Source organism: Cynocephalus volans, chromosome 2, assembly GCF_027409185.1.
Source record: "Cynocephalus volans isolate mCynVol1 chromosome 2, mCynVol1.pri, whole genome shotgun sequence".
Lineage (NCBI taxonomy): Eukaryota > Metazoa > Chordata > Mammalia > Dermoptera > Cynocephalidae > Cynocephalus > Cynocephalus volans.
In genome coordinates, this window is record NC_084461.1 from 46,745,338 (window position 1) to 46,817,426 (window position 72,089).

The following is a 72,089-nucleotide window of genomic DNA, read 5'->3' on the forward strand; positions in this document are numbered from 1 at the left end:
CGAGGGAGGAGAGAAATTCTGTGAACAGATTTTGGCGAAAAGCCTAAGCATCACTTGAGACCTGGTGATTGCAATGGTTAGGTAAATGGTTCAACTAGTTATTAAAGATAAAAAGGATGGATATAAATGCCACCTCTAAGGTGAGAAGCAAGACCCAATCCCCCTTTTTGTAAAAATTTTTGGGGCAGATCAGCACCTAGTTGAGTAGTTTCAAGAGGTGTATGTGAAACAATGATAGCCTGTATTTTTAAAGATGTGATTCTCATCTAATCGAGGCCAAATGTGCATTTTTTTTGAAATAAAAAATATAACTCGAAGCCATCATGGGAGATGAAGATTGGGAAGCAGAAATCATCAAACCTCATATATCTTCCTCCGTTCCAGTATTTGAGAAGGTAATAAAATTTAAAGTTTTCAGTTATTAAATGCTACAGATTTTATTGAAGTTGGAAATCACCGTGTATAAGTTATACTGCTTGTTTTAGTGTTTATTTCCATGTAATTGTTATTAACAATTTTATAGGGTATGAGAAAGAGGCGAGCTAAGCCTCAAATAGAATAAAATAGTCTGAGGTAATTTGATAATTAACTGCTAAAATAGATGTAATAACATTAACAACAATTTAAGTATCAGTGATTTAGGACTTAACTCAGGTGAAAGCAAACTTGAATAAATGTAGTTGAATGTCTCAGAGACGTTTGTATGGAAAATTGAAAACAGTAACTTGGTTCTGGGTGATATTTTGAATTCTGAAAATTGTTTTTATGGAAGGAGGGTTCTCAAGGTAAGTTTATTAAGCTGATTCAGATGGTACCACCAGTTTCATGTATCCTATCATCAGGTTTTTTTCCTTAATGGCATATGGGGAGTTAGATTGTAATTCAGAAGAAGGGGCCCTGGGGTAGGTTTTTAGGTTTTAGTTCTGATTTGGAAATTGACTTTAAAAATTTAATAGAATGTACTTTAGAATTTCCAGTTTGAGTGTATATCAGTCAGTTCTTACACTTTCTTTCTTTTTTTTTTTTTTTTTTGTCGTTTTTTCGTGACCGGCACTCAGCCAGTGAGTGCACCGGTCGGTCCTATATGGGATCCGAACCCGCGGCGGGAGCGTCGCCGCGCTCCCAGCGCAGCACTCTACCAAGTGCGCCACGGGCTCGGCCCAGTTCTTACACTTTCTGATGTCAAGTGATGCCTTAGTGGAAGTTCTTATTTTACACCAAAATGTAAAATATACAATCCTTTGTCTTAATTGGATTTGATTTGTATGTAGAGTTTATGTTAAAATACTCAAATTGGAACTTAATTTAGGAATATCTTTTGTATGTTATCTTTTTATAGTACTCTTTCCATCATAAAAATATAACAACATTTTTGGGAAAGGGAGAGAAAAATCAACTAAAAATCTTGCTCACTAGCACAGCTACTCCCGTTAAATTTTTAGTAATTTTCCTTCTGTTTTTTCCAAACATTTTTATATATGTTATAATGATAATGTATAACAGTAATGTTTGAGTCTGGCTTTTTTCACTTGTCAGCACTAACTATTCCGTATTATTAACTTCCTAAAAATAATTTATGGTTATATAATATCTTGTGAAAGTGTCTATCATAATTTAAATGATTTTGTTTGTGGGAATTAATAAGGTGGTATTAGCTTTTCACTGTGATATTGTCATGAATATCTACAGCTTATTATTTGTTTTAATTTGGAATTTTTGTTTTCAAAAATGGAATTACTTGGTAAAGGGAAATTTTATAATTCTTCCCCCCCCCGCCGTTCTCAATAGAGAGAATATTAGAATATTACAACAATAGATTGTTGTAATACAAAGATTCATTTACAGATACAGACTTTCTTCCGCTTGGACTTTGTCATCTGTCCAGTTTTTCTTTTTTCTTAGTCTGAGATTGTTGTCTTTATGAATTGTTCTTCAAACAGCACACTACCTTATAGCATGTTGTGCCTTTATTGCATTGGGTTTCTGAAATTGAGGACAGCTGAATGTCAGATCTTTCAGATTTACCTTTCTTGGAATCTTTGTGCTATTCAACAACATATCTTGTTTCTTGACATTGCGAATACTAAATCAAATATAAATTTATGTTGACCATTCTATCTTATGATTCTTAATACATTTGTGTGGGGCCAATTTGTAGTAGATTTTTTGCATTTGTCTGCAAACTTGACACCTGGTGCTGGTTGTGCAATTAGTTATTTGGCCTAATTGACTTGAAGGAACATAGTAAAATCAATGGCTTTGTTTGCCTTCCTTGGTTTACTACAAAGTGCAGAAAAAAGGATTAATAAATGATCTTTTTATGTAAGAGAAATCTGAGGTCTTTTATTCAGTGTAGTTTGTTTTAAAGGCACTGTTTTTATTGGTGGTTCTGACTAAATTTGCATTTCAACAGAAAGTTGGTCTTCCCTTTTAAATTTGTAGTGGCTTTGAAAGTCTTGAATTAGTATCATCTTAATACCTGTGATCAGCCTTTTGTGAGTGCTTCTAGGAGCTTTATTTGGAGATTTAATGTAGACACATGCTTGTATAATTTTGAACTAATAGGGCACTGTTCTGATAGCTCTTAGAACTTCCCAATTCTAGATTTTGAAGGGAGTGTGCAACCTGGGGATGGAACAATGAAAGATGCGAGATTAAGAAAAATTTGATAATTTAGCAATTACATAGTCCATAAATCTCAATGGTTAGGCATTTGCACATTGCATGCAGGCTTATTGGGGTGATCGTTAGAATGGATGAGTATGGTGAGTATATTAGATATACAGTTTCCTTACTTACTAGCTGTAATGCTTCTTTTTAGCTGAATGGTCAGTTCACTTCTGTCTACTTGCCATTTTTGTGGTACATTTCAGAAGGCAAAAACTTTTGTGATTGAAGTGGAAACAGCTTGAGATAATTAGTCACTTCACAATTGTAATTTTATTAAGCAGTAGTAGCAAAGTTAGTAATAATTGTTTAGATAAGAAAATAAATATATATGATATTCCAGAACTGAAAATAAAAGTATAAGGTGAGAAGAAATGTTCATCAAAATGCAGGAGGCTTATTTGTAGCTGCATATAAGAACTCTTATGTGTTAAATATTTTGAAATTTCTAAATAGGTTCATTTGGATGGTTTAAGAGATTATAAATGGTTTATAGCTAAGCGTTCTAAAAGTAAGCTAATGACAGGACCTATGATTCATTCAGCATATTTTTGTTGAGTTCTCCTAGGCACTGGAGATGGTGGTGAACATAATAAAGTGCTTGCTATCATAGATATTGCATTTTACTGGGGGAGACAGAATAAGCACATTTGAGAACCAATTAATTATAAACAGAAGTGCTATGAAAAAAAAAATTAGGGAACTGTGTATATGTGACTGGTGTGGGGTGGATTTAGATGAGGTGGAGAGGAAGGCTTCCTTGAAACAATGACTAATGAGCCTGAGACTTGGAGTCCCAACAGGACGTCATATGCAAAAGTCCTGAGGAGTGAACAAACTTGGGGTATTAGGGCAACAGGAAGAAGGCCAATGTATTAGTTTCCTATGGCTGCTGTGACAGGTTACCACAAACTGAGTAATTTAAAGCAACAGAAATTTATTATCTCACAGTTCTGGAAGCCAGAAACTAGAACTCAAGGTGTCAGCAGGGCTGCCCTCCCTCTGAAGGCTCTAGGAGAGAATCTCTTTGAGTTTCTGGTAGCTGTAGGCATTCCTTAGCTTGTGGTTGCATCTCTCTTTGCTTTGTCTCCAAATGGACTTCTTCTCTGTGTGTCTGTTATTTTCCTTTGCCTCTCTCTAAGGGCACTTAATGATGGCATTTACGATCCCCCCCAGGTAATCCAGGGTAATCTCCCCATTTCATAGTCCTTAATTGAATTATATCTGCTATGCCCCTTTTTCAAATAAGGTAGCATTTACAAGTTCCAGGGAATAAGACTTGATATCTGTGCGTGGCCATTATTCAACCTACTATAGTCAGGATGACTAAAGCATAGTGAGATAAGACAAGAGTGGTAGAAAGTGAAGTCAGAGAAGGAAAGAGAAGAGGAGAGAGAGAGAGGAACTGTAGGAAGCAGGGGACATGGAATTGATAGGACTAGATGGAATGAATATGGATAGAGAAAGAGTAATCAAAGGTGAGGAATCAATAGGTTTTTTAACTTAAGCAACTAAATGGCTGATGGTGCCATTTACTGAAATGGGGAATCTATGGAAGATGAGCAAACGTGAGAGGAAAAATCAGTCAAGAATTATGTATTTGCTGTGTTCAATTTGAAATGCCTGTGAAGACATGTGAGTAAGGATGTCAGTCAGTAGGATATATAACTTTACTCCTTAGGAGAGGGATCAGGGTCATAGATATAAAGTTGGGAGTTGTCTGCATATTAATGGAATTTAAAGCTATGAGGTTGGGTAAAATCAGGTAGAATAAGAGTATAATAGACTTAGAGGGCCCTGCTATGAGCCTTGAGGCACTCCCAATATTTTGAGACCCAGTAGAGGAGGAGCTGGCAACGGAAATTGAGGAGGAAGTGGATAGTGGAGCAAAAGGAAAACCAGTGGAGTGTGTATGTTCTTTAAATCAAGAGAATAATGTGAAGAGGAAGGAAATAGTTGCTCTGCTCTGGAGAGGTCTGGTAGGTTGAAACATAAAAGTTGTAATTTTATTACCTAATTTGCTCATTAAAAGCATTTTCAGTACAGAGGTGGGGATGGAAGCTAGACTGGAGTGGCTTGAAGGAAAAATAGGATATGAGAAAATGGAGGCAGCAACTGTAGATATGACGTTCTGTTTTAAGAGAGGCAGAAAAGTGTCATAGCTGGAGGATAATGTGAAATTAATTTTTTTAAGGTAATGAGATGTTAAGAATCTTTTATGATGAAACAAATTAAAAAACTTTTTTGATGCCTTGTTTTAAAATTTGCCTTGCAATTTGTAAGTTCAACATATGTGGGATATTAAATTCCACAGTCTGAGGATCATCTGATACTAATAGTTTCTTCAGTTCTTTAGTTCTTTACCTTTTATCAGTTTTATAACACTTATAAAACCAGTGTTTTTTGGCTCTGTTTACCCAGTAGTACTTTGGCCACTAGAAACAAGAAAAGTCATCAGGGTTTCACGTTAGATAGGGAAGATTGGGTTATTATTCTTGTTTGTTTTAATGTCTGTGGTAGTAATCAATTGGAATTTTTTTACTGTAGCAATTACCAAAAGCCCAAGGCAATTCAAGGCTGCTATTGTCTTTCTGCTCATAATGATAACTTTGAAAAATGTTTGGATGACTCTCCAGCTTTATAAACATAGTTTTAAAAGTCATTTAGTATCTTTTGTAAAAGAAATTTTAGCAAATAAAATAAGATACCTACCTTGGTACCCTCCTTCTAGCTTTCAGACTTATTTAAAGAAACTTATCTGAAGGAACACTGACACTCCTAATGCAATCAGTTGATTAAGGTATCATCTGTAAGTTTTAGGTCACCTTGTATTCTTCAGCTAATGAATTCTGATTAATATGTGCGAGAATTTCAGAGTTCTGTTCTGAAGGCTTTGCCCTAATTAGAGAACACTTATGTGAGAGGAAAGAAAGATGTGAGTTAATGATTATAAGGATCCCCTAGGAGTTAGAAGTGAGAAAAAAATAACTCAAATTGTCATTAATCCAGAGATATTCCAAGAAATGCTGGGAGGTTCCAAAAGTAACTTGACATTCAGCTGTTGATTTTATAACAAAAATGGAATTTTCTAAATCCAGCAGTCATTATACCACTGCAAACGTAATGCACGTGCATTAATAGCAAATAATTTTTTTGATACTTAAGTAGGGAAAATGGGAACAGTCAGTATACGAAAATGTCAAAGACGATCTTCAACTACTACCGTGACAAATTTGATTGAAATTAATCATGAATATTCTGACCCCTTAACTGAGGATACACCACTTCATTGAATTTATAGTGCAGTGGCAGGATGCATATATAAATTGTTTTCAGTATATAAGTGAGTATTCTTTACTTTGAAGTGAGTTCCTTTTTTAAAAATGTGAACTCATTAATTTTTCACTTTATTTGAACACAGTGGAAGTTTTAAAATTTCTGTAGTACTTTTCTGTAGGAACTGTTAGGCACTAATCTTTCTCTGTGTTCTACTTTACTCTGCACAGTATTGGTGAATATACTGTAAAATACTGAACTCTGCAAACTGTATTGTGTATTGACAGGCATCAAATACTTTGGTAGATTTTATTCAAATAATAATAGTATGTGATAATACTTTTCAAGTATATAGATGACTAAACTTTTATTTTAAGTTAGGTGTCAGCAAATTCTTTCTGTAAAAGGCCAGATAAATATTTTAGACTTTGCAGGCCTCTCAGTCTCTGTTACAGTTTTGCTGTTGTAGAGCGAAAGCAGCCATAGACATACTTAATGAGGATGGCTGTGCTCCACTAAAACTGTTTACAGACAGACACAGGTGGCCCACCATATTTGGCCCATGGCCAACCACTGTTTTAAATGATATGTTGATATGTTATATATACAGTGTTAAAGTTAAGATGTCTTGGAATAATTAACGAAGGAACAATCAGTGATCCAGAAAACCCTACAGTCTACCATTATTTTGTTCTAAACAAAGTTCAGTTATAATTTTCTAGTATTTGTGAAATAGATGACACATTCTTGTTATTCAAAGTAGAAAATTAGTCTTTTCTTCCTTCTTACAGGATACATATTCTTCTGGAGCAATTGGAGACACTTTTAATAGGACTGCAGCTTTGTCATCAGGTATGTGTTAAGGCAAAAAGGTGAAACCCTTTTTAGGGTAAGGGTTTAGGCTAGCAGACGTCTTGTAGAGGTTGTTTTTAAAATTACTTAGTTCATTCTGATTTGGATATTTTAGGATGGGGGTGCTTCTAGTGGGAGAAAGGGAGAAAGAGAAGAGTTATAGACCATATTGTTTGATTTAGTAGGTTTCTGTAAACCTTTGCCCAACCTGGAAGTTGCATTTTTGGCTGTTAGGCTGATAGGGCATTGTCAGGGTTCCTGACATAAGGGGTAGGACATTGGACTGTTGTAAGGTTGTTGAAGCAGATTATAATGGTGGTGACCTATCAGGAAAACAACTGTTTAAGCCCTTCCTACCATACTATCAAGATATGAGTTTCTTTGGGATTAGAAAACTGATTTAGGAAAGGTCCTAGGAGAATAAGAGAAATGAGTGTCAAGATAACTGAGACTATCCTTCCAGCTGCCCACTTTCCCACCCTCTTCTCCGTGGTTGTTTCCACCTGAATTGTCCAACTCTATTTTAGAGAGTTGATGTAAGTGAGAAGATGAGTTGAAGTGGTAGGATTTGGGCTAGGAAGTTATTTAAACTCATAGAAGTAGGCTTTCACGTTGAAGTCCAAAGCAGGCTGATTTAATATTGCTACTACATTAAAAAAATTTTTTCCTATCACATACAGAAATTTTTAATATAGAGGAAACCATATGTACTGTGGGAGCCCAGCAATGGGATGTACAATCCACCTGTGTGGAGAAGTGTTGAGACAAGGAAGAGAGTTGGGATGCCTTCCAGAGGGTGTGAAGTGCACTTGTGTATTGAAAGGCAAAAAAAAAGTTGCTTTGGGATTAATCCACATATTTTTTTGTTTTTTTGTGTGAGGGTCCATTATGGTGGTTTATTTTATTTATTTATTTTAATTAGTATGTTTACCATTATACAATGTAGTTGATTTTTGTGGCCCTTTACCAATAAAAATTTTTTATTGTGGTAAAATATACATAACATAAAAATTACCATTTTAACCATTTTAAAGTGTATAGTTCAGTGGGACTTATTAAGTACATTTACACTGCTGTTGCAACCATCATCCACCTCCAGAACTTTTTCATCTTCCCAAACTGACACTCTGTACCCATTAAAAAATAATTCCCCATTCCCTTCTCTCCCCAGCCCCTGGCAACTACCATACTACTTTCTGTGAATTTGAGTTACTATGAATTTACTATAGGTCTCTATGAATTTGAGTTACTTCTACTTTTAAGGCTGTCTAGTTCAAGGAAGAGGGCCTAGTGGCACCAGGTAGTAGTTTTATCATTTCACCCATCAAAAATTAGTGGATGAGGTGAAACATTGGATAATCAAGGGAGCTGCTGGCTCACTGAAGCCTGGCTTAATTTGAAAAAAACCTGTGGCAAGGTAGTTTCTAAAAGATGAGGAGAGTTTATTAAGTTAAAGCAAATTTAATTCCCATGTACATCTTAAGTTCACAGTAAATCCTTGACAGAAAGAAGTTAAGTTTAGAAGAGATGCCTTTGGTATTGATAGGGTGCATTTATCTTTCATAAACACTTATATGCAGTGGTTTAATATAGAATATTCAGATTCTTAGAAGTCCTTGAAATTGCTGCCTACTGAACCCCCAGCAAAGTGCTAATTTGATTCAGCCATATGAGCTCAGTGTGTGTGTACAGGTGTGCTTAAAATATTTAAAAAAAAAAAAAAATAGGTGAAAGTAATCTCTAATTCTTAACATCTATTTGCATAAATCACTGTGTAATCAGGAGAATCCTGGTTCTTTGACATATAAGCAGAAGCCAAATTTTGTAAAGGAATGAAAGTTTAGGTCTTTAAGGATATTAAAGTATAACACTATTTTGTAGTGGAATAGTCAAGAAGCCAGATTGAAATAACGGTCAGCTAAAAGCCAGGACTTTTCTCAGCATTAATTCTGTTAATATTTAGGCTAATGAAATGAAATCAGGTAATGAAAAATATTGATTGCCTTCTTCTTCTGGATAACAAATACTTTTTGTAGTTTTTTTTAAAATATTTTTTTCATGAAAAAGGTTTTCTTATTATAGAAGTACATGCCAGGCTAATCAGTGTATACTGAGAAAATAACTGAATATGCTTTATTGCAAAAAAAAAAAAAAAAAAAAAGTTAGAGGTAAAAAGGAAGAAATAAAACAATCTGAATCTTGGCCCCCAGATTTTAGCCACCATTGACAGTTTGTGACTGTGATTTTTTAGATCTTTGTATGTATTTCTATATACATAATTGTTTTCCACTGGTATTGTGTGTATTTGTATTCATTTCTTTTTCTATAAATACCCATCTTGCTTTTCCTTTGCTTATCTGCCCTTCCACGCCTTTTCATGCTCCTGAAATTGTATTTAGATACATTATCTTTTGATTGTGTATTTCACAGAAATGGAATCCTGTTATACCACATCTTGCTTTTACTTAATAATATTCATGGAAACCCGTCTAAGCAACTGGAATAATCTAATTTTCCAAAATTAAGAAAAAAATTAATGTTATCTGGCTTTAAAATGTCCAATAGTAACTTTATAGCTTATAATGAAAAACATTTAGTCCCATTTGTCACTCATCTTTTGATATCCTAGTATGGAAGATGAATATTTAGCTGCTCTCCTTCCGCCACACACCCTACTCATACTTCTTCCCTTCCCACTCTCCTAATAGTTATCACACTTTATGCTTAAAATCTCTATTCAGTTTTTATATCATCATGGCTGTGTATGTATCATTCACTTTTTTTTTTAAGAACATTTACTTGTACATTTTTGTGGGGTACAGTGTGCTGTTTCAATACATGCAAATACGGTACGATGATTTACTTAGTCCAACGCTTCTCCTCTCCTCTCCCCTCCCAGCATCTGGTAACCATTAATTTCCTCTCCACTTCTATGGGAACCACTTTTTATTTTTCTATTTTTTTTACATTCCATATATGAGTGAGGTCATGCAGTATTTGTCTTTCTGTGCCTGGCTTACTTCACTTAACATGATGGTTTCCAGTTGCATCCATGTTATCGAAAATGATAGAATATCATTTCTTTTTATAGCTGAATAATATTCCATTGTGTATATATACCACAGTTTTTTTATATCCATTTATCCGTTGATAGGCATTTAGGCTGATTCCATCTTTTGGCTGTTGTGAATAGCGTTATGATGAACATGGGAGTGCAGGTGTCTTTTTGATATATCGATTTCATTTCCTTTGGGTATATATGCAGTAGTGGAATAGCTAGGTCATAAGGTAGATCTAGTTTTAGTTCTCTGAGGTACCTCCATACTGTTTTCTACAATGGCTTTACCAGTTTATATTCCCACCAAGAACATAGGAGGGTTCCCTTTTCAGCGCATCTTTGCCAGCTTTTGTTATTTTCTGTCTTGTTGATAATAGCCATTCTAACTGGGGTGAGATGATAGCTCATTGTGGTTTTAATTTAATTTTCCCTGATGATTAATGATTTTGAGCATTTTTTCATATGCTCATTGGCTATTTGTATGTCTTTTGAGAAATGTCTGTTCAGGTCCTTTGTCCCTTTTTTGATTGGGTTATTTCTTTTTTTGCTGATATTAGCCCCTTGTCTGATGTGTAGTTGACAAACACTTTCTCCCATTCTGTAGGTTGTCTTCTCATTTTGCTGATAATGTCCCTTGCTGTGCAGATCCTTTTCAGTTTCATGTAGTCCCATTTGTGTATTTTTGCTTTAGTTGCCTGTGCCTTTGTAGGCTTGCTCAAAAAAGCACTGCCCATTCCCATTTTGTGTAGCATTTCCCTTGTGCTTTCTTCTAGTAGTTTCATAGTTTTGGGTCTTAAATTTAGGTCTTTAATCCATTTTGAGTTGATTTTTGTGTATGGTGAGAGGGGTCTAGTTTCTGTCTTTTCCATATGGATATCCAGTTTTCCTAGCACCATTTATTGAAGAGGCTGTCCTTTCCCCAGTGTATATTCTTGGCACCTCTGTGGAAAATCAGTTGGCTGTAAGTACATGGGTTTATTTCTGGGTTCTCTGTTCTCTTCCAATATATCATTCACATTTAAGCCATGTAATATATTATGGTTTCATTTCCTTTATTATTTAACTTTCTGTTTTGTTTTTACTAGAGTTAATTGTTACCTTGTTTTGTTTACTTGATCTTCTGTGTTTCTATTGCTAATTCATCTCCAAAATATCATTCAGTAAAAATACCCATATGGTTTCTAATACACATGGTGATCCATCAGTTTGATTTTTTTAAAAGCCTCATCTTTGAATCCTCCATCCATCTGCTCCAATATAAACTGACTACTCTCTAGGTTATCTTCCCAGGAATTTCCCTTCACCTCTTTCCAGTGTCACATTCCACTTTCCCTGGATCCGATGTTTTTTCTGTTTTAATTTTTCTCCCCCAACGCTATGGTGGGACCCATTTTCCTGCAGCTTCCTGAGAAAGGAAATACACTTGAGAGATTAAAAATGTCTTTAGTTGTATACTTGATTGACAGTTTAAGGGTACAGTTTTAGATTGGAAATAGTTTTCACCCCAGACTTTATATTGCTTGATTGTATATGAAATTCTAGTGATGCTGTTGAGAATTTTGATATTCTGAGTCTTGCTGATCTTTTGTGTATGAGTACTTTTCTAAATGTTTCTAAAGCTTTTTGGATCTTATTTTGCTTTTGTATTCTGAAAATTTTATAATTATGTATCTTGACTTTTAATTTATCGTATAAGACTTTTCTTGGTGGACCTATTAAATCTGAAGTTCATATATTTTATTTCTGAAGAATTTACTTGTGTTATTTTTTCTCTGAGGATTACTATAATTTCATTTGAAGGTTAATTCTGTTCCCTTTATAGTCTCAGAATTTTTTGTGTGTGTGTTTTAGTCTGTCTTTTATATAGTAGCTTTCTTCAAAAGTCTGTTGATCCTTGCCTACCATTTCGTTTTTTAAGAGTGGACCATTAAAATGCAAGTTGGAACTCAACCCTGTGTGCATGGGCACAGCTTGTTGACTGATTGGCTCTATTATCAAGTGATTGGGCTGGGGCCAGGCTGTTATGTTTGGGAGAGTAGTTTCCCTAGGGAAGAGAGAATCCTCTAGTCTCTAAGAGATTTAAAGTTTTATTAACTCTGTACATTCCAATTTGATCCTTCCTTTCCCCACCCTCTCTCCATTGTATTGTACACATCCAGTGCTGCCTTTGCTGATATCTTTATTACCCATCTTTGAATATTTTAAATTCTTTCTAGACCAGCTGTTTGTGAGATGGAAGTGTCAGGGATCCCTCCCCTCCCAAAAGAGCGATTTTGTGTGTGTGTGTGTGTGTGTGTGTGTGTTTCAGATAACTTTTTGCAAGTTTTATTTACAGTGTCAACTGCTAAAAGGTCACTAAGGTTAACTGGACAATAAATAGGCAGAAATCACTTTACAAAAAGAGGGAAAGCCCAGAATGCCACTTTCTATAGAGAAACCACAGTTCAATTTTATTCAGAGCAAAGAAAAAAAGAAACTTTTGATCATACTAGAAGAAACTCACCCATAGGTTTGGAATGTGTTCTCAAACTACACATGCAATGAGGATAATATTCAGCTAATACAATCGATTTGCTGCTGCATTTGTCCTCAGTTGTGTAATATTAACAATTATAAACAGAGCAGAGCAACTGGTATTTGGAACAAGCCTTACAGTGTTACAGTGTTAGGCACATTTCACTTCTCTTCACACCACTGGTTTTCTTTGCATACCTGGGATTCTTCCTTTGAGTAAAGTTGTTTTTGACACTGAAGGTCTTAGAATCTCAAGTGTTTTCCCCGTGATCATATTGTCAACAGTCTTGCATGTCACATCAATCAAAACTTTGATGTCTAAGTAATTTGCAGCCAGAATAAGTTCAAAATGTGTTCCTCGATCAACTTTTAGGAGTTCTGGTCTCAAATACTGATACCGTCTGTTTGCTTTTCTTTGTGTTTATCATCTTCAGGAAAGGGAGGGTCATCCTTGTGGTGGGTGCGCCACTGAATGACCTTTTCAAATATTGCTGCAGTAATATTTGGTAGAGGAACTGGGTCATCATCTTTATCATCCATACCCAAATCTTCCAACATGGTCTTGATAGTCACAGATTGTTTGGCACATTCCACATCAACTACAGATATCTCTGCAACTTAATTGAAGGTATGATGCTCAGTCTGAAGGAGATAATTTGTAGAGGATGACAGGAATGGGGCAGCATCAGCACAAGGAGAAGAGAAAGGCTGAGGACAAGGCAATTCTATCTGTGTGTTTTACCCACCTCCCACAACCAGGCACACTGCGCCAGTGCCTTGGGGCCCGCCCCGGGGACCTGAGGCATGGCAAAGGGGACTGGACTGCCCTCCCACAACCAGGCACACCATGCTAGTGCCTTGGGGCCCCTGGGGACCTGAGGCATGGCAAAAGGGACCGGACCCCCCCCCAACCAGGCACATGGTGCCAGTGCCTCGGGGCCTGCCCAGGGACCTGAGGTATGGAGCCAGGGACCAGACACCCCCCTGGCTAGATGCCACAACCACCACGCAGATGGTCCTCTAAGTGCATTGACACAAGGAGAGTCACCAGCAGAGAAAAGAGGATGTCTTTCTCCACAAAGCCCATTTCAGAGTGGCAGAAGAAGCATCTGCTCTATGCTAATATTGAGGGACCTGATCACACCTCTCAGCATTGGACAGATCATCTAGGCAACAAATCAACAGAGTAACCATTACTCTTTCAGAAGGAGAGAAGAAATCTAGGGTAATTGGATGGGGGAGGGGGAGGGAGAGGGGGATAGGGTGAGATTGGACAAGGGGCATAAAGAATAAGTACGATTTGTAACAATATATATGCTAGTAATATTGATTTGATCAACATATCTGTGTTGAACCCCCAAAATAAGTATAATAAATTCTGATTCAATAAAAATTAAAAATAAATACATAAATAAAATGTGTGCTTTGTGTGCATATATGTTTTGCATGCACATGTATTTTTAATTTAGAAAAATGTTATTAAAGATCTCATTCTTTTTTCTGTTCCCCTCTCATCACCATATGTAAGATATATTCCTAATTGATAACTGATATTATTATTTCTAACTACTGCATGGTATTTCATACACTGATATCACTAAGTTTTATCTACCCTCCTCATCCTCCATGATGGACACTGATGTTACCTCCTATCCCCCTCCACTACCACAAGGATGAGCATTCTTATACATGTCCTGTTATGGGCCAGAGTGAGAATTTATTTGGATAATGGACTCAGGAGTAGAAATACAGGGTCATGCAAGGATATATGTGCGCTCAATTTTGCTATTTCAGAATTGCTCTTTAGAATAGTTATGCCAGTCTATACTCGCATCAGTAGGTCATGAGGGTTCTTATATCCCCATATTTTCACTGACATTTGACATTATTCAGTCTTTTAATTTTAGCTAGCCTTTTTGTAATAGCCTGAACAGAAGTGACTCCATTTTGTTAAACCTTTGAATTAAAAAAAACTTGTTCTCTCCTCTAACCCAAACCACATAGCCTGCAGCTAATTCCCAGAACACAGTGATTCTTGCTCTCATATTGTACACGAATAATCAGAGAAAAATTATTAACCCAGATGGCTATTCTTTACCGATTAAAGGTTACCTTTCCTTACACCAACACTTGTGTCTCAATTATTGGCTGTTGAGTGGCAAGCAAACGGGCCTTTGGGGTCTCGCTAACATATTGAATATAAAGGAAAATCTCATTGTTTTTTAATGTGCATTTTTTTGATTACTTACAAGCTTAACTGTCTCTTCATATGCTTGTTATTCTTTTTTTTTTGATGGCTGGCCAGTATGGAGAACCCTTGATCTTGGTGTTTCAAGGCCGTGCTCTAACCAACTGAGCTATTTGGCCAGCCCTTTTGGTTTTCTACTTCTGTACATTGCCTATTCATATTTTTAGTTCCATTTTTCTATTTGGCTGGCTGTTTTTTCTCTTGTTGATTGGCAGGCATTCCTCTTATATTCTAGATTTTAGGCTTTTTTCTGATTTAGACATTGTAACTGTCTTCTTCCATTCTGTTATCTGTTAACTTTGGCCATGATCTGCCTTATTGATCAAAAATCTTAATTCTGAAGTCATTAAACTAATTTTTTTGCTTCCTGATTTATTTTTGCAGTTTTTTTTTTTTTTTTTTTTTTGTCTTTTTGTGACCAGTAAGGGGATCGCAACCCTTGGCATTGTGTCGCCCGCACCGCGCTCAGCCAGTGAGCGCACCAGCCATTCCTATATAGGATCTGAACGTGCGCCACGGGGCCGGCCCTATTTTTGCAGTTTTAAAGAAGGTTTTCCCACCTCTATGTCAAAAAGTAGCCTCTTACATTATCTTAGAGTTTTGCCTTTCAGATTTAGCTTTTAATCATCTGAACTCATCCTTTTTTTTCCTTTTTTAAAAATCATAGTGACTGTATTTATTTGAGTGCCAAATCAGGACATAGTTTGTGCAGTATGAGTGTACCTACAGGGCTCACAGAAAAGCATCTTTGACACTAGAGTTTTTCTGGTCAACCTAGGCCATGGGTCTTCAGCAGTTATAGTAGAGTTTTTTGTTTGTTTTTAAACTGTGGTACAATACACATAATACAAAATTTACTATTTTAACCATCTTTAAGTGTATGTTTGAATCCATTCTTTTGAATATGTGTTTTTCTCCTTTATAAATATTAATATAGTAAAATAAATAGATTTTTAAAAACTTAAGAGTTAAGCCCTGTTCGGCTCCTTTATTTTGCTGTATTGGATGAAATTAGATGTTTTATTTAGCACTTTTGAATTAATATAACATTGGCCTGTAGTTTTCTCATGTTGTTCTCATTTGATTTTGTTTTCAGTCTTTTCATCTTTTTAGATAAGCTTTGGAACATGGAAATTACCTGTTTCTTACAAGTTTAGTAGAATTTGTCCACAAAACTATCTAGGCCAGGGCAGGTTTTTTCTTTTTTTAATAAAACTTTTTTATTGAAACATAGTGTACCACAGATTCAGGATATTTAAGAATACACATCATAAATATGCAGCTCACTGAATTTACAAAAGCTGAACACTCCCTTGTAACCATTACTTAGATCTTAGATCAAGAAACAGCATTAGCAGCATCCTAGAAACCCTCCTTTGTCTTCCTTCCAGGCACTGTCCCTCTGCCCAGGGGTGATTACTATCCCGATTCCTAACAGCATAGATCAGTTTTCCCTATAAATGGCAATCATGTAAAATGAAATCGTATTTTATATTCTCTTGTGTTGAGCTTCTCTCCCTGTTAGAAGCAGTTGTAGATTATTTGTGGATCTATGGTATTCCACTATGTGAATATGCCATAAATTAAAATTATATTGATGGTCATTTGGGTAGTTTCCAGTATTTGCGTATTCTATTATGAATGTTTTCTAGTACAGTGAAATAGGGATCCAATTTGATTGCCCTCCATGTACAACCCAGTTTTCTCAGCACCATCTGCTAACCATTCTGTCTTTTCCTTGTTGATGTGTGTTGCAGATTTCATCTTTTATGCAGTTTTGTTTATTGTTGTATTAAAACATTGGATAAAATCTACAGTTTGAGTAGTAGTTGACGTAACAAAATAAAAGCATCTAGGCTTTTCCTCACTGCAATGGGAGTGCTCCAAAATTTTTATAATTTAGTTTGCTACTTGGGATAATGAAAGGGTATAGAAGTAGGACAGCCAGCAGCCCTAAGTACCACTTATTGTTTCAGAACTCTTTGCCCCCAAGTATTTTTCTATCTTCCTTTAATTTTCCTTACCTTGGATTAAGCAGATCAGTCTGGAGGAAGGTTGGAAGATTATAAAGGCCTAGAGCTCATACTGAAGTCCCAACATAATTTGGTTCTTTTGCTTGGTGGTTGAGTATATGAATTTTTTTTAAGTTCTTTGTCAAAATCTGTGCCTCCTCTCTGGATTTGGTCCAAATGTAACTGTATGTGGCAGGTATTCTTCGTGGTCAGTTGGGGATTGTATACACTAACCCAAGTACATTTTAAATGGAGTTTATTTTTATTTCCTTTGGTTTGTTTTGGCAGGTTTCATAGCATTCAAGAAAAGCAGCTCTATTTCATCATTAATTAGTATTATGGACTTCTTTATTGGTATTTTTGTTGTTATATATTTATTATGATGGGGATTGCCCTGATATATATCAGTGACAGCATATCGTTACATTCATACAAGTGAGAACAGTAATCCTTGAAACTACTGTGAAGTTTAAAACTACTAAAAAAAAAAAAAAAAAAGAGTAAATGGAAAGAAAATAATTGTGTGTTTTTCTCTTGATTGGGTGCTAATGGCATAGAAAAAAGCAAGATGGGTTAATTGGACCTTCTATTTTGGGGTCATCGTTTTTAGACTGTCTTGGGCTTTTAAAAACTCTTGTATGCTGATTCCTGTAATTCTTAAAAATAATTGTACCTGTTCTGTATTTTATTTTTCATATTGGAATGACTAATGGGGTCCTTTCCTAGATTATTTTTAATTTTGTCCTCTGATCTGTTATCTGGAAATGGCAAGGTGCTTCTGTAAAGAACGTGTACAGGACTTTTATAAGTAGGTATTTTTAAGTCTGATGGGTTCAGATTGAAGCCCAGTCTTCCCACTGGCTGGATAACTTTGGGAAAGTTGCCCAGCTTCTCTAAACTATTTGTTTTGTTTTTAAAATGAGGGTAATAACCTCATAAGTTTTTGAAGGTTAAATAGTTAATATATGTAAAGGCCTTGTGTTGTGCCTGGTATTTCTTGGAGCTCAATAAATGATTTTTTGTGTGTGCACATCTAATAACAATTAGTTATCTTGAATTTGACCACTTGTTTTATTTGTCAACTAATTTTACTTAATTTGCAACTATCACTGATTATAGATGAGTCTTAGCTTTTCTTTTTGGATTTGTTTTTTGTGTCTATTACTAGTTCAGATCTTTTAAATTGTTTTTGGAATGGGTATAGTTTATCACAGTTTTGAGATAGAAGTTCTCAGTTCCAGGCCTAGTACTTACCAGTTCCATTATTTTGGATTTGTCACTTAGCTTAATCTTTTCTAAAAACAAGAAAATGTTTTAATGTTGTATGCTATATATTTCTATGAAATTAAAGTGCATAGTATTCTACGGATGACCATAATTTCTTTGTTCTCCTTTGGTCAGTTTTTTGCTATTATAGACAGTGCTTATAAAAACATCTGTGTATCTGTGTAACTGTGAGTATATCCAGAGAAAAACTTTATATTAGTGTACTTTGAAAAAGTATATACCTTTTAAATTAGGATCAAAGTGGATCCAATTTATAGTTAAAATACAATGTGTGGTTTGTGCCTCTTTCCCTGTGTCCTTAACTATTTGGGGCAAATCATGTGGTTGAGAATTGCTGTCTCTTGATTTTCAGTTCTGTAATTATGAGTGAGATTTAGTCACCATTTTCTTTCGGAGAACTACCTATTCATATTCACAGCCCATTTTTCTACTAGACTCTTTGTTTTCTTTCTTAACTGCTATATAAAATTCTTCCTTTGCCATGTATGGTACATTGAAAAGTCTTAAGTTTTGCACACTACCTAGACACTTGTTTTCGTTTGATTTGCTTCAGAATGTTAATTCTTTTGGAAATGTATGATGGACCTTCTCGAAGAGATCATTTTGTGAAAAGTCGGTTTGCCCCTGGGAGAAGTTTGAGAAACAGAAATAAAGTATCTTTGTCTTTACTTAAGCTCCTGAACCGTTGAATAATGGAATGAATAGAGGCTTTTATGGTTGTTTGGTGCAAAACTAGGTCTGTTGTAAATCAGTGTATAGTAGACTTCGTTGGGATAATGAGTCCATCATTTCTTCATGTGTCAATGTTCTTTTTGCTATTTTACTTTTTTGGGAAAGTAGGAAATAGTTGTTGGTTGGACAGATTCGTGAGATAGATGCCTTACAGAGCTGCTGTTACAGAGCCCCAAAAGGTCTGTTTGCTTGCTTCTCAGTAGTCAATAATTGAGAGACAAGTGTTGGTGTAAGGAAAGGTAGCCTTTAATCAGGAAGCTGGCAGTCTAGGAAATGGTGGACTTATGTCTCAAAACCATCTCCACCTCTCCCAGGTTTGCCAAAGGGTTTTATAGGGGTCTGTGGTGGAAAGCTGATTCATGGTGACCACGCGGGGACATGCAGATATGTTTGAGTGTTTCACATTATTATCCAGGAACTTTCTGGGTAGGAGTTGACCAGCATCATACTTTGTTCTCCATGAGTTCAGTTCCTATTATTCTCAAATAAGATCAGGTTAGTAAGCTAGTAAAGAGTGGCCATCTGGGTTAATAATATTTCTCTGTTTGTGTACAATGTGAGAGCAGGAGTCATTGTGTTCTGGCAATTAGCTACAGGCTGTGTGGATTGGGAGAGAACAAGTCTTTAATTTCAAAGGTTTAACAAAATGCAGTCACTTCTGTTCAGGCTGTTAACACTGCTTCTTACTGTGTTTATGATTATCAGTTTCCAACAGTTGACAGAGGAAGAATGTTTATAAAAGCTTCTGTTAAAAGGAACGATTTAGATAAATTTAACAGAGTTTAATTGAACAAAGAACGATCTGCAAATTGGGCAGCCCCCAGAACCAGAATAGGTTCAGAGCTACTCCAAGGCTGCCATGTGGTTGGATAACATTTATGGACAGAAGAAGGAATTAAGGTACAGAAACAGCTGGATTGGTTATGGCTGGGTGCTTGCCTTATTTGAACAACTGGCTGTCTGTGGTTGGCTGAAGTTAAGCTGTTGTGGTTGGCTGAGACTTGACTACTTGCTACAAGAGTAGGTTACAGTCTGTTCACACATCAAGTTAGGTTACAGTTCACTATGACGGGAGAAATCTTTAGGCCAAACTTAGCTCATTAGTATTAAGTTTAAGAGGTTATTTTCCCAAGGTTGGATTTTTTAATTTTACTTTTAGAACAACCAACACTTGATTTGACTGATAATGATACAGTGAAATACGTTTTAGACTTGATATTAAAATGCTGAAAATATTCTGTAGTATTTTATTATAGTGCAATAACATTAGAACTTCAGGTTAAATTTAAAAATCCATATGACCATTTGTTTCTTTTAGGGGATGCCATAGCTAGAGCTATTCTGTAGTTTTAAATATACATAAGACTTATCCTGGAATTTATGAGATATATTATGTTTTGAAAAACTCTTTTGATGTTTCCAGATATTTTTATCATTGGAAACTAAAGGTTGATGTATGTGGCATGCATCATTTGACATTTGGAAAACTTCATTTCTTATTTAGATACAGTGAGCACAAATTTGAATTTTACATTTTGACTTGTTCCTTCTACTAATGGAAATTTATTCTTCAAATATGCATATATCTTGTTTTTTAAGCCTGTATATGAAGATGCATTTCTCATTTGGACTATGTAATTGTGCTAAGAGGTTTAAATATGGGTTTTGTTAGCTACTGCTAACATTAGAAATAACTATCTTAGTATTACGCTCATGGGAATATTTAGCATTTAGATATATTTTAATATCCTATTTTAGAAGAGGTTATGTGATACTTATTAATGCAAACTTCTAAACATTGTCAAATAAAGCCTTCCTCAATGAGAAAACCATTACTGAGACAGATTTTACCACAAATTATTTCCATATGTTTTAGGTTAAAATACATATTAAATTTCTGATCAAAACTCTGTTGAATGTTAATACTTTATACCACATATAAGTCATCTTTATACTACATATAATCTTGGAATTCATAGGTCCACGAGTATAACTTCTTTCCCTTATGATTCATCTAACATTTTACATAGTTTCAATCTCCGATTTTTTTCCTCAGAACTTACGTAGCTACTAACATGTTTTTGAAGTTGACTTTTAATTGCTTAAAATATAACATAATATTGATTAGCTTTTCATGTTCTGTGAAATATGGCTAAGTAGCTTTAAGTTCTTGAATCCCACACATCTTTAAAATATGATGAAAATACTCATAGTTGGTCATACACAGTTTTGCTTGTGACTTTAGAAGTTTTTACAGATGGCCTTTAATTCCCCCGTACTAGGGTGTTACAGAGATTGATAGACAATTTGTAGGGATCACACAGAAAGCTTTAATTTTCCCAGTGGTATTTTAAAGTGTCAGTTTTATGCTGTTTTGGGTGTCTCTGCTGTTCCATTAGAAAAATAACAACAACTGTTTTCCTTGTTGCATCTCTGCCCTTAAAGTTCCTAATTTAGTGATAAAGAAACATGGAAAGAAACATTACTAAAGAAGTAGTGATAGGGTGCTATGGGAATGTGAAGGATTAGTTATGATGGAGGGTTGAAGGAAGACTTCACAGAAAAATCGGTCTTTTGAAATGTGAAAAGAATTTTGATAGGAAAAGTAGGAAAGCAGGTAATGTCATGCTAAAAGAACAGCATGTACAAAGGTACAAAATATTAGAAGTTGACAGAGTGGAATACGGGAAGTTGTTTGCTGTGAATTAAAATGTTGGGCATTCAGAATTATGTAGAGGGAAATAAAGCTAAGAAGGTGAATATTGGGAAATAGTATGGAGAGATGAGAAGGTATGAAGTGGCGTAATATTCAGAGCTTTTTTCCCTTATGTTGTCCCTTCCTAATTTTAATTTTAAAAGTGGAAAAGTTGAGAGAGAGAAATACTGGAAAAATAAATAGAACAGTTAAGCAGGACAAGAGTATAAAATTATCCATAGCAATGACTTTCACATAGCAGAGTATAATAGCTGGCTCTATCAGGGTGAAGGTTCAACATAGAGAAAATCAGAGCTGAATTTTCCAATTAAAAGTTTCCAGTAAAATAACAGCTAGTAGAAAGCCATAATTTACCAGTAGTAGATTTGTTTTTACTTTGATATCAAAATTTAAGAGTTTTTAAAAAGAGGTTGCAAATATATTACTTATTAAGTTCCTGTACTACTCTCTTTCTATCCTTTTAAGTCCCATTACCCCAAATTTCGTTTAATTCCTAGTTTTTGATGACATACTTAATTTCATGTTGAAGAGTTTAACTGAATTTTTTCACATGAAGGTGAATCTAATAAAAGAGAATACATGCATAGTGGGTGGTTTTGGAGCTGGAAAGTGTTTTGGAAACAGAGGTAATTACTTGCTTATGATATATTATGATAAAAACTTGAATGATTTTATAATTTAGTTTAAATACTGATTGACAGGAATTTCATATTGACATTTAATTTTAAGGTACTATTCCCTTAGTATCTTTGCACTAAAGATCATTTTATTTAAGACTCAACATTTTTTAATTTTATGAAAGATTAGTGATGGGTGCTTTAAAATTTTTTTTCAATATCTGCTTCAGAGATACATACATTAGACCTAAGTTTTTATGAAATGAGAAATTTGAAAGCAGAGCTTGATGAAAGACTTTTTTTTTATAATAAGCAAAAAAGGTTAACAGGATTTCCATGTTAATGAGAAGGGGAAAATTATTGCACATTGAATTATAACTTAGTTGTATTGTCCTTTGGCAAATGATGAGATTATTAATTAATTGGTAAAATTTAAAAATTTTTGATATTTTGAGTAGAAAGTATATAGTGGTTATACAGACATGTACCCCTGTTTTGCCCATGTACCTGTAGAGGATTATATGACATTTGGGGTAATATAAAATTGGCTGAAAAGAAAGTTGTTTTTAACCTGAAGAGAATGGAGTTGATGAATTGACACAAAGCAGAAATAGTAGTATAGCCTGAATAAGTTCTCACTTAATATCTATATATACAATTGTAGATGGTTTATCTTATTTTACAAGAGCATTGTAACTGGTATTCCCTGTAAGGTTGTTTACCACAGAGGTACACGAAATTGTTTTCAGCAATTTGCAAGTTTTATTTTATGTTTTGTGTAGGTTTTTCGAATAACAGGTTTGAAGAAGGTGATAGCTCTGCTTTCTGGAGAGGTAAGTTCAAGGTGTTTGTAATAACTTAAAAGTGTAATGTCAAGAGTACAAGCTAAGAGAGACTAATATTAAGTGTCTTAGTCTGATCCAATTCTAATTTATTTAAACACAGTTTTATGAAGAGCTACATACAGAGGCTTACCCAAGGATGTTCCTGGTGTGTAGATAAAGAATTCAGGCATCCTAATTTGGACTATTGTCATGGGCCTTAGTTAATCTATGAGATACAACTTTTTAATGCTGGGCTACCTTAAGAAAAAGGGGATAGAGAGTAGAAAGAGCAAGTCAAGAATTCAAACTTCATCCCATATGCAAATACAGTTTCAGATGTGTAGGGTCCCATTTAGACTCAAGTCTAAGAAAAAGATTCAAGAAAATGTGAATCACTGCTGAGATTTCTGTCAAAGGTATTGATACCCTGGTTTGGGGGAATACAGAGAATGATGAGAATAGAGTAATGTTACCAGAAGATAGACTACAATGATAAACGGTGCTTTTCTAAAATCTGATTGAATAGTTTTGGGTGAAGGCATGGAACCTATATTTAAAAAGCATCCTATATTTAAAATGCCTCTTTTGTTTGGTAACCATTAATCTGTAAAATCTTTATTACATAGTTTACTTTGGAGTTCTAGGCTTTGTTTCATGTCTCTGCTCTGCTACGTGCTAGTTCATTGACAGTAGAACAAGTTGCTTAATCTCTCTAAGCCACAGTTTCTTATTCTGTAGAACTGAGGCCATTCATTTTATAGGTTGTCAGATAGATCAAGAATGTGTATAAAAGCCCAAAGCTCAGTACCAGACACATTCATTCATGGTAAACACTCAGTAAATGCCATCTGTCCTTCTTCATTAAATAATTAAGGCTTGTTCTTTTTATACTATTTAATTGCCAAAGTCAAAACCAAGTCTAGACCTGATCCCCTTAAATCCTTTTTGGTATAGGTGGGATTTTAATATATCAAATAAGACTGTTTCCTCGAACTATTGCCAGGCCCATTCTCTCTGTTTCTCTTTTTTCCTCCTGTCCCATTCAAATGAAAACCTAAATAACATAGAACCAGTATTTATGAGAGAAGAAAAACACCACCATTTTTATTCCTTTCCATTTCTATTTGTTTCTATTTTAATCTTCTACCCCCCCCCCCTTATTTTTGGTGGCTGGCCAGTACGGGGATTGAACTTTGGACCTCAGTATTATCAGCACCATGCTCTAATCAACTGAGCTAATAACCAGCCAGCCCTAATCTACCAACTTTTAATCTAATTTAATATTTGAGATGATTTCTATTTGTCTAAAGACTTTCCTACCCAGTTGACTCCTTTCTAGAGATTGTGGTACAGATTCCAATTTTCCCAGCGCTTGAGAGAACTTCTTTTCTTCAAAGTGGTCTACTTTCTTTGCTTTGATCTACTTTCTTCTGTTTTCATTCCTAGTTCCTCTAAATAAATAAAATTATATCTATGGATCAAATTCTTTCTCATAGTTGTTGACAAGCCCAGGAGCAGGTTTTGAGCTCATGGTAGAAGCTTTTACTCTGTACACAATGGATAGTGTGATTTGTGGTTGTTTTTTCCTGCAATCTAGTTTTCCTGAACTGCTATATGTAGTGAAAAGAAGTTGGAGTTGGACACCCTAGGTTTGAGACCCAGATTCTCCTCCTGACATTTGTATTATCTTGGAAGATATATTTCACCTTTCTGTATTTCATTTTCCCTATTTATAAAGTGAGGATTATACCCACTTCACAGGTTTTTGTGAAGTTTTAAAAAGTTAACACATATGATGCATTTAGAACAGTGCCAGGTACATACTAAGTTTTATACACTATTTTTATATTATGTAATGAATAGGTCATAACTAATCTTGAGATCATTATCTCATTTTTGTTTGTGCTAGGTTTTATTTTCTAATTCTGTAGAGATTAATTTTTTTAAATAACTTTATTTTGAAAGAGTTTCATTCACAAGAAGTTGCAAAAATAGTAGAGGGTATAATGTGCCCTTCACTCAACTTCTTCTAATGTCATCATTCTGTTTAAATTCCCAGTGTGGCCAGAATAAGTATAGGTTTGTTTTAGGGGAATAATTGGCCAAAGATAATGAGACTCCCTTCTTCTTGTAAGGTGCCAAATTGTTTTCTTTAAGACAGTAAATTTTAGCTATCATCATTATCATTCCAGGGCTAACCTTCTTTCTAAAATTCTCTTTTCTCTTTCTAGCTCCTTTGTGTTAAAACCTACTTTCAAGAAAGTTGTCTTGTTGTTAGATGGCTCTTCAAAATATTTGTCAGTTGTTTACTATAGCTCAAATGGGAGCCTGCAACTGGAGCTCTGAGTCTTTGTTTATTGTAAAACAATATTAAATAAGTAAATTGATGTTTTTATATAGGAACTTAGCTGATAGCCTGCAAGCTGTTTAGTCACTTGATGTCATTGCTGTGATGTAAAGTTCTCAGACATTAAACATTAATGACATGTACAAAGATCCCTTGAAACCATTTCTGTATTTCCCAAATGTGACTTTGTTGGAATCTTCTGGAAAGCTAAAAGTTATGTTACTAACATATACTTTTAAATTTTAAAAAGTTACTCATCCTTTGCTATTACTCTGCACTTTCAGAATAAACATCTCCAGATGTAGGGCCTGGAAATTTAATTTTAACCAACTTTCCAGATAATTATTAGGCAGCCTTTAGTGTAGAATTCTTCGTACCACTATTTAAAAACCCTGGTAATGTTACTTGTTGATGTAATTACAAACAGAAAAGCCAGGATATCCCCAAATTATTTCATTAGAATGAATGGGGAAAAGTTTACATATATTTGAGAAAGCACCAATGTCACAGGTTTATTAAGAATGGTACATTACAGGCTGACCTGTTAGCTCGTTTAGGAGAATGTGATGCTGGTAGCACCAAGACCACAGGTTCAGATCCCAGAACCAGCCAGCCACCAGGAGAAAAAAAGAAAAAAAAGGTACATTACAGAAAAATATATAACATTATAAATAGAACAGCCATGTGTTTCTAGTCATCTGTGAACCACATTTGAGAACCATTTGATTACTTAATAGTTTAGATATTCTGAAACAATTTTGAGTCAAACTGACATTTATGAAATTCTTATTTTTTGGCTTATTTTGCCTACTAATAGCACTTGACAAATAGTGGATTCTTAATTATAAACCTAACATTTAATATTTAAGTACATTAGATGATTTGTATAGGGAATTGACTCTGAGTAAGGTGTTTATATATTTCTGTTGATAAAGTTATCTCAAGAATTAAAATGCTTACATTTTAACTTATGAAAATATTTTTGTTTTCTTATCTTGTGACAGTTCCATTCTTTAGATATTAATTACTCCTTTAAAGTAAATTATTTAGATGCTATTCACATGATAAATTTTTCTTCAAGACTCTAATAATGACTGTGAAGATAATCAATCACGGAACAGAGGATTTTCCAAGAGAGGTGGTAAGGACCATGTTTTAGAACAATTTGTGCTTAAGACAAAGATACTAAACTGACAAAACTAATTTTAGAAGAACTGAAATAAAAGTTCTGGTGATGAAAACCTTTGAAGAAAAATACTTTGGCATATGTTTTCTGCTTTTAATGTAATACTTGAGTGAATATTCAATAGGTGCCCCTCCTTCCACTTTCAGTGTCACTGGATCTTTTTTGTTTAAGATCCCCAGAATGTGTTCAAAATTACAGAAGAGGGCCTTTGAATCTTTGTCAGTCATAATTTAGATGAACTGAGGATGTCGTAATCTCTGAATAGGGTCATTGGAAATTCGGGGGAGGGAAGAAATTGTAGATTATTTTTTGTTCAAGTCTAGCAGTATTCTACCATACTCTGCTAGTTCTGCCTCTAATGAATTTAAGGTGAAATAATATAAAAATTATCATGCTTAGTTCTTGATTATAAGAGGGTACTTCAGAAAGTTCATGGAAAAATATAATTGAAAGATAATAGGAGGGGCTGGTCGACTAGTTCAGTTGGTTAGAGTGTGGTGTTACACCACAAAGGTCAAGGATTCAGATCCCTGTATTGGCCAGCTACTGAAAATAAAAACAAACAAAAATGTGTTAGGAGTCTTTCCACGAACTTTTTGAAGAGCCCTCATATCTGGGCAGACATGTTAAAAGAGTGATGACAAACCCCACAAAAATAGTGAACTTACTATAACATTGCTACAGATGTGCAAATCTATGATAAAAGCGTTTATTGTTTGGAACTACATGGTAATCAGATACATCAGTGTTTTTGCTGCAACTTGACATCCTTTTCCTTTGCCCATTAAATGGTTAGCTGGCTGAATAGCAGGCCCTCCCAATTGAAACTGGGACTTGTGGATTTCAGAATGGGGGGAGGTTATTTGTCTCCTAAATCAAGTCTTATTATGATAACTGTAGAGAGGGGTTGTGGTGGGGAAGAAGTTTAGCTAAGCAATTTTAGGACACTTAAGGTTCCTAAAATATTGCTCATATTTTAAAATGGTTTATTGTTTTCTGCCGAACAGTGAAAATCTTCCTTACTATTACATCTGCTTTAAATACATCAATTTAATTCATATTTAAGTGAAGCAATCAAAAGCCTTTTGCATCTCTGTTTTTGGTCCTGGCTTATAGACTAGTATGGGGTGAATAGCAAGGACATAGCCATTTTTCAGGGTATTACTGATTCCCATTCTCTGTAGACGTATGAGAGTGCTTCAGAAAGTTCACAGAAAAATAGAATTAAAAGATAATACGAATCTTTCCATGAACTTTTTGAAGTACCCTTGTACATTTGAGGGTGAGAAGTTTGCACATGTGCTTATTCAGTACATATATGTATGTGTTTATATAAATTTATAATGAAATGTGACATGGTGATAGACATGTACACATATCATAAGTGTATATAGCTCAATCACTTTTTACAAACTGAACACACCTGGGTTCAATGTGCTCACCAGCATCTAGGTCAAGAAATAGAAATTACTAGCACCTTAGAAGCCCCCTTTTATATTCATTTTTGCTCACTAACAATCCCACCCCGAAGGTTAACCTCTATTATGACTTCTAACAGATTAATTTTGTCTTGTTTTTGTACTTGATATAAATGGAATCTTAGAGTATGGACTGCTTTGTGTCTGGCTCCCACTTAATGTGTTCGTGAGAGTCATTCATGTTATTCGTTACAATTATAGATTATTATCATTGTCATATAGTATTATTTTGTCCTACTCTTCTGCTAATGATGGGTATTTAGGTATTCGAGTTTTGGGCTGTTATGAAAGTACTGCTGTGAATTCTAATATATTTTTGGTGACATTGGTCTATACTCAGAAGTAGAATTGGTAGGTCATAGGTTATGTACAGAGATATTTCAAAAAGCTTATGGAAAGGGGCTGGCTGGTTAGCTAAGTTGTTTAGAGCATGATATTATAAGACCAATTTTAAAGGTTTAGGTTCCCATACCAGCCAGCTGGGGGAAAAAAAGTTCATGGAAAGATTTATATTATCTTTCAATTCTATTTTTCCACGAACTTTTAATATTTTTTTCATATATTTTGAAAATATAATTTTTCATATATATTTGGCTTTAATAGCTATTTTCAAATGTTCTCAAAGTAGTTTATCCTGAGATATACACCCTTGCCCTCACCAATACTTCGCATTTTCTCTTTCATTTTAACCATTCTGCTGGGTGTGTGGTGGTGTATCCCATTATGGGTTTAATTTGTATTGTTTTGATGGACTAATGAAATGTGGAGTACTTCATATGTTATTGGCCATTATTTGGACAACATCTTTTGTGAAGTTCCTATTCAAGTCTTTTGCCCATTATTCTATTGGATGTCTTTATTTTTACCATTTTATTGTAAATGATTTAAAACTTACAGAAAAGTTGCCAGAATAGTACACATAACTCCTCCATGACACTTATATTGAGGGTCTTTTGGTGAATAGAAGTTATTCATTTTAATCAAATAAAGGTTACCAATCTTTTGTAGTTGGTGCTTTTCTTTGTTTTTTGTTTGTCCTTTTCAAGAACTCTTTGCTCCCTCTAAGGTCATGAAAATATATTTTCCTTTTAAAATTGTATCGTTTTAGCTTCCACATTCATATTGTAGTTCATCTGGAGTTTATTTTTGTATATTTTATAAGGTAGGGATCAAGATATATTTTTTTCCATATGGATGTCCAGTTGACCCAGTATCACTTATTGAAAAGACTGTCCCTTTCACTGTGTACTACATGGCTGCCTTTGTCCTAAATTAGATGGCAGTATATATGTGTATCTGTTTCTGGACTTGGTTCTTTTCTGTTTGTCAATTTCTCTATTTCTACACTATCGCCATATAACCTAATTACTGTAGTTTCACAATAGGTCTTGATATTTGGTAGCATAAGTCTCCCAAATTTGTTGTTTTTCAGGATTACCTGGGGTTATTCTTAGTTCCTTGCATTTCCATGTGATTTTTAGAATCAGCTCATAAATTTCCAGAAAAAAACTGTCTTAGTTTGGGCTATAAAAAAAATACCATAAACTAGGTAGCTTATAAATAACAAATTTATTTCTCATAGTTCTGGAGGCTGGGAAGTCCAACATCCAGTTGCCAGCAGATTCAGTGTCTGGTAAGGGTCTGGTTCGTAATGGTGCCTTCTCTCTGGGTCCTTACATGGTGGAAGGGGCTTCTTTTATAAGAGCACTAATCCCATTTATGAAGTTTCTGCTCTCATGACCTAATCACCTCCTAAAAGGCCCCACCTCCTAATACCATCACTTTCAGGGTTAGGATTTCAACATTTGAATTTCGAGGAGGATGCAAACATTCACACTATAGCAAAAACCTAATGGGATTTTTATTGGGACTGCATTAAATCTCTAGATTAATTTGAGGAGAGTTAACATCTGTACAATATTCTTTCAATCCACAAGTCTCCCTGTTTATTTAGGTCTTTAATTTTTCATAGCCATATTTTGTAGTTTTCACTGTAGAGTTCTTACACATTTTGTACACTTAAGCATTTGATATTTTGTGATGCATATCATTTTTTTATTGAGCTAATATTTTATAGGACATAAAATTCACTGTTTTAAAGTGTGGACTTAAGTAGTTTTTAATATATTCGCGATGTTGTGCAACCATTGCCACTATCTAATTCTAGAACATTTCCTTCTGCCCCCAAAGAAACCCTATACTTATTAGCAGTTAGTCCCATTTCCCCCTCTCCCTGCATCCTCTGGCAACCACTAATCTACTTCTGTAGCTATGGGGTTGCTGATTCTGGATATTTTATATGAATGCAATCATATAATATATTGTCTTTTGTGTCCGGCTTCTTTCACTTAGCATAATGTTTTCAGGCTTTGTCCATGTTGAAGCATGTAATAGTACTTTATTCCTTTTTGTGGCTGAATAATGTTCTGTTGCATGGACAGATAACACATTTTGTTTATTCTTCAGTGAGTGGACATTTGGATTGTTTCTTGTCAAAACCATAGGGCTATCATGACTAATGCTGCTATAAACATTTGAGCACAAGTTTTTGTGTGAGCATATGTTTTCATTTTTCTGGGGCATATATGTTGGAGTGGAATTGCTGTATCATATGGTAATTCACGTTTAACTTCTTGAAGAACTGCCCAATTGTTTTCCACAGCAGCTGCACCATTTTACATTCCCATCCTCAACATATGAGCGTTCCGGTTTCTTTACGTCCCCCAATACTTGTCTGTCTTTTTGATTATAGCCATCCTAGTGAGTGTGTAGGGGTATCTCATTATGGTTTTTATTTGCATTTTCTGGTGAGTGTGATGTTGAGCAGCATTTCATGTGCTAATTGGCAATTAGTATATTTTTGGAGAAATGTCTGTTAGATCCTGTGCCCATTTTAACAATTAGGTTATTTATCTTTTCATTGTTTTAAGAGTTGTTTGTATATTCTCGATATGAGTGTCATCAAATTTATGATTTGCAAGGTTGCAAGGTTTTTTTTTTTTTAACCTTCTGTGGGTTGTGTTTTTACTTTCTCGATGGTGTCTTTTTGAACACAGAAGTTTTTTATTTTTATGCAGTCCTATTTATCTATTTTTTTTCTTTTGTTGCTTGTGCTTCTGGTGTCATATCTAGAAAACCATTGCCAAATCCACACTCATGCAGATTGTTACCTAATATTTCCTTCCAAGAATTTCATAGTTTTAGCTCTTTTAAGTCTTCGATCCATTTGAAGTCCATTTTTGTATATTGTGTGAAGTAGGAGGGTCCACTTAATTCTTTTGCATGTGGGTATTCAATTGTCCCAGCACCAGTTGTTGATGTTTTATTTATTTGTATATTTTAAATCTTCCCCATTCCCAGAGGTAACTTATTTTGACATTATTATGTATGCTTCCTGTCCATATCTTTATAAAGTTTTACATTATACCTATCTTTTCATGACTTTTATTCCATATTTTTTGAGATTTATATATTGAAAGCATGGATCTAGCTTATTCATTTTAACTGTTTAATACCTATTCTTGCCTTTTAACCTATTTATTTTAATAAGATCTTAAAAAGAATGTGCAGAATACAGGGAGTTTCTGTCTCTCCCTTAAAACAAGAAGGCCATGTAGACTTTTGATATAAACATGCTATAAAACATAGTATCTCTGTTATTTTCATCTTTAGTTATTAGTCTCCTTATATTACTCAGAACTGGCATCAAATCTGGGGAGAAAAAGAGCCTATTTCTTTAAATGTTTGCATTTCTACTGTGTATGGAGGCATTAAGATATAGATACGAGAGGTACTGAGGCATTAGACAGTCATTGGCTCAGACAGAAAAGGTAGATTTGAAAAGGACCCAATTTGGACTTACAGAAAAGAATAGAGTGATTACAATTAAAAACATAATGGATGGGTTAAACAGGTTAAACACAGATGAATAGAGTAAATTAATCAAAGGACAGATCTGAGGAAATTCTCTAAATTTGGAAATGGAAAACACAAAAGCAGTTAAGAGATATGGAAGATAGAATAAGAAGGCCTGTTAGTTCAACATATGTCTAATTGTTTCCTGTGGAGAGATCAGAGAAAATGGGGGAAGGGTGAGGAGGAGAAAGAAGACTATTTGAAGGGAATAGTTGACTTTTCCAAGGTTAAAGAGGCACAAGAGTCCTGAGCAAATGAAATAAAAGCAAATTCACACTCTTATGCATGTATTGAAATTATAGCTGGTATAGAAATAGGAGACAAAATATAAAGTAGATATATTATGTCTAAGGTAGACATATTAGGGATAAAGAAATGATTACTTATTTTCCAGGAGGATATTGTAGTTCTGAACATGGTTTGAATCTAACAATGTATTCTTAAAATACATAATGCAAAAACAGATATAAGAAAAAATTTGCAAATCCTAGAAGGTTTTGACCCTTTTTCCCTTAGAAACTGATTATGCAGACCAGAAATTGGTAAGAATATGGAAGATCTGAATAGCAGTTACTAAGCTTGACTCAATATTTCTGTTTGGAATCATGTACCCTAAAATTACAAATTACACACTTTTCCAGCATGTATAGAAAATGCATACAATTTGATCACCTATTAAGGCTAAAAAGGAGGTCCAAAAATATACCATAGATGTATCATAGACCATATTCTCTTATTAAAGTACAATAAAAGTAGAAATTAATAACAAACCTAACCCTTCTGGTTTAGAAACCGAATTTCTCAGTTTATGGATAACAGTTCATATGGAAATCCTGAAATACTTAGAACTTAATGACAGTGAAAACAAACATATCCCATAAACAGAACTTTAGCTTAGGGGATACAGCTTAAAGCTTAGCTAGCTCTTAGAAGAAATTTTACATTCTTAAATGCATCCATTAGAAAAGAAATTAGTGAGCTTAGCGTTCAGCTTAACTATAATAATCATCCATCCCTTAATGATGGGGATACACTCTGAGAAGTGGTCTCATTAGGCGATTTTGTTGTACAACCATCATAGAGTGTACTTACACTGACCTAAATGTTATAGCCTACTACATACCTAGGCTAATTTCTACTAGGCCATAATGGCATGTTACTATGCTGAATACTGTAGGCAATTGTAACGCAATGGTAACACAATGGTAAGTACTGGTGTATCTAAGTAATACACGTGGGCTGGTTATTAGTTCAGTTTGTTAGAGCATGGTACTGATAACATCAAGGTCCAGGATTTGATCCCTGTACCAGCCAGCAGCCAAAAAACAAAAACAAAAAAACCCCAAAGAAAACCCAAACAACAAAACACAAAAAAGTAAACATATGTAAGCATAGACAAGGTACAGTAAAAATATGGTATAAAAGATTAAAAAAAAAAGTACACCTGTATAGAGTACTTAACCGTGAATGGAGCTTGCAGGACTGGACGTCGCTCTAGGTGAGTTAGTGAATGAGTGGTGAGTGAATGTGAAGGCCTTACAGTATTGTAAACTTTATAAACATTTTATGTACATTTAGGCTACAGTAAATTTATAAAAAAGTAATTGTGCTACGATGTTACGACGACTATGATGTCACTAAGCAATAAGAATATTTCAGCTTCCTTATAATCTTATGGGACCACCGTTATATAGGCAGTCTGTCATTGACTGAAATGTTATGTGGTGCATGACTGTAATTAAAAAGGGAGGAGAAAAGATAATAGACATGAATGAAATGGAAACAGATACAAGTAAGTGTTCAGCAGTAAAAATGTGTGAAGTAGTTTCATACATCAACAAAAGAAAGATGATAGAAGAATATATTCTTGGTGATTCTATTATATAAAGCTCAAAAACAAAACTAAACAATATATTGGTTAAGGATATGTACATAGTTGGTAAAAATTAAGAGCAAGGAAATGAAAAACAATTCAGGATATTGGTTGGGAGGAGGGAGAGGTGCTCAGGGAGAAGAAGAGAAACAAGGGAAATGAAATACACGGACTGCAAATGTATTGTGAACATTTTAGTCTTAAGCTGGATGGGGGGTGGGTACATAGATTTTCATTTTATTATATTTTTAACATATATGTATTTTATATGTTCTTTTACTTTCACAAAAATAACTTATACCTTAAAAAAAAGAGAGGATTCAGAAGACAAACTTTTTATTTTTCTTTTTTGAAAAGAAACCCTGACAACGTTTCTTAAAAGATACAGAGGTACAAATAAATAATTTAGAATAAAAAATGTGTGTAACTATTAATATCCAGATTGTTGATAGATGATGAGTGTAGTAAGGTTTAAGTAATAGGTGCATAACTATGAATCTACTTTGAATTAGTTCTGTCCCATTCTATAAAGGCTTTTAAAATATGTATAATATAATAAATATCAAGTAGCAGCATATGTAGAATTTTAGCTTTATTGATCATTCTCTTTAGGTGTAAACAGTTGCAAGTCCATAAACTAGTCTCGATTTTCATTTCCTGTCCAGTTGGCACTTTGGTTTTGAATTGATCTAGTTCTGCCCTAGATGGAATCAAATTTCGCTTGAACCCTTTCTACTGATTTTTTGGTAGTCAATTGAATTAAAAAATGAATTGTTTATAATAGAAAATCAGACTTTATATGTGCCTACATGTCTGTGCTCTGAGGAAGATGTTTATTTTATTCTCCTGTGGATGGTAGAAGTCCAGTTAATAGTGCAGCTTTGGCGACTTTCAGTGTTTTATTCAAGTGACACTTTTCCTTTTAGTCATTTTTTAAGTTTTGATTCTCAAAGTGAGCCGTGGATTTTTTTCCTGATCACAGCCATATCTATTTATATTAGTAAAGTTGAACATTTACGGGTCAAATATGGCATTTCTTTTTAGTGACTATCTGTTAATGCCTTAAAATATTTATTTAAAGTCATTGAATTTTACTCAAGGCTTAAATTAAATTTGGCCACCATATCCCCAAGATTTCTTTGTTGTTGTTTTGTGGTGTTCTTGTGTGTTTGTGTGTGTTTTTATATAATAGGGTATCAAGACGGAAATGATTCAGAAGCTTCAAGGCCATCCAGAAGAGGAGGAAGAGGTAGTTTCCGAGGTTGCCGTGGAGGATATGCTCTAGGAAGTACAAGTTAGTAGTGGATTGCAAATAGCATGCTTTGTCTGTTAAGAAGAAAATGACAAATATCCATTACATAAGGTTGTTATGAGGATTATATGAGAACAGCTTAGCACAGTGGGTGATACAAATTAATTGCCCACATTGTATATAACATTTTTTAGACACATTTGTAATTGCATATTGGTTAAGTTTGAATATAAATTTTTTAGAGATTTGTTTGACCCAGTTCTTTAATATTACATATTATTAAGTGTTTTAGAGCCTTGGTAATATGGCCAACCTTTTAAACAGGTGGCCTATAAGGCTCTACCTATCCCCAACATACCTTTCTTCACCAATATGGCTTTCTACCTTAAATTCCTCCAGCCATCATATTCATTGGAGCTAAGGTAGTGTCTTCAGAAGTCTGTGTTGGAATGCATGCGTCTCTTAACAGAGGAGGACAGATTAATGGTTTGGAAGCTGAAATCATCAAAAATAAATTTGTATTAATGATTTAATAGCTGCATAGCATACTAGTGAATTGTTACTTTTTAAAAAGCATAGGGTTCTGAAGGGTTGCTGTACAGGGCTAGTAAAATCTGATTTGGCAACAATGGGAGTAAGGGTTGCTATTCAGGAGAATATGCTATGAAATGATGCAATGTGAAGTTTCTGGGGAAGTAAAGGTGCCACTTTTTGGAGGAAGTTAACTTTAACATATCATGTTTTGACATAACATTGGCCCTAACTTCGTTTATAAAATAATTTTGATAAAATAAAATTTTTGAAGTAATTTGTAATTGAAGGATGTAATTTGTAGAAAAATCCTTCGTGTGTGATACTTAGAAAAATCCTCATTGTGATTCTTGTTAAACTATTTTACCTCACATCTTTTAACTTCTGGCACAAAACCTTGATTTGTGTTCTCTTTACTTAATGATTAAAAAAACTTCTTAAAAGTAACAATTTTATTTTTTACAAATCAAGAAAATGAATACGACCAAAATGAAGGAATGCAGTGCATTGGTGGTTTTTTTGGTTCTAGAAGACCAGCAGTAAGTGGCACAGGTGAGAAATAAAAGTTACTACTGAATATTAATCATTCATGTATGCTTTTAGCACTAGGATTGATAAACTTAATATATATATGTTTAGGTACACTACGTTGGCTACACTACATGATTTTCTCTGCTTTTTAGATCTGTCAGCAAAAATATGTGGATAATTTTGCCTCCCTTTTGAAACTTGTGCCCTGTGAATTATTTCTTCTAATATTTCTTCAGTTAATTTGAGGTGTAAATTATACTTTTAACTGAAGGAAGGAAAATTAAGCTTGCACTGGTTTCAAAGGTTTCTGAGTTAGGGGAAAACAATTTGATTTGAGGAGAAATTGAAAAAGAACACAATTGTTGATGAAAAATGTTTAAATAAAGGTAAGGTTTAAATTAAATCTAGAATTAAGAGATAGATTGGTTAAGGGACTAGGAATCCTAAGTAATCACTCTGTATTGAATAATAGCCATATGTTCATGTGCTTGAGGAAGAGCTGTGTTTTTTATAAACTGCAAAACATTGCCTTACAGGTAGTGGTGACATATATCAAAGAAGAAGTAGCAATGGAAGTGGTAGACGAGGTAAGTTCTTATTTGGTTTATGTATAAGAAATTAAAATTATTGTACTGTAAATTTAATTTTTGGAGTTGAAGGTAACTTACTGCTTTTATACACTGTGAGGAGTATAAATTTGCACAGCCTGGTTTGGAGAGTTCCTGTAATACCCTCCAGGTTATTTCCTCTTTGATCCAGTAGTTCCATTATAGAAATTATATACTATAGATGTATTTGCAAATACTTGTACAAGGATGTTCACTAAATCTTCATTTTATAATAAGTAAAAACTGGAAATCACCTAAAATTCATCAATAAATAACTTTAATAAATAATATAACCATAAAATGGGATACTGTACAGATGTTAAAAATTGAGAAATATATTTATGTGTATAAATCCTTATTAAATCAATGTTTTTTCTTATCATGGGATAGTTATTTGATTTGATGTAAGGTATAAAAGTTAGTTCAATGTATGTTTTTTTACTCTGAATTTTTTTCAAAGTATAAATACTTAAATGTCATGTAAAAGTTTAAATGCTTTCAAAGCTAGTAAACTAATAAGCCTTGTTTGTCTTTGAAAGATTCTCAGTAATTGTTGTTACCCTGAGAGCATTCAAAGTGACAGCTTTTTTCCCAATTCTTGGATTCTTCAGTGTAGAAAAAATTTATTAAAGACTTGTTAAAAACCAAGTCTTCCACAAATGTTCACATCTTGTATGAAGAAGGATTTCAATACTTATAAACACACAAGCCAAAGAAGTTAGCTCACATGTAAAACATGTTATATCTATTTAGCTTTTGGATCTAATGCCGTCATAGTACCTAAAAGTGGCACAATAGATAGTTATCTAAAAATCAGAAAGGTAGTGTGTAGAAAAGAGTTAATAGGCCTGACTGCTGTTCACTTAAAATTCGTCAATAAATGAAATTGAAAATCCTGCTTTACAAGGTTGGTCCCTGGCTAGTGAATATTAGTCAGGGTTCTCTAGAGAGACAGAAGTAGCAATAGATAGATATAGATCTCTAAGAGGGGATTTATTAGGGGAATTGGCTCACGCAATTATGGAGGCTGAGAAGTCCCATCATAGGCTATCTGCATGCTGGAGAACCAGGGAAGCCGATGATATGACTCTCAGTCTGAGGATGAGGTCTGAGAATCGAAAGGCTGGAGAACTTGAAGTTCTGATGTCCAAGGGCAGGAGAAGAAGGGTGTCCCAGCCCTAGAACATAGAGAATTTGCTTTTCCTTTGCCTTTTTGTTCTGTCTGAGCCCTCAGCCAATTGGGTGGTGCCTACCTACATTGACTGAGGGCAGATCTTCCTTACCCAATCCACTGATTAAAAGCCAGTGTTTTTCAGAAATACCCTCACAGACATCCCAGAAATAATGCTTTACCAGCTATCTGGATATCCTTTAACCAGTCAAGTTGACACCTAAAATTAACTGTTGTAGCTAGCATCTGAGAACTTGGATCTGGGAAGTGTTCCCACTACCCTAATTGGTATGAGTGACTCATTGTGCCTAAACTGTTTGTATAAACAATGTGGTTTATGCTGAATAATTTCCTTCTGGGAGTCTGGAATTTTGGTATGTGCCAGGCAGAAGGTATGTGCATTATGAGTCCCTATTAAAAACCCTGGGTATTGAATTTCTAATGAGCTTCTCTGGTAGGTAACATTTCACATGTTTTGTCACCATGTCTACCTTCTACAGTAGAATTAATTGCTGTGTCAAAAGAGAGTACTAGATTTTATCTCCATTCCTCATATCATTGCTGGGAGGATTAAGCATGTCCTTCTCCAGTTGAAGGAGACTCTTAGAAGCTTGCACCTGGTTTTCCCTGGGCTTTGCCCCACGGGCTTCTTCTTTTTGCTGATTTTGCTCCCTATTCTTTAACTGTAACAAATCATAGCCGTGATTAGGACTATATTTTGAGTCCTGTGAGTCCTCCTAGTAAATCATTGAACCTGGGGTGGTCTTGGGGACCCCCAACACAACAGATTTTTAGTTCCTTTTAGAAAATATATATCTTTGCTTATTAGGAAAGAAACATAACAGCTTAAACAAAAAGTGGTAACACAATAGTCTCATTTGCATAAAATTAGTATTTTAAATACTAAGGAAACTTAAAATGTGCAAGATTCTATTTATCTTAACTGTCTCAAGTATTTGTAAGAAGGGGCTTTCAGGATGCCTGTCCATTTTTAAACTTGTCCTCTTTGAAGACAAGCAATGAAAGTACAGTTGTACACAGCTTTGTATCTTGACTGATTGTCACTATGAATTTCTTTAATAGGTGGTTACAAAGGTTTAAATGAAGAGGTAATAACAGGTTCTGGAAAGAGTAAGTTTTACTTTGGAGATAAGATATTTGATTTATATAGTGAGAGTTCTTTTACCCCTCAATTTTTTAAAAACATTTATCTCTTTTGTTTTGATACCCTTTAAGATTCTTCGAAGTCAGAAGCTGAAGGAAGAGAAAGTGGTGACACTCAAGGTATGTTAACACTTGTGTGGTCCACATGAATGTACATTGCAATTTTAATAATCCTGCTTTTAAATATTTTGCATTTTTATCTTTTTAAAAATTTGAACAGTGAAATCTTTAATGGTAAACAGTGGGAATTTCTGCAGTATTTAAAATTTCATTTTTGTCGATTTTCTTTTTTTCTTCTAGTCTATGTAGTGTAAATTATGTTTTTTATTTAAATTCTAAGGACCAAAAGTAACCTACATACCTCCTCCTCCACCTGAGGATGAGGACTCCATCTTTGCACATTATCAGACTGGCATAAACTTTGACAAATATGATACTATTCTTGTAGAAGTGTCTGGACATGATGTACCACCAGCAATTCTGGTCAGTGTATTACTTGTTTCTGTGTTGACTATATAGCAAACTTTGGTTTTAAAATATTACTGTATTTCTTTAAATTGATGTCACAAAAATTTCACCTCTAGTATCTAATGTCTTAAGTTCGAAATTTAGAGCCATGTCTACCTTCTACAGTAGAATTGATTGCTGTGTCAAAAGAGAGAGTATTAGATTTCATCCTCATTCCCCATATCAGGATGAGAACTTCATTTAAATTTACTAAAAAGGATACTTTTCCTAGAGATTCAAGATGTTAGCTTCCTAAGTATGTGAGAAAGTGTATTTTAGGGGAGTGATTTTCTAAGGAGAGTGGAGGAGCTCTTTGTCTGCTGTTGCTGATTATAATGAGCCAGTGTTACTGATCAGCGTTTTTCATATCTCACAGGTTTTAAGGGGGCAGAAAAAAATGTTTTTAGGACTACTCTCTATGGGGAATACTTCCTAATTCTAGCATATAGGCTTTGGATATTTACTTCTGAGTGGGGGTATATTGGTAAAGTAAATTTAGTATATAAAGTAGAATTGACAAAACCTATATGTTGAGTGAAGTAAGCTAGGCACAGAAACACAAATACTGCATGATCTCACTCATAAGTGGAATCTTAAAAATAAAAAGGGGTTGGTATATTCTCATAGAAGTAGAGAGAGTAGAATAATGGTTACCAGAGGACAGGTGGAGAGGGAGCACTGGAGCTAGGGAAAGTAGTGGATTAACGAATATGAAGCTATGCTATCTATTCTAAGTGAATCAGTGTACAAGTATATGCATGTATTGAAACAGCACACTGTACCTCACTCACAAATATGTACAAAAGTTAAAAAAAAAAACTAGTTTAAATGGAATATGTTTATGAAATGACCTGCGTATGGTATGTGAAACGTAATCACTGCCCCCACCCAACGTTTTTTTTTTTACTTTTTAGACTTTTGAAGAAGCTAATCTCTGTCAGACACTGAATAACAACATTGCCAAAGCTGGTTATACTAAGCTTACTCCTGTACAAAAATACAGTATTCCCATTATACTAGCAGGACGAGATTTGATGGCTTGTGCTCAAACAGGGTCTGGGAAGACTGTAAGTCATTTTCTCACATATATTCTGCTCCATATCCGAGCTGTTACTTTTCTAACTTTGATGTTTCCTAAATAGCTTGAGTCTCTTTTATTGGATAGAAGGTTTGTATTTGATTTCAGTGAACTGTTGTAAATATTCATGTTTTTGCTTCTGATTTTTTAATTGGGGGGGTTGTGTACTTCTGAAAAAAGAATTTTGAATTATTTTTAGGGTAGTGTTGCAGTCCATAAATGTTCAATCTGTTTTTAAGTGTGTTCAACTCTTTCTGGGACATGGCAGTTTCTAAAAGAAAATGATTGAAGGTCAAAGAACCAGAGGTTATAAGCATTGAGAGAAGGAGAAAATAATTTCTGTAGTATAGTTGACACATCCTTGGAGTCAAAAGATGATAAACAACTAATATGCATTGTACATGGTCCTTAGTATGAAGTAACCTCAGGTTATGTTAACTGATGGAGCAAGGTTCGTTTTAGAACTAATCCAGTGGGTTTTCTGTTAAATAGGGTTCCATGAGATGAGATTATTATTTCTAGAATTGTAGCATCCTAGTTCATGCCATTTTAGTCTTAATCAGCCTCCATAGTAGAATTTAAGGGAAAATAGGTGAGTTGCGTAATATAGCAGCTGATGATTGACTTAAATATGGTTTTGGAGGTAGATTTTAATAAGTGTCTTATTTTGCTTAATGAGAAAACTATATCACAAAATTTCTCTTGCCAGATATAACTTAATAAGGGTGTTGTATTTAGTAATTTAAATGATGATTTTCAAGTTCTTGATCTTGTCAACCACTTCTGTCAAACATTATGAGTGATCATTTTATTACTACCCCAAAAGTACTCATTTAGAATAACTGTTAAATGCAGTGATTTGCATCAAATTGTCTTTATTCCCCTCTATGAATAAATTAATGTTGTTGACCTATTTAGAATTCATAGGTATGCTTTTTTAAAAAAGACTGAAAATATTTTGATAGGGTAGGTTAATTTTATCAAATATTTTAGTTATATAATATGAGCAGAACAACTTAAATGTTAAGAACTAGTTGAAATAAAAATTTTCATTTTTCTTCTTAAATTTACCAGCAAGATGGAAGAAGAATCTTGAGGCAATAGGGCATGAAAAATAGCCTTCCATAGGGACAAAAATGATGCACTATAAATTTGTAAATTAGTCAATTTAACTTCTAGGCAGCTTTTCTCCTGCCAGTTTTGGCTCATATGATACGTGATGGAATAACTGCCACTCGTTTTAGAGAGGTGCAGGAACCAGAGTGTATTATTGTGGCACCAACTCGAGAATTGATCAACCAGATTTATTTGGAAGCCAGAAAATTTTCTTTTGGGTAAGTACATCTGGAATGCCACTCACAGAACAGTTTCTCTTCAGAGATTTTTTTCTCACTTATTTTGAGAAGAACTCGGTAAGGATGCACTTACATAATTTTTAGTGGTATTTGAAGTGTATTTTTTCATAACCTTGTTTATAGAATCTTGTTTATTTTTATTTTTTTTAAACATGCTTATTAAAACTAGATGATGACATAGGTAGAAAATAAAATAGTGAACATGTTGGGGGTTTTTTGGTAGTTTTTAATTCATGATTAAAAAGGAACTTAGGGTAGTCATATTAATTTTCTGTTCTTTATAATTTCATAATACAGAAAACTGCTATTGCATAATGAGAACTAATTTTTAATGACTTTAAAATCCATATGTGTACATTTTATTTCCCTATTTTGGGTCATTTAGGCTCTTTCTAACTTGAGAGTATTGTAAGTAAAACTGTAATGAACATCTTGCTACATAAAGTTTTTCTGTTTTAAGTATCTTTTTAGAATAGGTTTTTATCAATTTTAAAGAGCATGAACTTATTTTAAAACTTGCACTAATGTACATTTCTACCATCAGTATATGAGAAGATTTATTTCACTATACTGTTTGCCAACATTTGGGATTGTAGTAGTTATCTACTGCCTAACAAATTACCTTAAAACCTAGTTGCTTAAAACAGTGAACATTTATTATCTCACAGTTTCTTGGGTTTAGGATTTTGGGGACAGCTTAGCTGGCTGCTTCTGGCTTATAGTCTTTCATGAGATTGCAGACATGGTGTTAGCCAGGATTGCTGTCATCTGAAGGCTTGACTGGATCGCTCCATAAAGATGCTTAATTATCCTTAGGAAATGGCAACTGGCTTCACCTAGATTGACCAGTGAGAGAGAGCAAGGAGAAGGCTGCAATGGCTTTTATTAAATAGTCTCAGAAGTCGCACATTGTCTATCTGCCATATTCTGTTTGTAAGAAGCAAGTCACTAAGTCTAGCCAAACTCAGGACTGGCTATTTATCTATTTTATTTTATTTTTTATTTTTTTTGTCTTTTTCGTGACCGGCACTCAGCCAGTGAGTGCACCGGCCATTCCTATATAGGATCCGAACCCGCAGCGGGAGCGTCACCATGCTCCCAGCGCCACACTCTCCCGAGTGCGCCACGGGCTCGGCCCGAGGACTGGCTATTTAATTTGCTGGAACTAGTGCAAAATGAAGGTTCAGGGCCCTTCTAAAATTATTACAAATAGCAGCAGAGCATTAAACCAAGCACAGGGCTCTTCTCAGCTTTGGACCCTCTGTGACTCACAGTTTGCATGCCTATAAAGCCATCCTTGCTCACATTTGAGGGGCAGGGGAGTCAGGATTTATATTTGAGGGAAGGAATATTAAAGAATTTGTGTGTCTTATTATTTATTTTTTATTGAGTAAAGCACATGTATATATTTTAAAACCACCGTGGATATCTTCATTATTTTTTTCATTTGATTATTATGAGATTGAACTACTTTTTTGAGTGCTAAATAAGTTTTCCTTTGTGAAATGTCTATTTGCTATCTGCCAGTTTATCTTCTGGAAACAGTGTTTTCTATACAATTTTTTAGAGCTTTCTGTTAACCTTTTATTTTGTATGTCGGTTTATTTTAAATGAGAAGCAAAAAGTAAAGTGATTATTAAAATCATTTAAATGTCAAACTTGGTAGATCTTTTGGAAAAAGTAGATGTGTATTGCTTATACCAGTGTTTATTTCTTGCTAATTCTCATGTACTATGTTGCTTTTAGGTTTTGAAATCAAGTAAAAGAAGATAAACATTTTCTTTTTTAAAAACAAAAACATGTGCATGGTACATTCAGATAATATGTGTGCACAAAGATGGAAATTTATACATGGATATTTGCTGCAACATTGTTGTGGTAAAAGGCTGAAAAATATTTAAATGTCCATCAGTAGAGGACTGGTTAAATTATGGTACATACAGAATAATAATGTTAATGATTAAGTTATTGATTACTTAGCATACGCTAAGTTACAAGTATTTAATTCATTTATTCTTCACAATAGTGGAAAACAAGCTATTTTTAAAAACGAGTTTGTTTAATAAATCAAAATTTTCATATATTCTTTACCCCCTACTTCTTTCTTCTATTATTCTCTTCAGTGCCTACTACTAACAGTTTCATATGAATCACTGCAGAAATAGCTGGTTCACATGTATGCATTTTAATTCTCCCTTCAACAAACAGTAGCATATTAAGCTGTTGGCAGTTGGCACTTGGGTTAGGGTTTTTTTTTTTTAATAAAGTATGTTGGAGATAATGCAATTGTAGCCCTTTCTTTTTATGGATGCTCAGTATTCATTTGTATAGTGTAATATAATTTAAGTCATCTACCGATAGAAACTTAATTACTTTTCAGTTTTTTGATACTAAAAATAATGGTGACGATACTATTGTACATTCATCTCTGCACATTTGTAGGAACATATTTGGTAACTTTCTAGATGTGAATTTAGTGGGACAAAGGGCAAGTTTTAAACTTTAATAGAGACTAAAATTGTGAGAGAGGTTGTATCAATTTACTTTCTTGAGTACTAATTCCCCTATACCTTGGCTAAGGTGGTATTATCACAGTTGTGGTAGTCTTAGTCTTCATTTGTCTTCCTTTTTAAAGTAATGCTGAACTTTAAGAAAAAGAGTGTTTAGAAGTCATTTTTTTTTTTTTTGGCAGCTGGCTGGTACAGGGATCTGAACCTGTGACTTTGGTGTGCCCATTTGTATTTTTATGAATCATTTCTTCCTGTCTTTGGCTTGTTTGTGTGTGGGTGTGTTTGGGAAAGAGGGTAGTGGTATTTCTCATTGTTTTTGAAGAGCCCTTTATCGGATTACAAAAAAATTTTTTTCCAGTTACTTGTTTTTCAGCATTATCTTTTCATCTTCTTCCTAGGCAGCTTTTAATATTTTTAGATGGTCAAATGTATTGTTTTTTTCCTTATGGATTTTGTTTTACATCTTATTAGAAACAAATGCCTAATTTTCAAGTGACTAGAAAATGACATTTATTTTTCTCATAAATAGGACTTGTGTGAGAGCTGTTGTTATATATGGGGGAACCCATTTGGGGCATTCAATTCGACAAATAGTACAAGGCTGTAATATGTTATGTGCTACTCCTGGGAGACTGATGGATATCATAAGTAAAGAAAAGGTAGGCCTTAGAGGGATACAAAGTTGTGAGATTGATAAATTTTTGTATGGGAAAGGGAAAGAAAGATATATATTTACTAGAGCACTGATTATATGTTAGGCTCCATCACATTCTTCAAATGCATTCGATAATCCCAACAGGAAATAGTATTTTTCATTTTATACTTGGGAAAACAGACTTAATGAGATTATGTAATTAATTTAAAATCCTTTGGTTAGCTCTAGTAAGTGATAGAAATCTAGGGTTAGAATCTGGATCTGATTCCAGAGTCCATATCCTATATTCCACTACACTGGGAGAAAAATGCAGTAAATAATTGTATCTAGTTTCATCTGTGTTTTGGTAAAATACTTTTTCTTTTGGAAGAAATCCTTTGTAGCATAAAGTATTTTGTCTCCTTTTTAAGCATGTGAGTGATATTAACCAGGATTGTTAATTTTCTCTTTATAAAGAGATTTTAGGGCTATGTACTTCTTAGGAACTCAAATACCAGATTATCACTTCTCTAATTCTTTAAGTTCACTTTAATGAACCGATTTGCTTTTTTTAGGCTCTTCTCTAAAGGTGTTACTCAAAACGGGTTCTTCTGGCATAAAGGCACCTTTCTTAGGATACTTATTAAAAGTATCCAGAGAAATCCACCTTACTTTCTTGTATAACATCTTCATGGTGGTGCCAAAGTCACGTTTCTTCTTTTTGCAAATGCGTTTTATTTATAGCAATAAATGTTTATGCAAAGGTAAGAGAGGTTTCCCAGTTGTTCCTGAGTGATTAGAGAATGGAAAGTTTAAGGATTTAAAAGACTTTTTTTTTTGACCGGTAAGGTGATTGCAACCCTCTGTACACAGTGTTGTCCTCATCATGCTCAGCCAGCAAGTGCACCGGCCATCCCTATATAGGATTCGAACCCACAGCCTCGGCGCTGCCAGCGCCACACTCTCCCGAGTGAGATGTTTCTGGGATTTTTTTTTTTTTTTGGCCTTAATTTAAAAAAATGTTTTATAACAGAAAATTGAACTGAAATAATTAGTAATGGTATTATCTAAGCATAACAGTTTTCATCATTTTATGCATTGATTTCTAGTCTTTGTCCTTAACATTTTAACAGTTGGAATTGAGATTAATTTAATATAAACTACTGCGCATTTTCTGTCCCTACCCTTGAAAATATCCTTAAAGATTGGTCTCAAACAAGTCAAATATTTAGTTTTGGATGAAGCCGATCGCATGTTGGATATGGGTTTTGGACCAGAAATGAAGAAGCTAATTTCTTGCCCAGAAATGCCTTCAAAGGAACATCGCCAAACCCTTATGTTCAGTGCAACTTTTCCAGAAGAGATTCAGAGGTAAGCTTTATAAAAAAAAATAAAATAATAATTTGATTATATACATGAATAATTTTATGGAAGTAGAAGCAATGTGAATATTCTATTTTTTAGAGATTTTATTGTTTTCTGAGTCATAAATTTTTTTTTTTTTTTTACCGGTAAGGGGATCGCAACCCTCGGCATGGTGTGGTCCGCACCACGCTCAGCCAGTGAGCGCACTGGCCATCCCTATATAGGATCAGAACCCGCAGCCTTGGCACTACCAGCGCTGCACTCTCCTGAGTGAGCCACGGGGCTGGCCCATCCTTTTCTTAAATTTAAGATTTTAATGTAGGTAGTTTAAAAAATAGATGTATTCCTAAAAAGTTTACCACATTTTTTGTTTCTTATATTTATTACTGGCTTTGCATTAGCATCACGTTTTATTAAAAAGTATGTGTGTGTGTATGTCTTGTAGCACAGTACCAACTAGGATTTAATACATACTTACAAAACGAAGTTATTTTATTATTGTGCCTTCTTTTCACATCTAAATGTATAGAATTTGGGAGAAGTAGGTCTTTGGTAGAAAATTCACATACCAATTATTGACAGATATTTAAGGATCATGCTGTATATACCATGTGGTCTGGTGAATTCAGACATTAGATTGACAAATCCCTGCTAGTATGATGACACTTCTGGCTGCCAGATGGTTCCTTGGCACAGGAAGCCTGAAGTGCCCAGGCAACAGCAGTAGCTTTAAATTCTGTAGGACTCTTGCTGTTTTCTCTAGTGGAACTGTTCTCTCTCTGGGAACTAAGACCTCTAAATCTGTAGAACCAAGAGTTAAGGGATGGGAAGCACAGATTTCCCAAGTGGGTCATTGGTGGGTCATTCTTTCCTGCAACCCTTGGTTCCAAGAGTCATGCAGATCTTTGATTAAGAGTTACTGTGTCCTTTTGGTTGATGCCCTGTCCTTATAAAGAGTTTCCTCTAACCTGGCTCTTGAGCTGTTCTTTATGTACACCGTTCCAGTGTTCTCCCAAGCTGGCAGCTTCTGGATAGTGCAGTATATGGTATGACCTGTGGATCCCATGGTTTTGGGCCTGCTGCAGCACGTGCTTTGCTCTATAGTTTGTCCCCTGGTCTGATAGAATGTTATGTGGGATTCTGTCGTAGTGCATCAAACACTCACAAGCCCTTGGATAGCAGTGTTAGTTATTGAATGGTTTTACTTACTATGTGATAAAAAAATCTTTGTGTAAAGTTAAAAAGAGCTCTTTATTGGGGGGAAAAATCTAGTAAGAAAGCATTGAGTCTGTTGGAAGGATTTTTTTTCTTAGTTGTACATAAAGTAATCATCTCTTAGTGATTGAACGGTATCATAAATTTGAAATGGAGTATCTGCATTCCCACCATCAGCTTTGGTAATATTAAATAGGTAATTACCTACCTAATTCACAGGTAATATTCCTGCTACCTCTCTCTTTTTGGATTACCCTGAAATAGGAAAGTATTTGGATATTGGCCATCCAGAATGGCTAATGTGTATGACCATCAGCCACTAATATTTGTTGAGGATCTTTTATGAACTGTATTTGATTGTAAGCCCTAGAGACAAAATAAGAGTCCCTGACCTTGAGATATTTACATTCTTTGCTTCCTGCTCCTCCTCAATTGCTTCACTGTCTGTTCTTAAATGTTACCAGTTGCCCATTTGGTCCAAAGTCCTTTTCTCATTCTGCATATTTCTTTCTTTTTTTTTTTTTTTTTTTTTGTCTTTTTCGTGACCGGTCGGGAGCATCGCTGCGCTCCCAGCGCTGCACTCTCCCGAGTGCGCCACGGGCTCGGCCCTCATTCTGCATATTTCTGGAACCATTGTAGCATCTGTTCCTTTGGCTCCACTTCTACCTGTAACTCTCCCAGATTTATTCCTTGTTTCCTTAATCTCTCTCCTGAGCCTCTGACTTTTAAAGTTAACTACTTGGGAGTATTTTTACTTTCAGATGAATTACCAGAAACTCATGTTCATGTCCTTTTAAATTGTACCTATATGTTCTTCAACTTTTTAAAAGTTTTCCTTATTCTAGTGTATAATACCACCATGGTCTTTTGAAGCCAGAAATCTTTTGAATCATGGTAATTACTCCCTCACACTCCTATAAGTCTCTGCTCTTCAAAAATATTCAGCTTGGCAATTATCTCTAAAATATTTCAAATCTGTTAATTTCTTCTCTATTTCTCACTTTAACTTAAATCCTACTCAGTTTCCGCCTGCTCTTTGGCAGTAGCTTTTTAACTTGTCTCCCTGCTTCTAGTCTCACTTCTGCATTAGGAATAATTGCAAAATAGGGTCTGATTCTTTTAGATGTTTATTTAAAATAAAACTTCCCATGTATTCCCATCTCTACAGCCTAACCAGTTTTTAAACTGTTTAACATATGACATAATCTCTATCGTATCTGCTGCTTTCTTACCTAGAATCATATATTTCTGGTCTATTAAAGCTATTTCCTGTTGGTGGATCAAGCAGAATTCTATCCCTCCTCATTATTGTTTCTTCTTTCCTTCTGTGTAGAATGCTTTTCTCCAGCTGTCAGTGTTCCACATTCTTGCTTGCTACTTCCTTAGATCATCTTCAAACTTGAACATTCTACTAATTTGACATCATTTCACCCATTTCCTGCTAGTGTATCTTGTGAAAGAAACAATACAAAACACTTTGCACAGTTCTTGGACTATAGTAAGTGTTCAGTAAATGTTAACGATTCTAACACTAAATAGTAATGATATTTTATATAACTATATCCTACTTGCTGTGAGCACCTCAGAGGCAGGCACCGTAGTACTTATCTTTGCACTCTGAGTACCTTGTTCCATGTATGCTTAACAGAAGACACTCAGTAAATGTTTTAGTGAATGAAAAGGGTGGTGGATAGTGAATTTCAGGTGATTTCAAGGTTTGTGCCTGGGTGAGAAGATGCTTCACTCTAGAAGAAGGTATATCAAAAAGAAGCTTTCCTTTTATGGTAAGAGAGCATGTAAGAGGAAAGAAGAAGCAGTAATTTATTAAGATTCTGGATATGCTAAGTTTGAGCTATTTTCATTACATTCTAGGAGGCAGCTAGAAAATAAGAGACTGCTGCACAGGAGGGAACAGGAAGGACTGAAGATAAATTTGGGCCTCCCCGTTTATCCCTGAAAACTCAGCTAATTGGCAATTCCCCCCACCTCCATTGTATGCCTATAGTGAGTCAGATGTTGATGATGCCCTCAACCTTTGGAGCAAACATACACAACCAGTTCTGCCTAGCCCCTGGACCTTTCGCCTCTTATCTCGTTTTTCTGCCCAATTGTGCTATCCAAATATTATCGTTTTATATGTGTGTAATGACATGAAAAGCACTGACCTGAGATCTGATTATGAAATTATTCATTTGAAACAGGGTAATTTAACAGGTAATATTTTCAGAAAACAATTCCTAACAATAACATACATAAAAGCAATGAATGAATAACAGAATTTGTGCCTTGTGCTTACATTTCAGTTTTTAATGAAAAATTCCTGCTTGTCACAGTCAGTATTTATTTTAGTTCACACTTTTTATTATTGTTATATACACATTTTACATAGTTTTGCATGGACAGCAAATGCACTTGAAATTACTGTATTCATAATTTGATATGAACTTTTCCTGCAAACTAGTAGTCATGTACTTTTAAAAATCTTAACATTTTATACTGATATTTGAAAATAGTACTTGGACGATATAAGTTACCACTTTATCTTCTTATACCAATTATAATCTGCTGTTTAATCAATATTGAAGTAACACAGGAATTCAGCAAATATTATGAGTATTAATGGAGGAGGATAAGTTAAGGAATAATCTTTTGTCTTTCAAGGTTGGCTGGGGAGTTTTTAAAGTCAAATTATTTGTTTCTTGCTGTTGGAGAAGTGGGTGGAGCATGTAGAGATGTTCAGCAGACCGTTCTCCAAGTTGGCCAGTACTCAAAGAGAGAAAAACTTGTTGAAATTCTACGAAACATAGGTAATATAATTACTTCATCATTATTTTGATTTTTAAAAAATGAATAACTTAAAAAAACACTAAAGAATTGTTGGCATAACATTTAATGTTTGTTTTAATTGTTTTCTCTCCCTCTACCTTTTTTATAAAAGATTTTATGATTCCATTTTCTGTATAAATTATATAAAGATATAGTCCTTTCTCCTCCATAAAGTCTGAAAATAGAAAAGCTTTGAAACTTAGTTTAACGGTGTTTGACTAAAAACTATTCTGGTAGGAGTATATATATTTTTTTGTTTAGAAAACTAGAAAGGCTTAATAGTAACACATCTTTACCATCACCCTGTTACTCTGTCAAGAGTGAATTCTTGTTTTTGTGTTTATGGTTCCCAGTTCTTGCTTCCTAAGGCTTCCTATATTCTAAGGTTCAAAGAATTTTAGAGCTGGAAGGGACTTGAGAAATAATTCTGTTCCTTCACAATACCAATGAGAAATCTTTTTCTCATTCCCCCCCATTTTTATTTTCATTTTTAAAGAAAGTCATATTTTTTGATTGTTTGAAACAGCCTTATTTTGTGACTGGAAATAAAATTGTTGAATATGGTCATTGTAATACCTTCTTGTTACCTCACAGGCTTGGTCTACTTATGTGCTGTACTTCCCCCCATTCACATCCCACATTTTAGTAATTCTGTTTCAGTCTGAGTGTCAGTGTTGAGATGGGGGGATGAGAAGGCAGGAAATAGCTAATTTCCAATAATTATCAAAAAGAAAAAATTGAAAGGAAGATGATTTAGAAATCACTGAAAGGCTTGTAGTCTTCAATTATTTTTTAACAAAAGTACTTTTAAAAATCAAATACTCATCTTGATTTTGAGAAATTTTATTGGTTGGCTTCATCAAATATTTTGCAATATAGACTAAGAGCATATAAAATAATAATAGCGATGGGCCACATACTGTTCTAATTTTTTTATGTGTGTTAACTCTTTTAGTTCTCAAAACAACCTTATGAGGTAAGCTTTATCATTACTCCATTTTAGGGATGAGGAAACTGAAATCGGAGAGGTCAGGTAACTTGCCCAGTATAGATTGAAGCCCCAAATGCAAAAGAGATGAGCACTCTGTGGTTTTGCTGAAGTTAGAACATATTTTTAGTATAGTCACCTTAAAATTTCTTATATATGAATTGTAGAATAAAATTTATTTTGGCAATAATCCAAAGAGAATTTTTCAGAAGTACTGGTTTGCCTTTGAGAAAGGATCAGTGTATATGAGCACTATTGTTATACTTTTGTATTATTTTAATTGTTAATTTTTTTTATAGATTAGCGTTCATTGCATGCGGGCTAATGTGCATGTGTGTTAACTTTGTATGTGATATGCATCCAGTATATCCTTAAGTTTTACATATTTTTATTCATATAATTAATCTCCTTTTCTCTTTCACTTAATTATGCTACCCTTTTTCCTTCTTAAAAATGCATCTCAAAGATGGTTTAGGTGGATCTCTTTTTCTAAATGTATGGTCAGGTCCAATCTTAAAAAGGCAGTCATTTGCAGTCATTGTTGCCACCAGTGGGAAATACCTTATTTTCTAAACTAGAATGTATGCAAAAGTAGTAGATAGGAAAAAGAAAAAAAAAACTAGAGCAGTAGTGTCAGCAGAGTTAAATTTTTATTGCTACTTGGGATTCACACTGGCAACCAAGAAAAGATGAGACCAGGGCTTAAGCTGCTCAGCAGTGCTGTACCTGCCATTGTGAGATGAATCAATTTTGGCATTGGGCATCTTGTTGGATGACCTCCAAAACTGTTGAAAGATTAATTTTTGATTGAAAATAATTACTCTCAAAGAAGTATAAAATAAACATGTCTCAAAGATGTAACTTGCTTATTACTGTGAGAACCAGTTGTCTTTTTAGTTTCTCTACTTGGTTGTCTAATAGATGGCTAAATAATATCTAAATATCCCCTCTGTACCGTTTTTTTGTGGTCTTACCATATCAGTTAATGTTACTTCCATTCTTCCAGTTAGTTGCTCAGGCACAAAATCTTGGAGTCAGCCTTGATTTCTTTCTCTGACTATACATCTGATTTGTTAGCAAAATCCTTTTGGTTCTACCATTAAAATATATCTAGAATCCATTAACTGCTCAGTTAAAACAAGGATCAGATCTCATCACTTCTCTGTTCAAAACCCAGTGGCTTCCCTTCTCAGAGCAAAAATGTTCTTTCAGTGGCCTTCATGGCCCTGGTAATAGGGCCTCTGTTACCTCTCTGAGGTTAGTTCCTACTGTTCTCTCTTGTTCACCCTACTCCAACCACACTTGGCTCATTACCATTCCTCACATATACCAGGCACACTTCTCATGACCTTTTCACTTGCTGTTCCATCTGCCCAGAATGTAGAGGCCACGTGGGGGCCTCTTTTCTGTTTTTACAGAAGAACATCTATGTCTTAGAGCCTTTATACTAGTTTTTCCCTCTGCCTTGTAATGCTCTTTCCCCAGATGTCTGCATAGTTCACTATCTTACTTTATGTCTCTATAGTTACCCTATCTAAAGTAACCCTCTCTAGACCCTTAGAGAAGGGGCTTTATTTCTGTATTTCCAACATCTAGAATAGTGACAGGCATCTAGTAGATACTAAATATCCATTGAATAAATGAAGTGAGCTGGTGGGGAGATGGGAGAGAGTGGTTATGAACAGTAATACATTCTTTCTTCCATTAAGACTATAAATTATGTTTTTATTAATATTTTATAGGGAAATTCCCTGTGTGGAAAAATCTCTGGCCCATGCTTGAATTTCTACCAGTTAAATACTTAAAGCTAACAAGTAAATATTCCTTAATGAGTTAAGACCCTGGGATAAAGCTATCATTTAATTTTTTATGTTTATATAATATTTGAGGTATGAAAAGATTTGAATTAAGAGATAATGTTGGAACATGGATCATAGAGTTCAGCAGCCCTGGGTCAAATACCACTATTATAAACACCTCAGGCAATTGAGGCAGAATGAAAGATTGGATTATATTGGGAGGTAGAGAGCAGAGGTGTTTATAGAGAGGGAAATGGAGGTGAGAAAGGGACTCAGACAGATTTGGCAGGCAGACATCATTTATCTTTCTGTGAGTCTCTGCTTCCTGGTGTTGGCCTGGGAGGAGAAAGGGCAAGCTAATTTTTTAAATTCCTAACTAGGAAAACCGTTCTCCTCTATCTTAGGAAACGGTTGAGTCCCTCTTGCGGACCAGGCCTGTCTATGGGTGCTGGTAATACAGGGGTGGGTGAGACAAAAGTTTCCTACCCAAACACCCCACCCAACACAGTTTTTTGTCTTTTTCCTAATGTTGTAGTTTGAATGTTAATAATTTCATTGTCTTGTAGGTGATGAAAGAACTATGGTCTTTGTTGAAACTAAGAAGAAAGCAGATTTTATTGCAACTTTTCTTTGTCAAGAAAAAATATCAACTACAAGTATTCATGGGTGAGTAGATTAATATGACTTTCTAGTAGGGGAATGACTTCTATTTGGCATTTAAGAAACATCAATATATATATAATTCATGTGATATAATTCAAGGATTGGGGTTCAGAATTCTCTCCAGTTCTAAACCATTATTCTCCCTACCCCCACTCACTAGGAAAGGGGCAGTAACACCCAAGAGTGCTAAACTGTTATTCTTAATCTTTATTCTTAGTTTTTATAAAAACTCACTGGTGGCAGTGGGCAAATTAAAGGTCTGCCTTAGACTCCTCTTCATGGGGAGTGGGAATGTCTCAAGAGATCTCACTTAAGGATCTCTGGCCCGTATATCTGAGTTTTTCCTCTGCTGAATCTAATCTTTCTGATGCTTGGTTTTTTTTTATTAGAGTGCTTAAAAATGTCATGTTAACACATCTTTAGTGGCATCCATTTTACTAATGGATCTAAAATACTAATCAGTGAATGTGTAGAATTCTGAAATTATACTTTAAAAAATATTTGCATTTTTTGAGCAAGCATTCTAATTAAGTAGTTGTGTATTTTTTGTCAAGGCCAGAACACATTGAGATTATTAATAGGTAGGATTTGACATTTGTCATATTGAGCTTGTGTTCTTGCTCTACATGTTAGCTGTTAACTTTACCTCATCTGCAAATGGAGATAGTTGTTCCAATTCAAAGTATTATTGTGAGGATTAAATAAAATGGTGGTTTGGAAGGAATTAGTATAATACCTGGTATGTAAGAAGTGGACATTAATATTTAATGCTGCTATTTTTACTATTATTAAGAAATTCATATGTTGAACTTTAATGATTTTTCTCAAGAGTGGTCCTAATAGATGCTTTCTCTTTCTTTTCTTTAAAGTGATCGGGAGCAGAGAGAGAGAGAGCAAGCTCTTGGAGATTTTCGCTGTGGGAAGTGCCCAGTTCTTGTGGCTACTTCAGTAGCTGCCAGAGGGCTGGATATTGAAAATGTTCAACATGTTATCAATTTTGATCTTCCTTCTACCATTGATGAATATGTTCATCGAATTGGGCGTACTGGTCGTTGTGGGAATACTGGCAGAGCGATTTCTTTTTTTGATCCTGAATCGGATAGCCATGTAGCACAGCCTCTAGTGAAAGTATTGTCAGATGTAAGTTTTAAGTTTTTAAGACTGAATGGATAGTGTTTTTATCTTATTATTGAAAGTAGACATTTTGTACATATGTATAAAAAAGTAAACTTCCCCAATCTTTGAGACTTTATGTTGCATATGAAGTTAATTTTTTTTTTAAAGGCTCAACAGGATGTTCCTGCATGGTTGGAAGAAATTGCCTTTAGTGCATATGTTCCTGGCCTTGGTGGTAGTAGAAGAGGAAATGTGTTTGCATCAGTTGATACTAGAAAGGTTAGTTGTGGGGGAAAATTCAGAACTTGGCTTTCAGTTATTCTTTGTAAATGTTGTGCTTAATATTGTAAAGTAACTATAATATTCAGTAATTTAAACCATTTTTTTATGCCTAGAAGGTAGCTACTTTATTATTTCTTTAAAATTTTATGTACATATATTTTTGGTTTTAAAGATGAGGAATTAACTTTGGGATTTATGCTCAAACAAAACATTCTCCTTTCCCAAATTTGCTGGCATTTGAAATTCTAATTTGGGATCTTTTGAACTTTCCATAGAATTCTTTAATTTTGGAATTCTGACCACATTATTAAATGCTGGAGCTGTGAGGCTGCAAGTCTTTTCTGATTTGTCAGTTTTTATGGGCAGCACTACCTTTATACAGAAACAATGAGCATACTGATTAAATATTTATGCATTGAAGTGTAGCACATTAAATTTTTCCACTTGCTAAAACTGTTAAAAAATATTTTTCTTGAAATATTTTATGCAATCTAGACCTCCCGGTTTGATATAAGCCTTTTTTTTTTTTTTAATAGTCTGGGCAAAGTAACTTTAAAGTTGTCATAGAATTAAATGTTTCTTTCTTTTTTCTTTTTATTTAAGAATCACCAGGGCAAGAACACTTTGAACACAGGAGGGTTTTCTTCTTCACAAGCTCCCAATCCAGTAGATGATGAGTCGTGGGATTAAAGCTAAAACATCCTTCCAGTCTGTGGTACAGTTTTGATGTGGTGAAGAAAATAGTTTTAATTTTTTTAGTTTTTAACAGAAGTGTGAAACCTGACATTTTTGTATCTCCTGTCCTTCTGTTCTCACTCCTACCCTTTAAAAAAATCCTTTACTATGTAGTTATGTGAAATGCTTAAAGTTACTACGTTGCAGTTACTGATACAAATGGTGTTAACTGGAAATATTAAAGCATTCTAAATGTCTTGCATATTTCTGGTGTATTCTTTGGGGGGTTTAGACACGTTTCATGTCAAAACAAGCAATAGGATATGATACATTTTGTAAATTATTTGGTAATTTTTGTAAAAATTATTGGGTCTCATTTTTACTTGAGCCTTAGAATTCAAACCCATTTATTAACAAAATGATGCTGTTCACTCTTGCTATAATTAATTTTTTGATTCATATTTTAAGATTGATGAGGGAAAGAACCCTGTTTGTCTTCATTTACTATTGTATATGTTGAACTTATTATGCCTAGAATATAAGAAGTTCTTACCAAGTCATTAAATGAATGGACCCAAACATTAAGACATAAAACAAGTGAGGTACACATATTGGGGAAACAAAAATGATCAGTTTAGAGTGTTATTGTTCACCTAAGCAGTGCAAAGTGACATATCCCCAATATATATTGTGTTATAGGAATTTTGTTAATAAAAAGCATCACATAATGAAAAAGGAAGGCATATTACACTGATAGTGTTAGGATGGCTGGTTAAATGCCCACACCATGCCATATTCAAAATTAATTCCATGTGAGTTATAAAAAATTAAAACTATAAAAAATGGAGTTAAACATTAAATATTTGAATTGAGGATAAGAGCTGACTTTAAGGTCTAAGGACAGAAATCACAAAGGAAACAACAGATTTGATCACAAAAGGATTAGTTGCCTATATAAAAAGAGTGAAAAAGTAGACAAGGAAAAATACTACTGTGACCACAGTGGATTATCAATGTGTAGTTCTTTATATGTGGGTATGTAGGAATACTGATAGACAAATGCACAAAGAACATAACTCAAAAAGGGGAGTTCACCTAATAAAGATAAGGGAATTACTTCACTTTTACTCTAATACTTGCGGGAAAGGCGAGTGAAGGTGTTTGAATTGTTATTTTTCATATCTGTGTGTGTGAATTTTCTCTTTAGTTTTGTTTATGAAGAGCACTTATTCACAGGCATTCTTATTTCATTTTTTTCCATTTCTTCAAAGAGCCTTCTTGGTCATAGGTGTCCTGATTGATTTTTAAATTTTTTTGATTTTGCTTGATTTGTTAAATTACCATAATAGCATTAGTAAGTCAAATATAAAAAAGGAAAGGAAATCCCTTGCTGTATCTACAGGTTGATTCTTAAATTGAAAATTAACAGTTAGTGTTTACATTATATCTATATAAAAAATTTTTTACTGGATGGTCCAGTTAATAGTCTTATTTACCTTTTCTTTACTATTTTCTTAATTTAAGACATTGGTGTGTGTCTGCAGGGAGAATAATTATAAGTGTCAGCAAGAGAGACTTTATAGTTATACAACAGAATGCAAATATTAACTTTGGAAATGTAAATGTACAGTTTACAGATGTTAGAATGGAAGAAGAGAAATAGGGAAGGAAAAGTGTGCTTTTAATATCTCACAAAGCATACTTCTGAGATAAAAAGAGGTGAGTTAATTTTCAAATGAAAATTGTTCAAAACCATTCCACATACTAATTTGCTTTAAATTTGGACCATATATATATGTGTGTGTATATATATATATACATATTAACATATATATATTTGGGTCTTTTTTCTTGCTGGGAGATGAGACAAACTTGAAATTATATTATTACTTTTGTACGTTCAAAGTTAATTTCCATCAAAGATCCCACAAGATATTCATGTTCTTCAATTTTATAATGAGTAGACCTTTTAATTCTTGGTAGTACTAAGAGTGCTTTGAAAATTGTCTTTTTTTTTTCGGCCCTAGGAGTGTTTTTGTATTTTTTCCTTGATAGTATTTCCTAAGTTTTCTGTGTTCTTTTTTGAGCTTCTATTAGATTATAGAACTGCTGAATTAATCCTTCATATCTCCTGTCTTTCATGTTTTTTCATCTTTTTGCTTGTTCTTATGTTCTGGTAGACTATTAACTATCAAACCTTTTATTATTTTTTAGCAATTATTTTTAATTTTTAGTTAAAAAAAATTCCCCCTCATGTTGCTTAATAGTGAAATTTCTGCTTCACTGGTTTATTTATTTATTTATTTTTGGCTGCTGGCCAGTAGGGAGGAATCTGAACCCTTGACCTTAGTGTTAACACCACCCTGTAATCAAGTGAGCTAACCGGCCAGCCCTACTAGTACTTTTTTAATTCCTGGAATTTAACCTAAGAAATCATATTTTACATTGAACATTTTGTTTTTGCTGCTTGGCGTCAGAAATCTTAAGCCTTATCATTTTATAAGCTGTATGTATATTTAATACAACTGAAGGCTAGCTAGTCAAATTCAGTCTGTCTCATTTTTGTACCTTTTCCCTCAGCCCTTAGAGTCCAGTGCCCATTCCCTTCTCTAATTCTGTTCAAGGTCTGCTCTCAAGAGAAGGCGGAGGTTGAGATGTGACTGATAAGGCTTAAATTTCTTCCTTGAATCCTTTGCATTTTAATAGGGAAAAACTCTGGTCTAAGCTGAAGAAGCTTAAAATATGGAATGGTAAGCATCAGCCATGTGCGGGTTTCGGAATAATGGTAATGTTGGGAAGGAAGGTGGAAGCATGGTCCTGATTTCATACAGGGTGGATAACCTACCTAACCCACGGTCCCTGGGGTCTTGGGGTGAAGTAGAAATAGTTTTTCTGATTCCATTGTTCAGCATTGATAACATTTCTACATAAGGCAACAGCATTGGTCAGAAGTTTACCCCTCTGGCTTTTCCCATAGCTTCACACTTGGTGGTGGTTGTGTAATCTCTTTATTGGTCCCCTAACTTGGAAAAAGGCAGCTTTTCATTTTGTTTGGTGAGGACTTTATAGGTTTTCAAATGTACTAAAACTGGGTACCTCTTCCTCTTGCTAGTAGCTACTTAGGCTCACTGGCTTTAGATTTCCCTGCTCCATGCCCAAGTACCTCTCCTGTAAAAATTAGTCCCGAATGGACTCCCTGTGTGTCCCAAGACCCTGGTCTTGAGGATCCAGCTAGCAGATCCCCAAGCCTGGTCATCCGGGCGGCTGTGTGCTGCCAGGGCCATCATGCAGCTGCCGGTCCTGGAAAACTGCTTCCGCCCACGTCCTGAGCTCAGGGAGGCGGCTCTTAAGGTCGCCCCTGACCCGGTGGTCGAATCTTCGGTTCACTCCGACCTGGCGGCGGGAGCCTTCCGGGGGGCGGAGCAGGAGGTTGGCCCAGTGAGACCCAGGGACCGGGCTGAGCAGCTGAGAAGAGATACCTGCCGCCGGGAGCTGGGGCTGGCTGCAGCCAGGTGAGAGGCACTGTGGCGTGAGGCGGGGCTGGGCTGCGGGTTTTTCTAGTCCTCTCACGTTACATTCGCAGTTCCTAATCTTTCTGGATCCCATAAATTACCCAAGTTTTATATAAAATTTCAGGGGATTTATCAACCTCTCGGGAACCTATTAACAGACTGACCCAGAGAGTCCGGGAGCCACAGATTAAGACCCCTGCTGTAGAGACAGGTGGTGCTATGAGGAATTCTGTCAGGAGAGGATGGGGGACAGCAGGGTCATTGTGTAGGAACACTAACGCTGAACGCTGGAAATTAAAGAGAGCCAATGAGATTTGTCCCTGAGTTTGGAGGCTGGCGATTCAGGTAAAGTCCTTAGTCCCTAAGTGATTGATTAATTGTTTTGCTTTAATTTAGGGATGATTATCAAATTATCAAAGTAGGGTATCTAGAATTTATTTTTGTCGGAGATTCTTTGAAGGATTTTTGTCTCTATCAGTGTTTTCTGGATTTTAAGTCTCATATTTCTGTGGGATTTTTTTATTTTTCACCATTCAGGAACAAAAAACGTTTTCCTCCTTTTCTGAACATGTGAGTATATCCCAAAATCTTGTATGTATCTACTTTAATTTGATTTTAGTTTTAGTTTTGGGAGGGGGTTACCATGTGGGAGGTTAAAAAATTCTCAACAGAAATAAAAACAGTTTAAAATAATTTAAAAACTTTTATGTAAAGGGGGAGAAGTTCCTGTATAATAAGGTGAGCATGAGACTTGATGGTAAATAACTAGTTGGAGTATAGACTTAACATTGGCTTTATTTGCCCACTTGTATGGTCCCTAACATATCAGTGATCTGCTTTAGGTCTTGGTTTGCTTATATGTAAATGACAATAACAGGATTTTTTCCCTCACATCTCCCATCTGATGAAGTCACACAGTCCGTGCAGTTAGCTAAAATATTGTTAAGAGGCAGCCCTGTGTAAAAATACAGAGTATCATAGCTAAATACTGGTGCACATGTATTTTCATGCTCAGGCTTTATTCTGGTATTGCATTAGCTGATTTACCAGTGTTAAAAATAGACAGTTGATTGTTGAGAAAGAAACAAGTCAGTGATCACATTTCCAACTGTAGAGGTTGAATCTATTATAAAGGCAGTTTGCGCTTGGGACATCACTCACAGCATGAGTGATACTTGTTAATTGACCATTTTGGCATCTTACTGTATAACTCATCAATTGTTCCATCAGTCTTACAGTGTTCCGCCTCTGGAGATTTATTCATGATAATCTACAGATGCTAATCAGCTATGGATACTCCCCAGTATGTTTTTGCCAGTTAAATGTTGTGTTGCACATTCTGACAATTTCATCTTACCATGTTTTTTTCTTGCGCTGGGGTATTTTACCGGGTTAACTGTCATCTGGGAAAGTGTAAAGTTTGGTTCCAATAATTTATTTCAATTCTGTAAGCAGAATTGCTGTTACTGTAGTGCCACAAAGAAAATAATGTCATTTAGAATAGAATTTAAAATGTATCAGTGCCCAAATAAGTGTAGTTTATCATAGTATGGATACTATGAGTAAAATATGTACAGGGAGTGATTCATTTATTTAAACTAAGTAGTAACAGACTTGTGGTTTTCTCATCTGTGTATATAATTCTTTAGGAAAAAGAACCCTACTCTAGTGAAATTAGTCATTGACCAAAGTTTGAATCCTATTATTAATTACGTGATCCTGGCCAAGTTAACTTTATTTTTTTATTTGAAATAAAATTTATATACAGTAAAATGCACAAATCTTTTAAGTGTATCACTTAAATTTTTACCTATGTGTGCTGCTTATAACCATCACCCAAATCAAGACATGGAACATCTCCACCCTAGATTGTTCCCTCTTGCCTCTTTCCCAGCCAACTCATTTGCCCAGAGGCAACCACTATTTTGATTTTATCATCATAAATTAGACTTGCCTGTTCTTGGACTTCATATAAATGGAATCATAGAATATGACCTTTTTTGGGTCTGGCTTCTTTTGTTCAACATAGTATCTGTAAGATTCATACCATTTTGTGTGTCAATAGCATGTTCCTTTTTGTGTAGTATTCTGTCATTTGGGTGAATCTAGCCCTCACATCATGGGCGGGAGGGGTGACAATTAGCTTTGTATCTCATGAATATTCTTAATTTAAAAAAGTATATATATAGTACAAATTGTTTTTCCAGTCTCCCATTATTGGGCATTTGGATTGTTTATTGTTTTTGACTGTTATGAATAAAATATCTCTGAATATTCTTTCAAGTTTTTTTGTCACGATCAACACACAATTCTCTTGGGCACATATGTAGGAGTAGAATTGCTGGATCATAGGGTAGGTATATGTTTAACTACATTAGAAACAGCCAGACCTGCTAGTTTGCTCAATTGGCTAGAGCATGGTGCTGATAACACCAAGGGTTTGATCCCTGTCCTGGCCAACCGCCAAAAACAAAACAAACATAGCCAAAGAGATTTCCAAAATGGTTGTATCATTTAATTTAGCCATCAGCATTAGAATGTTCCCTTTGTTCCACATTCTCACCATCACTTGGTATTACTACTGTTTATAATTCTAGCCATTTACTGTGGTTTTAATTTATATTTCTCTGGTGATTAGTGACCTTTTTGTATGCTTATTGGCATTTCTTTCTTTCTTCATGTGTTTATGTGTCTGCCCAGTCACGGTCTTGCAAACAGTACACAGCTGGGAGTGGTAAAAGCAGGTGGAGAAAAGATGGAATCAAAGGATGGGGTGCTATCTTACTACTCAGTGGTGATATGAAGAATTGTGAAAATGGTTTATCCTTAGGCTAAATTACAGTCCTTCGGGTAACTGATTATATTTTTAGGGTGACACTGCTTTTACAAACCCAAAACTTCAGTGGCTTAACAATATAGAAGTGTATGTTTTGCTCACCTAATCTGATAGGTGGGTGGCCATCCCAAGTTATTTAGGAATCCAGGCTCCTTCCATCCTGTGGCTCTGCAGTCTTTGATATATGGCTTCCAAGGTTTTTATGCTTCTCTTCATTAAGCCAGAGAAAGGGAAAAAGTAGGAAATAGGGAAGGAGGGAGGTGGACTTACGAAAGTTTTTTATGGATCAGGCAAGGAGATGGCATATATGTATCTCATATATTCCACTGTTGAGAACGTAGTCAGGTGTAACTGTAGGGGAGACTTGAGAAATGTATCCTTATCTGTGTGCTCTGGAAGCTGGGAATCAGCTGGCAGAGTCCGCCAGTACGAATGAAATGGCAAGTTCTCCAGGATGGTCAAGGGATTTCTGTACTAAACTGAGGACAAAGACCTCTCGATCTTCTTCAAATAGCAAGGAATCTGTGTAAAGTGCTAAAAGAATCTTAAATAAGACACCTTTCCATTCTCTACTTTCTGCAGCCTGAATATGCTGTAGGAGTTGCAGAGTGACCATAGAAGTACAGATAATAAATCCATTCTGTGATGGCTTAAAACGCATGGGTGAAAGCTCTTCTCCATCCATTATAATTTTCTTTATTAACTGATGTTCATAAAACAAATACAATTTAAAGTATTAAAATTACTTTGGCTTTCATTTGTATTCCAGGATTTAGGATTTAAAAACTTTAAAAAAGTATTTAAGTTGTTTTTAGTGACTTGTTATTGCAAAACTGCTTCTAATACTATCTATGGGGAAATCTGAAGACTGTTTCTTTGCCACCTTTTTCTTGAAATACTAAGATACTCCTAATATATTAGACTTGCCATGTCATTACCATTCTTTTGTAATTAAGACACTCTATGAATAAGAGAGAGATTGCCTTGAATCATTTAAACCCTGGGTCAGCAATCTTTCTAGCTCTTTCGTCCAGTGCACAACATTGTCAGAGGGAGGAGAAAAGAAAGAAAAGGGAACCAAAAGAAAAAGATCATGAGTTGAGGGCAGTAGAGCTTCCCCAATTCTTATGTCTTATAATTAGGTGGCCCTGTGTTGTTTAAGCTTTTCTTGGGCAAATCGTTGCTCTAGAGCAGTCCAGTAAAAATATGTGAGCCACTTATGTAATCGATATACAGTAATCCCCCCTTATCCGTGGGTGATATGTTCAAAGACCCCCAGTGGATGCCTGAAACCACAGATAATACTATATACACTATGTTTTTTCCTATATGTACATATGTATATATATGATAAAGTTTAATTTATAAGTTAAGCACAGTAAAAGATGAATAACAACAATAATAAACTAGAACAATTATAACAATATGCCAACATCACTACTATTGTGCTTTGGGGCCATTATTAAGTAAAATAAGGATTACCTGAACACAAGCACTGGGATACCACAATGGTCGATCTGATAATAGAGATGGCTATGAAGTGACTAATGGGCAGGTAGCATAGACAGTGTGGAGACAATGGACAGAGGGATGAATCATGTCCTGGATGGGACAGAGTGGGATAGTATAAGATTTCATCATGCTACTCAGAATGGTGTACAATTTAAAATGTATGAATTGTTTATTTCTGGAATTTTCCACTTTTTAAATTTTATTTTTTGACATGTAATAATTGTACATGTTTATGGGGTACAGAGTAATATTTCAATATTTCAATACATGTATACCCTGTGTGATCATCAAATCAGGCTAATTAGCATCTCTATCACCACAAACATTTATCATTTCTGTGATGAGAGCATTTGAAATCCTCCCTTCTAGTAATTTGAAAATATACAATAAATTGTTAATTATAGATACATAGCACTACTATTGAATACTAGAACTTATTCTATCTAGCTGTAATTCTGCATCCATTGGTTAACGGATCTCTGTATGCCCCCTCGTTTCTACCCTTTAATATTTTCAGACCACAGTTGACCTCAGGTAACTGAAACTGGGAAAAGTGAAACTGCGGGTAAGGGGGAGACTTCTGTATCCCAAATATTGTCATTTCAACATGTAATCAATATGTGTAAGAGCATGGCCAGCCAGGGGACTACAATGACTTCCAGAAACTGCAATGCACTGGTAGTGCACTGAGTCTTAAGTGTTAAGGTCAGCTGTCTCCCCTGTAAGGCCTGCCATGTAAAGCCTTTGTAATTTCCTATAATCAGGCCAGAAAAATTACACAGGGTTTTTGGTCAGGAGCCAGACTCTCAAGTAGGAAATCACTTCTGTTGTCAAGGCCCAACGCTACTGTCATCTATTTTAGGATGCACATTTTAATATCTCTGAAAGCAGGATGCATTTTACAACTGATGTCTTAGAATTGCTGTCAGTCAGGTAACAGTTGTGATCTAGTTGTGTGCAAAGCTTGACATTTTTGGGTAAAATCAAAGTACTAGCATCAAAAAGTCGTAGGCTTGAAGAGATACAATATGCTTTTACATCATCTCATCTTCATAAACAGTATCTACATCAGATCTTGAGTATGATAGTTTTTATCTTTGGCAACTCCATTTTAAGCCTTCCTGACATGTTCTGGTGAGCTTCCCAAGACTAAGTAAATTCTACCTGAGAAGAATATGTTTTCTTTTCTGTTTATTTATTTATTTATTTTTACCTTTTATTCTGTAAAGGCCAACATAGTCTAAAAGAGATACTATGTCCTCCTCTTTCTTTTTTTTTTTTTTGCTCACTGATATTTACCTTTTCCAGGGATTGTTAGAAGCTTTAATCATGTGAAGCCTTTCTGGGAATGGTTTGAAGTCTTGCTTAGGAGTTCTGGGAAACAAATGACATGACTGAAAATGAAGTTTCACTCATTTGGGTAGCTCATGGGTCTGACTAAGTGGAGGCAGTTGTGAAGAGACTTCACACGTGAAGTGGGTAATTTCACTGGACTCAGTGTCAGAACTGTCATGAGCTATTTTATAAATTCTGCCATGGCAGCACAAATGAATTAAACCATGGAATGATCTCTGGGCTTCTGCAGGATCCAACTGGAGCCATTTCACCAAAATCCAATTGTTAATATGTCCAGAAACAAGGACTGGGGATAAGATTCTAAAGAAACCACAATGGTGTCCCTCTGCATTGTAATTTCTCTTCAGTACAACTTTGGAAACCAAATTCAAATGGTAGGTAGGAGCAGGAAACCGAAGCATCCTAAGGGGCCACATAAGGAATGGGGTAATCAGAACCCTTATACAGCAAAAGGATTGGGAGACCAAATCCTGGGACAGTGGCCCTGACAGCCCATCTCCTTGGACTGAGTCAGAGACTCAGGCATTGGACTCCTTGAAATGAGCTCTGTCTTCTTTTTTGTTACTGCACTTTACCTTTTCCGCATATTTCTCCCTTCTAACGCTCCCCTTAGCCTTAAGTTATTCTGATGTGCTTAATAACCACTGGCTAGACTTAGATATAGATAGCACGTATAGATAGATGTATACTAACACTTCCTCTTTGTTTTCTACTTTCTTGAAATTTGTTGTAGTTATCTATTGCTATATAATAAATTACCTCCAAACTGAGTGACATAAAACAACTTTTATTACTTCACCCATTCTGTGAGTTAGGAATCTGGCCATGGCTTTGCTGGGTCCTCTGGTTCTGCGTTTCTTACAAGGATACAATCAAGATGTTGGCTAGGATGTAGTCATCTCAGGGCCTGGCTGGGAAAGGATCTGCTTTCAAGCTTACTCAAGTGGTTGTTGGCAAGATTCAGTTCCTTGTGTGTCGTCGGACTTAGGGTCTCAGTTTCTTACAAGCTGTTAACAAAAGGCTGCCCTGAGTTCCTTGCCATATGTGCCTCTCCATAGCATACTTTACAGCATGGCAGCTGGCTTCATCAGAGTGAGCAAGTGAGAGGGTTACACAGAGTGTGAGACAGAAGTAACAGCCTCATAACCTGATCTCAGAAGTGACATCACATCACATTTGCTGTATTTTGTTTGTTAGAAGTAAGTCACTAATTGCAACCCACACTTGAGAGAGCAGTACACAAGAGCGTGAATAACAGAAGGCAAGATTGTTCAGAGACATGTTAGAGGCTGTCTATTACAAAATGCAAATTATTATTTTGTGGGCTGAAATGACTTTTTTCCATAAATGTTTACTAATGATGATAAATTTCTCCTCCAAGAATATTTTTTATTTAAAAATTGTAGACCACCTGTTAGAGCAACTCTATGTAATTAAGGGTATATGAGGGATCTTCAAAAAGTTCACTGGAGTGAGAGGCAGATCCTAAGATGGCAGTGGCTGTGGCAGTTGGCGCAGAGTAGCAGAGGTGGAAAAGGCGGCCACTGGGCCTTAGGCAGCCGGGAAACTTGTGGACCTTCCTCTAGCCGTCTCTTAAGAGAGGACCGCTGCTGGTGGCTGGTCATGGGGGCTGACCGCCACTTTGCCCTTGGCAGGAGAGGCTGCCTCATTTATAGGCAACAGCATTGAAGTATGGAGCAGGAAAAGAACTGTTTCTTAGCTGCAAAAGCGAGTCTCGAAACAGGGAACACGGCGCCGGGGCTGCTGTTGATGCTGCCAGGATCCTGGAGGCCAGGGCCGCACTGAAGGCAGCCAGCTGCCCAATTCAGGATTCGAGGTTTCAGGCTGGCATAAAAGAAGATACCTGGGAGTGCCCGAGCCACACCGCGGGACCAAGTGAGCAGCCCGAGGTGGCGGCGGCCGAGAATGGGACGGTGATGATGCAGAGGCAGAGCGGGAGCCGCCTGACCCGGCACAGCCATGTGAGTGACCCCCGGCCCAGCCCTGATCGGGGGGCGGACGCCCACCCGGCTTCCGCCTGCCCCACTGGGCCACTCACTGGCCCCGGGGCTGCCTCCATTTACTCAGGTGGTGGCGGCTCCGGCCTGGCTCGGCCAAGCCTGTCCTCCTCGCCCGGCTTGGCTCCTCACTGAGCCTTCCCACTTGCTTGCCCTGGCGCGGGGCTTCCCGGGGCCTGCGGGCCGGCCTCCCCTCCCACTCCCTCCGCGGTTCTCTGGTGGGGCTGGTGGTGTGGGGCGTCCCCGGCCAGCGTCGGGAGGGCAAGGAAGTATGGGCTGGGCCAACTGTCACTCCACCACACCCTGGGCTCCGGCCCCCGGTAAACTTCCTGTTACCGGGAGGCAGATACCATCTCTGTGGCCACCAGTTCAGAAAAACACCTAAACGATTTCTGGTTAGGAATAGTGTGGTCAGAGAGTTCCCGAGTTCACTTGAACCTGCCAGAGAGCTGACTGCGGGCAGGCACCGGACTCGGTCCGCGCCAGGGGGATTCAAAGGTGAACTGTGTGCTGCAGGCTCCTCCCCCGAGGAGCTCACGCTCTGGTGTGGGAGATAAGACAAGTACACAAATAACCACAATACCAGGAGGAAGGTGATAAGTCCCGAGAAAGATCTACACAGTGCTACAAAGGCACCCAGACTGAACGGTCGTCTGCGCCTAGTAGAAACCTGGTAGACTTCCTGGGTGAGGCAGTGCTGAGCAGGGTCTTGAAGGCCCAGTTGATAGATGAGGGCTGCAGAAGACACGTCCTAGCCCAGCCCAGGGTGCACAGAGCGGGGAGACGTCTGGCTAGGGAGGCGGAGACTTGACAGAAACCACACGCCCTGCGGGGTCGCCACTGCGTGATCCAACAGCACGGGCCAGAGCGCACAGAACAGGGAGAAGTCCTGCACGGGAAGTGGAAGCTCAGCAGAGACCACACATCCTGCAGTACACCCCATGATCCAGCAGCCCAGCAGAGTCCAAGCTGACCACAGAGGTGGCTCCCTGGAGAGGCCCAAGACCCGAGGCAACCACACACACAAGGCAGTGGAGGCCAACTGAGCAGTCACGGAGGTAGCCATACCAAATTGGCAACCACAGCAACATCTTAGTTAGTCAATAGTGGACTGTGAAACCCCCTGCCACAATGAATAAACATAAAAAAAAAGATACAAGAAATACAAAAAATCAAGAAAGTACACCACCAAAAGTTAATAAATCTCAAACTCTAGATCCTATAGAACAAGAAGCCCTTGAAATGACTGACAAGGAATTTCGAGTGATAAAACTAAGGAAACTGAATGAGATACAAGAAAACTCAGCTAGACATCAGGATGAAACGAGGAAAAGTATACAGGACCTGAAAGAGGAAATGTACAAGGAAATCAATGTCCTGAAAAAAAATGTAGCAGAACTTGCTGAACTGAAGAAGTTATTCAGCAAAATAAAAAACACAATGGAGAGTTTAACCAGCAGGCTTGTCAAAGTTGAAGAGAGAACCTCTGAACTTGAAGATGGGCTGTTTGAAATAACACAAGCAGACAAAAAAAAAAAAGAAAAAATCAAAGCCATTGAAGAAAATCTGAGAGAGATATCAGACAACCTTAAGCACTCAAATATCCAAGTCATGGGTATCCCAGAAGGGGAGGAAAACAGAGATTACATTGAAAACATATTCAACAAAATAGTGGCAGAAAACTTCCCAGGTATAGGAAAAATCACAGATCTTCAGATCCAGGAAGCTCAACGAACTCCAAACATATTCAACCCAAAAAGGCCCTCTCCAAGACATGTTATAGTCAAATTGGCAAAGCTCAGAGACAAAGAGAGAATCTTAAAAGCAGCAAGAGAGAAGCGTCAAATCACCTATAAGGGAGCCCCAATCAGGCTAACATCAGACTTTTCATCACAAACCCTAAAAGCTAGAAAGGAATGGGATGATATATTCAAAATACTAAAAGACAAAGATTGCCAGCCAAGAATACTCTACCTCGCAAGGCTCTCCTTCCGAAATGAAGGGCAAATAGTATATTTCTCAGACAAACAAAAACTGCGGGAGTTCACTACCACACGACCACCCTTACAAGAAATCCTCAAGGGAGTACTGGGTTTGGTTCCTGAAAAATAACTACCACTGCCATAAAAACCCAAGAAAAATCAAAACCCACTAGTATAATTAGAATGGCATTCATGAAGAGAAAACAAACAAACAAAAAGGCTATCTACAACCTAAGGAACCAACAAACACAGGAACCAAACAGTAAATCAGAAAGCAAGGAACAAATGACACCTAAGACAACCAAACAACCAATAAAATGCTAGGAATAAGTCAACACCTTTCAATAACAACTCTTAATGTAGAAGGCTTAAATTCCCCAATCAAAAGACACAGACTGGCTGATTGGATTAAAAAGGAGGACCCAACTATATGCTGCCTACAAGAGACCCACCTCACCCATAAAGATTCACAGACTAAGAGGGAAAGGATGGAAAAAGATTTACCATGCAAACAGAAAAGAAAAACAAGCTGGAGTAGCTATTCTTATATCGGAAAAAATAGCCTTTAAAAACCATAAAAAGAGACAATGAGGGACACTACTTAATGATAAAAGGACTGATGCATCAAGAAGACATAACAATCATAAATATGTACACACCCAATGTTGGAGCAGCCAGATTTATAAAACAAACTCTATTAGAACTAAAGAAGGAAATAGACACTAATACCATAATAGCAGGGGACCTGAACACCCCACTGTCAATATTAGGCAGATCATCTAGGCAAAGAATCAGTAGAGAAACACAAGATCTGAACAATACTCTAGACCAATTGGAATTGGCAGATATCTACAGAACATTCCATCCAACAACCTCAGAATATTCATTCTTCTCATCAGCACATGGATCATTCTCCAGGATAGATCACATATTAGGTCACAAATCAAGTCTCAATAAATTCAAAAAAATTGGAATTATCCCATGTATTTTCTCAGACCACAATGGATTAAAACTAGAAATTAATAACAAACGAAACTCTGGAAACTATACAAACACATGGAAATTAAACAGCATTCTACTTAATGACATGTGGGTCCAAGAAGAAATCAAGCAGGAAATCAAAAAATTTATTGAAACTAATGAAAATAATGATACATCATACCAAAATCTGTGGGATACTGCAAAAGCAGTATTAAGGGGGAAATTTATTGCATTAAACGCTCACCTCAGAAGAATGGAAAGATGGCAAGTGAACAACCTAACAATTCTCCTTAAAGAACTAGAAAAACAAGAACAATCCAAACTTAAAGTTAGCAGACGGAAAGAAATCATTAAGATCAGAGCAGAACTGAATGAAATTGAAAACCAAAAAACAATACAAAAGATCAATGAATCAAAAAGTTGGTTTTTTGAAAAGATAAATAAAATTGACAAACCATTAGCATGGCTAACAAAAAAAAGAAGAGAGAAGACTCAAATAACAAAAATTAGAAATGAAAAAGGCGATATACTGATTCATCTGAAATACAAGGAATCATTCGAGACTACTATAAACAACTATACGCCAACAAATTTGAAAATCTGGAGGAAATGGATAAATTTCTGGACACACACAAGCTCCCAAAACTGAACCATGAAGATGTAGAAAATTTGAACAGACCAATAACAATAAAGGAGATTGAAGCTGTTATCAGAAGGCTCCCAACAAAGAAAAGCCTAGGACCAGATGGATTCACAGCAGAATTTTACCAAACATTCAAAGAGGAATTGACACCGATTCTTTACAAACTATTCCAAAAGATTGAAACGGATGCAAATCTCCCAAACTCATTCTATGAAGCAAACATCATCCTGATACCAAAACCAGGTAAAGATATAACCAAAAAAGAAAACTACAGGCCAATATCCTTGATGAATATAGATGCAAAAATCATCACTAAAATACTAGCAAACAGAATACAGCAACACATACGTAAAATTATTCACCATGATCAAGTGGGATTCATCCCAGGGATGCAAGGGTGGTTCAACATACACAAATCAATAAATGTGATACACCATATTAATAAAGTCAAACACAAGGACCATATGATCATCTTTATAGGTGCTGAAAAAGGATTTGATAAAATTCAGCACTCATTCATGACAAAGACCCTCTATAAGTTAGGTATAGAGGGAAAGTATCTCAACATAATTAAAGCCATATATGACAAACCCACTGCCAATATCATCCTGAATGGGGAAAAGCTGAAAGCTTTTCCTTTAAGAACAGGAACTAGACAAGGATGCCCACTCTCACCACTCCTATTCAACATAGTGTTGGAAGTACTAGCCAGAGCAATCAGAGAAGAGAAGGAAATAAAGGGCATCCAGATTGGAAAAGATGAAGTCAAACTGTCCCTGTTTGCAGATGACATGATCCTACATATCGAACAGCCTAAAACCTCTACAAAAAAACTCTTGGAATTGATAAAGATTTCAGCACAGTAGCAGGATACAAAATCAACACACAAAAATCAGTAGCATTTCTTTTCTCCAATAGTGAACATGCAGAATGAGAAATCAAGAAAGCCTGCCCATTTACAATAGCCACCAAAAAAATAAAATACTTAGGAATTGAGTTAGCCAGGGATGTGAAAAATCTCTATAATGAGAACTACAAACCACTGCTGAGAGAAATTAGAGAGGATACAAGAAGATGGAAAGATATTCCATGCTCTTGGATTGGAAGAATCAACATAGTGAAAATGTCCATACTACCCAAAGTGATATAAAAATTCAATGCAATCCCCATCAAAATTCCAAAGACATTTTTCTCAGAAATGGAAAGAACTATTCAGACATTTATATGGAACAATAAAAGACCACGCGTAGCCAAAGCAATGCTGAGCAAAAAAATAAAGCTGGAGGCATAACACCACCCGACTTTAAGCTATACTACAAAGCTATAATAACCAAAACAGTATGGTACTGGCATAAAAACGGACACACTGATCAATGG

The 72,089-nt window shown here is 35.6% G+C and overlaps 1 protein-coding gene across 3 annotated transcripts; it reads left to right on the forward strand.

Moving 5' to 3' along the window:
• The first annotated feature begins 323 nt into the window (after window positions 1-323).
• On the forward strand, window positions 324-55,887 carry DDX4 (DEAD-box helicase 4). Of its 3 annotated transcripts, XM_063086109.1 has the most exons (21): window positions 324-395; window positions 6,735-6,799; window positions 18,468-18,567; window positions 21,919-21,988; window positions 22,762-22,812; window positions 26,232-26,291; window positions 34,795-34,896; window positions 35,857-35,937; window positions 36,453-36,503; window positions 38,779-38,826; window positions 38,932-38,979; window positions 39,200-39,342; window positions 40,281-40,433; window positions 41,624-41,778; window positions 44,839-44,968; window positions 46,148-46,314; window positions 50,185-50,330; window positions 53,703-53,802; window positions 54,669-54,939; window positions 55,084-55,194; window positions 55,810-55,887. In XM_063086109.1, exons 1-21 carry the CDS (start codon window positions 324-326, stop codon window positions 55,885-55,887), a joined length of 2,202 nt encoding a protein of 733 aa, XP_062942179.1. The 3 variants fall into 3 exon arrangements, with proteins under 3 accessions (XP_062942179.1, XP_062942181.1, XP_062942180.1); XM_063086111.1 differs by lacking the exon at window positions 34,795-34,896; XM_063086110.1 differs by lacking the exon at window positions 26,232-26,291.
• Window positions 55,888-72,089: the final 16,202 nt, after the last annotated feature.

Excerpts from the sequence above, each read along its gene's own strand:
- DDX4 (XM_063086109.1), top strand. The coding sequence starts at position 324 with ATGGGAGATGAAGATTGGGAAGCAGAAATCATCAAACCTCATATATCT. Across the intron at positions 44,969-46,147 it reads ATATCATAAGTAAAGAAAAG|ATTGGTCTCAAACAAGTCAA; the intron begins GTAGGCCTTAGA and ends ATATCCTTAAAG. Across the intron at positions 46,315-50,184 it reads TTTCCAGAAGAGATTCAGAG|GTTGGCTGGGGAGTTTTTAA; the intron begins GTAAGCTTTATA and ends TTGTCTTTCAAG.